Raw genomic sequence first — 72,089 nt, 5'->3', positions numbered from 1 at the left:
AGGTTATTTAACTAGTATGTTTATTCGATGACATATATGGTTGTTGCTTTGTACTTTGTACATCATCCCTATATCAATTTAAACTAATTAAGTTAGAGTAAACTAATCTGGTTATCTAAATCAAATGATCAAGCCGTAATATTTTCTTAACTGAACTAGATTATACAGTATTTTTTTTTCCTTACGATCATTCTAAATTTCTAACTGATCAAGCCTAGAGGATATGCTTAACATCTTATTATTATTCAATGCGGGACTTGGATAGTTTAAGAACTTTTGTTACATAGTTAATTATAGAGGGACTAATCTTGTAATATTTTAATGATAGGAAGTTGGAATTGGACAAGTGTTATTCGATGTTGAAGTTGAGTGTCTTAAAAAACGGTTCAGAACCAAGAATGAAATTGGATAAATGTCGTTCGATGCTATAGATTTACATTTTTGTTAATCTGAAAACGTGTTCAGTAGACTATAAAAAGTGGAACCTGCAATGTATAGGGTTCGCGTTTTTTTCAACTAAAACAAGTTCAGTCTAATTTGGGGCTGGTTCTAAACGAAAGCCAAAACAGTTGGTTCAGCTACAGCCTGTTGCACTGGGACTAAGCATAATTAGCACTATTGTTATTGTCGGTACATATTTTCATATAATCAAGTCGATAAAAACTACAGACGGTTTTCTCATAAAAAGAAGCCTAATCTGAAGATTAAGAACCGAGATATCGTAGACTTGTACATCGTCACAATGGTTAGAAAATGGATGACATTTTCCAGTTGTTGAAACTCAAAGGTCGGTTTTATGACTTGAAGTAATCCCAAGAAGCTTAGCCAATTCTCCACTTTCATAAGCTTCAACGGTATCTGTAGTAATCAATATGGAAACAGGTTTATTAGGCAGACTATTAGTTGTAAAAGCAAAAATGAGCGTACAAGTTACTTGAATTTACCATCTGAACCTCCAAGGTGTTTCCCGTTAATGAACACTTGTGGAACTGTACGCCTCCCAACAATCTCACCTAGAGCCTCCTGAATTTTCCAGCCATCCTCTGCAAAACAAAATAGGGATTTAGTTCAGATCTTCGCATCATTCCGTTGGCATCGTATATTTGCCTTGTCATACGGTTGAAGTATCGTAACTACAGTAATTGTCAAAAATATAAAATAACCATTCAGTAAACACAAATTTAAAAAATGTAAACCCAAACAATCAGCTTCTGCATCTTACTTGTGATAATATTAATAGGCAGATATGTAACCTGACAACTCCGAAGTTCAAACCTTTAAAGAAGGGTAAATTGCCAAAAAAAAAGGAATGCATTTACCCTTAGTCATCAAAGGTGCCAAGAAAGAAAGGAGTTGCATTTGAATTTTTAGCTATATAAAGGGTGTATACCAGAAAACCCTAAATCGTCCTTTCTTTGGCTTAAATAGTTAAATACCTGTTGATTGGCTTAAATGTCAAATGTAACTCCTTTCATCGTTATATAAGTTATTTTATCTTTTTTTGGGGAAAGGTAAACTAAAACTAATAACCCCGTTTCGGCAACTTATTCTTCAAAAAAACAAAGATGTTGCATAACTCGATGTCTACCTTGTAGAGGAGAGATTCAAAAATGTGTTCATTGGTAAGAAAACTATCAAAAAGCAACAAATAGGGTAACATCAAGTTCTCCAATTTTGGAAGAGCAGCATACTATCAACCATTTATCATTATAAATGGCTCACTGAGTATGAAGCCTCAAATCAAAAAGCTTTTTAAATCACTCAGATTTGAAATTTGATTTCAATTTCAACATACTTGAGGTTAATGTCTAATTTTATATGAACTCGGAACTGGGAACATTGATCCACATCATCCACATATTTTATCTGAATTCCTATAAGTAAGCCTAACATCACCATATAGTTAGATTCTCATAGCATTACATCACTTTATTTGTTTTGTGATAAAGACAAATGTTGTAACAAGTTTCGCTCTACATTAGTTCAGTGACTAGCTTCATTTAAGGAATAAACAATTTGGGTAAATTTCAAATCCTTTCAAGTTTCAACTGTTTCCTTCCTTATGGAGCTCATTAGGATGAACTGGAAACGTATTGTTCTTGTGTAACACCGTTACCTCATGAGTCACTCCACTCACCATTGCTCGAAAGGTAAAAACTAAAACTAATTTTCAACTTGGCATTTTCAAACTACGAAAATGTAACATTATCAACATCTGAAATGAAAAATGTTTACAATTTTCACGAAAAATAAAGATCAAAAACATGTATTCTGCTCAAGCGCCCATGCCAAAGAAAAGGACCCCTACTTCCAAGCTTCATTGCTATCATAACTATTTGTCCCCAATTATTCAATCATTTACACAACCATTATCTTAGAAACTATATTTCTTAAAAATTAAAGTAAAAAAGAAACTATAACACTTATGATAATTTTAACAGCTCCGGGACCAATATGTTTCTTCTGATAGTGTCTTCCTTTAATGTATTAAAGTCTAGTTATTAAGCACTTAAGATAATAACTGATAGCAGCAACAAAGAAACAAATATACTCTTCACATGAACCAGAAGAGAAAAAAGCAATTCCAAGATTGCAACAAAGATGCAAAACTAGTGGCAAGGGATGATCGGTCACAAAGTGTAAGAAACAAAGAGATCTTCACACCCTCAGAAAAACAGCTTTTAGAGACGGTTGCTTGTAATCTCCGAGTTCATAAAAAAAAAATTGTATTTTCAATGGCAAAAAGATGAATTATATTAACTAGGATCTAGAGAATCAAAGAATATTTCAATAATAATTTTAAAAGAAAAGGAATTTGAAATAAGATCTCTATTAACCTATAAGAAGCTTTTGTTTAACTAAATAACCTCCAAAATTATAAACCTAGATTCCTTGAAGACAAGTTTTTAAAACCTCAACTTTTAAGAAATATAACAAACAACTCTATTGATTTTAAATACATAAACATCTAAAAGTAGAAATAAAATCCGTAACAATGTCTATACATTCACTACAGCTATAACCAATATACATATATATCTGTTATACAAAATTTTCACGAAGGTCGTGAAGAGCAATCGTCAATCTTTCAAAATTCACCAATATCGTGAACAGAACTTAACTAACCTTTACACTACAAACAGCAACAATTTAGAAACAATCCTAAACTAAAAGTATTGACAGGATACTTTAATCATTATCAGTGGCAGAGCCAAAAGGATGGCCACGGCCCGCTCACAATGTCTATAACACTCTATGTTTCTAGTACTATTTTAATTTATCAAGTTTAAGTAAAGTTGATCTACAAAACATAAATTCCTTTTCGGTCCGCAAAACCTCAATTCATGGCAACGCCATTGGTCTAACAACATAACTAGACATAGATATGTGTTTACAAAATGAATGGCTGATAATAACAATATTATTATTATAAAATAAAAAAAGAAAACCAACTGGGTTGGATCAGTGGTTGGAGCTCATGCCTCTAGAAACAAAGGTCATGGGTTCGATCCCCATGCCCAGCAAGGCTGGAGGTCCTTTTTCTACCTGTGGTAGAACCTGGAAGCAGTCTCTCTACCTTTGGTAGGGGTAAGGCTGTCTACATATCAACCTCCCCATACACCGTCAAAGACGGTATTGGGACCCAAAATCCGTGGAAGACGGCATTGGGAGTTACTTTACTTTACTTTTTATAAAATAAAAAAAGAAAAAAGCTATATGTAAAAACAACAAAGTTTTTACCTCTTTCATCAAGCTCAATAACATAAGGTTTCTTATTCAACTCCTTAAACACAGCTTTAGCCCTTTTACAATATCTGTTAATAAATAAAGCATTTAATTTATGATAAATTATATGGTTTAGAATAAAATTATAAAATAGAAATATGTGTGAATGATACGTACGGACAGTAAGATTTGGAGAAGATGACAATAGAGTGAGAAGAAACAGTCTTTTTAACGAAATCTACAGATGATGAAGCTTCGGTGATACTTATGAAAACTGTTAAAACAAGAAGAACAAGGATGAAGGCAGCGGATCTGGTCGTCATTTTTCTTTCACCACGGGAACAAAGCCAGATCTAGTTTGAAAATTGGATTGGCTTAGAGTCTTGATTGACACCCAAACTTGGGTCGAATTTGATTAAAAATAAAGGAAAAATATCCCTACACTTTATCTAAGCTAGTATTGTTACTCTAAAAAACAAACTTATTTACAAATTAAACCTTTAAATTTAATAAATATACATAGTTCTCTTTGAATTTTACATAATCTCTCCTTAAATTTTACATAATCCCCTCTGCTTTACCTAAGTTAGATATTGCATGTTTCACTTGACCTTTCCTCATTTTTAATAGTTGTTAACACCATAGATGTCAACTCAAAACGTGACTCGACTTATACGAGTCATGACATTTTTATATAGTACATAATCTTATTTAATTTTATATATGTGATGTTTTTAAAAACAAAATATAAGTAGATTATCTTAATTCATTTACAAAACGATTACATATTCGAGAAATTTGAATCATAAACGTTTATCTTTAAATTCGAGCTAAAAATATCAAAAATACATATATAACATACAAAATAATGTAACTATAAATATAAAATCTAATATATAACCAGGTTTTAGGTAAAATTAAACAACTATTAAAGTAAACTAAATAAAACAATAAGTTTTTTTTCAGTGACAATCACCGTACATCATGAAAATCATCGTACATCAATTGATTCGTGATTCTTCGTGCATCAATTTAATCATGATCTGAGAGTCAAGATCCTGTCTTATTTGTTTTATTTTACAACTTTATTTACAATACCCCACCCCTATATAACCATATTATCTAACTACAACAATCATAAGTTTGTGACTCGTATTGACTTGGTCCAAGTTCACACAGTGACTCGTAAGAGTCTAGACAAAAACAAGTCACCGAACGAGTTGACTCGTTTTCGGTATAAATCAAATCGACTCGTAAAAGTCGACTCATTATTCGTAAGAATTTAACATCTATGGTTAACACCAACATCTAAACACAGGGATCAAAGTTCTATTTTCATGCGTAGTAATTACTTACCATCGCTTTATAAGTAATATGTAAATCAATAATGAATGTTTCAAATCCGAATCCGAAATTTCAGATATCAGATAAGAAATGACGACATGTTTCAATGTTATCAACAAAAAACGACAAGGATATAAATGATGTTTTAAAAATCTAAAAACACCCCATTGGAGATAACCTTAGGGGCAAAGATGTAGTCGACATGATTTATCGGCAAAAAGCATCGGCGAACATCGGCTATTTGGCAAGCTTATAGCATGTGAATCGGCTAGTATCGGCAAGTTACATCGATTAGTTTTGGCCGATGCAAGTGAACGTTGGGAGCTTTTTTTTGTTGACCTTTTTTTTGTCTTTTTCAATTTATGAACGTTGGGAGCGGCTGTGAAGTTTTTTTTTTCTCAAATTGGCAAAAAAACATCTACTACACCACACTTTTTGGCAACAATTTGGCAAGAATTGGCTAGTTTTTGGCTTGTACACATGGCAATTTCTTATTGGAGAAAACTTATCAAAACTTGTCAAATTGCCAAAGGTTTGACACTACACCCTTGCTCCTTATAGATCACCTTATATCAACTAGTTTCATTTTATCTAATCAAATATATATAATTTATATTTATTTATATAAAGACAAAATAGTCAATATGTAGTACTTGATATTTTGAATTTTAAGATAAATGTTTTGTAGTATAAGCTCTAATAGACAGCTATCACCAAAACCGACAATTTATTATAGTCTCTAACTTGAATTCTTAATTCCTTGACTAGTCAATGTGCCTGTATAGTATAACAAGCGTAGATATGTTGTGTTATTCCGATATGTGACATCTATTACCTGGATTATAATAGTTTAGGATTTAGTCATTTGATCTTTCTAAAGATAGATGACTATAACTATTCCCATAATCTTAGACACGTAGTTGTTAGTCATATTCATCTCTAAACAATAACACTACTCGTTGGCTATTGGGAGTTATAAGCTAATAAGTTAAACCATGATATTATATGAGTTTGTTAAGAGTTAATGAAAACATATAACACATTACAAATACGAAAGTATCTACCTTTGTGCTAAATTTGAACGATTAATGTAAAATTTTTACGTTGACCAATCAAAAACTTCTACGTGCCAGCTGATATGGTGTGTCACGTATACACTTTTACATTAATCATTTAATTTAGCGAGTTAGTTACATACGATGAACCAAATGAAAGTTACATTCACACAATAGAAAAAGTGTAAAAGTTACTTACACCCCCAAGTACTAAACCCATTCGCAAAAGAGGTTGTAACTTGTAAATAGTTTGTTCTTCTCTTTTTGTGATGCTCGTCAACTTCTTGAGCACAACAATCATGGGAAGCTACAACACTTTAATCCATCTTACACTCTTGTGACAATTTTTGGTAAACATAACTGGTGTCTTTGTGATAAATCACAATTTTAGTGTCAACTTTACCTCATTGGACTACTTTAAAATTTAACAACTGTAGACCTTTATCCCCTAAAAAATAAAACTAACTCAAGACTAAGAAATCAAAATTTTGAATAACATCAGCAATGAGCCAATGATAATAAACTTTAAATAAAGAATTGATATGCACATACCTCAATGACGTGTTTATCAAGAGTAAGGACTGTAGCACTGCTAAACGTATGAAACATATCAAGTAGCAAGGAAACATCTATCTTTTGATCTGAGGAAAGTTCCACTTTCTCAAGCGAATTGAAGCCCTCTGTGAGCAACTGCGGCATAAGACTATCATCATCGGTAAGTGACACTTTTAGATGTTGAAGCTGAGGAGCAACCACATTAATAAGTTTTAGCAACCTGAATGGCTTTGTAATTGTAAGATTAGAAAGTTTTGGAGCATAGATAATGAACATCCCCACATTGTCCATGCGAAACCTATCTAAAGTAAGATTCTTTAGATTCACAAACTTGGAAAAGGGGTTGAGGATCTTATCTCGTTTGAAAGAGATACACGTCAAATTCAAAGTTTCTAAAGATGGAAAGTCCCAACCTGATACTGTTTCAAAGTTCGTTCCCCTACATACCAGTGAGAGTGAGAACTTTGAGTGTGAGAACTTTGAGTGTGAGAACTGAAAAGACATTTTGGAAACTTTTGAGAAAAATTTATTTCAGCACAACACCTCATAGTCAGTTGCTTAACATTATGCAAGAATGCATACTTTATAATATATTTGACAACAAAAGAGGTCGATGATCCTGTCAGGGTGAGATTAACCAAAGAAACTGATGCGTTATTATTCCGATGAGATAGCGCATGCTTCACAAAGTTGGCAAATTGAGTCAAGCTGAGGAACTTTGAAGAATCTAAGTTAAGATGGGGTATTGTAGTCCAAATATGCTTCCATCTCCTGGAAATCTTACTAGTCCGAATCGCATCTTTCATGTCAACGAAATGCGATGAATAATTTCATCTGACAAGTTGCTTATTCTATCGTCTTCTGCAAAGATTATATCTTCTTCTCTATCATGTACCAAATCCATCGTGTAGAGCCTGCAACCCTTCGATTCAATCTCTAGTGGCACCTGAACTATTTCAAATTTACATCCAGTAAATTGTAATTCTTTGTAACCCGAGATAAATTAACTAGCCAATATAATTACTGCAGTCATAAACGCATCGCAAACGAGTATGCTGGTTTTCTATTCACCGTTTATATATGCCTTAACTTAATATATCCACCATTATTATTTGTGTGATATTCAAATTGTTTATTTACTCTTTATATTTCTTGTAGCAAACAAGCTTTTTGTACAAGTACAAATGTTTTTCACCCAAAAAACAACAATAATAAGAATGTAAAAATGAGAGCTACATGCCACTAAACCAAAAGGATAATACAGAGTTAAACAATTTTTTATTAATATTACATATATATATATATAGGCTAATTACTTGGAAAGTCCCTCGACTTGCAAAAAAAAGTTCTATTCGGGGGAAGAAAAATGGCTAGAATCTCTTTAGTGAGGTCGCGACCTACTAAAGCTGATGTGGACTCTAATTAGCCAATGAAATCTTCCAGTTTGGATCCACGTGTATCTTAATATATAATATAAGACAGTTGAACTAATGACTTATTAACCAATCAAATCGCTCAATTCCATCAAAATGACTCTCGCTTATGTCATCATTTAGATCAACTATAAATTAAAAATCCTAATAATTATTATCCAAATATATCATTCTATTAGTATTTATATTCATTTGTAGAAAAAGTCTCATTAATTTACATTTTTTTGTTTTCCATCAATAATTTACACTTTTTAGCCCCGAATACTTAACTTATATTTATTTTTAACAATCAACTTGAGAGAATTTGTTTAAAATTACAATCATTTAACTAACTAAAAAAGTTTCAACAAAGTCGGATTAATTTACACTTTTTTGTTTTCCATCAATAATTTACACTTTTTAGCCTGAATACTTAACTTATATTTATTTTTAACAAGCAACTTGAGAAAATTTTTTTAAAATTACAATCATTTAACTAACTAAAAAAATTCCAACATATGAAATAAAGTCTACAAAGAAAAAATTTTAAACCTAATGACTTATTAACAAATACTAGATTAGATTTTTATAAACTATTAATATTAACAGGGGGGAGGGAATATGAGACTGTTAGGCACCCACGTTGGGTGAAAAACCCCTCACATACCTTTCTTTAAAAGGTAAAAAACATGGGGCCCAGATATTTATTTTAAAAATATTATAAAATTAGTATGTGAGTGGTTTTTCACCCAAGTTGGGTGCATAACAACCTCATATTCATTTTTTTCATATTAATATTTAGTTTAATATTTAATAGAAACACAATTTAAACTCTAGATACATATTTCAAACATAATAACAGATGACGATATATAACATTCTTATCCTAAACACAATATGAATCACATAACATGGGACGATCACATAACAAAACACTAATAAATCCAAATCAACATGAACTCCATACAAGATTCATTATACATCTCAATCAAGAAGTTACATAATTTGCTCCTTTTTATATATTAGTTTTGCGTATTAATGTTTAAAGTTACAATTGTCACTCAAATCAAGAGTTCTAATTGTTATCAAAGAATATAAAAACAGTCCTAATTATTATCTAATTATCATATGACAGGTGATTGAAAAAAAAACTATGCGTGTTCTAAGTCCGCATCATGATCAAATACATATACTTGACTGTCAGGTACATAATTACAAGTATCCTTATATCTTAGTTCTTAATTATCTTTCATAATAATATCACATTATAAGTACAACCGGTTTCAAAAAAATTCTATACTTGACTTATAGGGTGTGCCTTGTGGAATGATTACGACAAACAATTTCATCAATATCTCTCAGCTAATAATGACGTGACGAAGATTATTGTACTACAACTTTCAAAATATAACATTTAGAACTTTATATCTTTAAAATTATAAGCTTTTATGACTTAAATGTATGAAATCTAATAATGATGATATCGTTAAACCTGTATTCAGTGTTGGACACGGGTCTAAAATCTAGTATTATATTATGATACAATTTATATAAAGTGAATTATTATCTCCGAGTCCCAACTACCACCACCGTCCCCCTAAACTCTCCATGTAACTTAAGATCCAAAAACCAATAAAACATCGATCTAAATGGTATATTTATACAATCACGAATTTGTTGTCTTGAGGAATAAAAATCATGTACATGGGATCTTGAGGAATAAACATTCAATATATCTTTAGATCATGTAAAACTGAAATATACAGAGATATCTTACGGTGACCGCCGGAAAAACAAAAACCCACACCAACATACCCTGTCAGAATCTAAAGATTCAAAGAAAAAAACACTAGTGATAAAATTGATAAACCCCTCTAGACAAATCCACCAACATGGCAACATCCACCCTCTTTTCTTCTCACGGTGACCACTGGAAAAACAAGAAACTGGCACCATGTTGAATCGCCGGAAAACATGGTTGTTGCCACCACCACTCTTCGAGAATCTAGCTGTCGTTGAACAAACCCAGCCGCTTCCAGCAATCATCATCACCACCATATATATATATATATAGAGAGAGGGGGGGGATCTATACATTCTGACGGCAAGAGTTACGAATACTTTGATCTATATAGACCCATTTGGTCTGAAGTGGCTCTTTGATTTATATAGACCCATTTGATCAGAGTGTATGAATTGTTTCTGGTGGTTGTTAGTGTGATCGGAATATTGTGAGTTTGGAATAATTTTGATGTATCGACGTTTGATGCGATTTTTTGTTGCCGGAAAGTCAGAGAGGATCGATCTAAACATCGATCTAGAAACTCCATCGAATTTGTGGTCGCCATCTTGAATCTTGAGCTTCTTATCAGTGTGTTTATACAATTCTAATACTGCTACGCCGCTACCGCTACTACGATGTTGCTGCTATTAAAACACCTCCATTCAACTGAACCGACCACAAATTCAATTTTTTGTTCGTTTTCTTTTGTTGTAGAAAAGAAACTGTATTATGGATTGTATTATAGATTGATGAAGATGTGAGCTTTTGTTTTACAAATTGTATGATAGATTTTGTTTAACTGATGATGATTTTTATATGACATGGAATATATATAACATAAAAAACAAAGAAAATGATTTGGAAAATATTTTTAACAGGCAACTCGTTTGGAGCCCCACTAAAGAGATTTTAGCCGTTTTTCTTCCCCGAATAGATTTTTTTTTGTTCGAGCCCCAGAAAAGATTTCAGTGACAAGTTGAGGGACTTTCTAAGTAATTAGCCTTATATATATATATATGAGAAAATTGAGTATGGGGCTGTTATGCACCCAACTTGGGTGAAAAACCCCTCACATACCAATATTTTAATATTTTGAATAAATGTTTGGCCCCCTATGATTTTTATGGTTTAAAAAAGGTATGTAAGGAGTTTTTCACCCAAATTAGGTGCCTAACAGCCTCATATTCCCTTCCCCCATATATATATATATATTGAAGAATAATTGTGATTGCTCGATTGAATAACCCTAGAAATTTGATCGAAAAATAGATTCACAAAATGATCAAATATATAATATATGATAAATCAGTAAGATGGAATGAAGAACAAAAATACCTTTGAAATCTGTCAATTGTTTTTGGGAGGGACGGTTCGATTAAGACGGAAGAAATAACTGAATACGAGAAACTGAAATATAAATACTGGGGAGTGAGGAGGCAAATGCTTGAAAACTCAAAAGAGCCCGCCTAAGTTTTTAGATTTTTGGGGGATTTTTGTTTGGGAAGTGAATCAGTGATATCTGTAAACATCAGGGACGGTTTGGCAAGGGCTTAAAACATAAAAGCACTTAGCTTTAAAAAAAAGCTTATTTGAAAATTATAGCCCTTTTTAGCAATACATAAGAAACCAAAAGTCTCAGCCCCGAAAAACTCCTAAAAGCCCCAAAAGGTCTTTAAAATAAAAGCTCGTAGGAAGAGAGTTGAAAAAAAAGCTTCAGCCCCTAGCCCCAACGTCAAGCTCCAGCCCAAACCCTTAACTACATCTTCAACTCCAAGCTTTTATGTCAAATATACATACAAGTATTTATTTTTGTTTATAAATTGAAAAGATCCCGCCTACTACGGTACTACCCATTGTTAGGTAGTTTCAATTGGAATTAGTCAAAATTTAAACATGTTATATACAGTAAATATGTAAATATTTGATAAAAGAAAATAATATAAATTGTAAACTACCAAAAAATAATTATTGTAATGATTTCAACTAGTGAGGTATAAGCCATGCGATGCGGGATCTTAATTATCATGTTGATATGGTTTTGTTATGTGTATACTGCATTAATTCGAGAACCACTTAATTAAGCACCACTTTGTTATTGATATGGTTGCTTAAATGTTTATCAAATCAAATGCTATATTTCTATTTGAGGGCAATACCATATTATATTTCGTTTCCATTGGTATAATTTCTGTTAATGTGATTATGATTTGTTTTTGTTGTGGTTATACTATATAAGTTTGCTAGAAACTTTGACATGTTAAATATATCACTAATATTTAAAGGCAAATCATAATCACATTTAAAAGTTAGTAGTACCAAACACATATATTTATTTTGTGAAAAGAAAAATTAAAAACAAAATTATGCAAAAAAGAAAAAATAAAACAAAGCGAACACATATATTTATTTTTGTGTATTAAAAAATAATAAGAAACAAAAGAATGTGCAAGAAACCAATATTAAAACAAAAAATCAAAAAAATAAAGAATCAAAATAGGATGTGATATCGTAAAATATAGATTAAACGGGATACGACGTGAAAAAAATGAAAGCGGTGCAATATTTTACATATTAATATAAGCATTTTTTTGCTTAACATCTTTTAAAAGTTTTATAGTTAAATTTAAAACTTTGTTGTAAGACTAAACAAAAAAATTAAAAACTTTTTGTGGCAAAATTTAAAACTTTTAAAACTTCACTATTCATTTCTAATTGCTTTAATATAAAAATAAAAAGTAACAGGAGTGAATATTTATTTTATTTGAATAGACGTGGGACATAACTGTTGTAATTACAGTTTAATCAAATATAAAAAGTATTATCTATATTTTTTTTAATCATGTGGCGTTAATTAAAAGGGTAAAGGATGGAACCCTATCTCTGGTACCACAATTGGATACTCATCGACTCACCCCGTATGAGTCATATGATGCCGGTCCAATACCTCTATCCTAATCCCTACATGATCTAGGCACCCCGAAGGATCGAACCCGCGTATTTAAACTTTACATGTGGGTTGAGGCTTCATTGGTAACAGTTACCTTAAAGGAGTTATTTTTTGTGCCAAGCGGGGATCGAACCTGGGACCTTAAGGTCTAACTCCTTGTTGGTCATGTGAGGTTAATTAGCTATTTATATAACTAAATGTACTAGTCAAATGCCCGCGTGGTGAAGCGGTGAGATGATGGGGTGATAGCTCATAGAGTGTAATAGGTCATAGGAAGTGATCAAGGTCATAAGAGTGATCGGTGATAGGGTGATCTTCCTGATGGGCTCTGTCCTTAGCTGTATGAGCTCCGCCTTTGAGCTTAAAATTTCGTCAAAAGTATATTGAATGGCATCTCTAATGAAAAAACATAAAATTTTAAGAACACCCATATAATTTTTATAATTTATCGATGTACAGTTTTTGAGATAAAAGATTTTGAATTAGAGTAATAAAATGATCTACGAAGGAGAGAAAAAAAAATGAGTGATTGAGATTTGAGGAGAGATGAGAAAATGAGTGGTTAAGATTGAAGTGTATTATAGATATAGGGCTATGTGCGCTGGAATGGAGTCAACTAATCATGAAAAGTTATTGTGTGCACGAACTCTAGGTCGGCTTTATTGTATTCGGCAAACTTGTTCAAGAGTCCCATAGTAAACAAAAGTTACCGGGTGAGAAGTTAGCCGGTCACCACTTTCACGTTGACCTGTTGACTGTTTACCGGGTAAAGATGTTAGTTTGATTTCAACCATAGTTCTTGATTTCCTTGGAGCGTACGTATATATTGTATGTATATATGTCTACGTATATATTGTATGTATATATGTCTGTATGAATTTGTGTTTAGAGTGCTTTCCCCATGCAATTTATACTTACAAAATCTATAATAATAAAAAAGGTTGTTAGATGTGATTGGTACTTTCTTAGGCATCAAATGGTTGTATTATTGGTAGTGTTTGTGTGTATATGTGTACTTTGTTTAAGGTAAACATCGAGATTATGAAACTTTATATAAACATGTGTGCTTTGATTGGTATATGCCAACTATCTATATAGCATTGGAAGCCCATATTCTGCAAATAATGTGTACTTAGTCTAAGGAAGCCATTGGGAAGATAGGCACTCTTCTATATAAGCTTATATCTACCACATATGTGTGTACTTTGTTTTATCAAACCTGCTGTGATTAGTGTATGCCAACTAATACATGTCAATTTACTCCTAATACAATCTTGGGAACCCTTAATCTTGCAAAAGAAGATAACACTTTTCTATATAAACTTCCATCCTCCACATAATCTGAAAATCATAGGCACTTTCTTTTAATTTCTAAACTACCATGGAACTTCAAAATCTTAACTTTGTTCAAGATTTAACCCCTGGCAATAATTTCTGGCATATGAAGGCTAGAATAATCAGGATGTGAGAGCAAACCCTTAAGCTTGATATGATCCTTATCGATGAGAGGGTAGGGGTTTCTTGTATATCTTTTGATATTTCTTTTGATATATGTTTCGTTGTTTATATGTTTATGTATTATATGTGTCTACTTCATGTCCATAATAAAAGTTATTTGCTGTTATTGTTTCAGGGTCACAAAATTCAAGCCACTGTTAAAAAGAGCTTGCTACCAGATTTTCAGGAATACCTTAACGAGGATGCGGTGGTTGTCATCAGAAGATATGGAGCTGGGGAGCAAAGTGACAGGTATAGGATTATAACTCTTCCTCACAAGATAAACTTCTTTAAGTGTACTTCTGTCCGACGTGTATCTTCCTTCCAAGGCCATCCCTATGGCTTTGATTTCGTCCCTTTTACTGCCATCAATGAGAACACTGCATCAACAAGACAAAGACACACTGTGGGTTAGTAAATTTTTTAATTTTTGTTGTCTCTTTACTCCCAAAAAAAATGCTCAGTTAATATCTATTTATTGTTGGTCGTTTGCTTTTAGATGTGATGGGTAGGATTGCTTGGTGTGGTGACCTTGATATCTTTAAGTCGGCTAGGAGAGAAAGCAAAAGGGTGAATTTTGATCTACGGGACTTAAAGTAAGTTTTGTTATATTCCTTAAGTACAATAACTATAGAATCAGTATATGGGTATTTATGCATGAATGATTTCATTTTGAGATTTCCGTAGTTACAATGAATATAGAATCGGTAGGTGAGTATTTGTGCATGAATGATTATCGATTTTCATTATTAGCTAAGTCATCTTACCTTGAATCTACATTCTAAAAAAGCACTCATTCACATTAGCACCATTTTCTATTAAATGGGAGTTTATTCATTGTCAATTGTGTAAAAACTCATGCCCATTTAAAGTGTATACTTGAATTGTGGCCAGCCGTTTTTTAAGAGAAAATTGTTGCCTGATTTGCTAAGATGCCTTTGACAATGTAGTGATTTCATATTAAGGTTGTCTTCAATTCATTCCTTGTGACTTGGTTAGCTTTAGGTTGCATTGTATTATGATCGGAGTTCCATGTACAATCTTTTGTAGATTTTGTATTCGACGCTTATTTGACTGTGCTTGGATATATTCATGCCTGGGATACCTTATGCTTAGTTTCCTATTTGTTTTATTTGAATACTATTTTCAATTACATTTTTCCTGGTAAGTTATTGTAGAATTTTCTTTTTAAGATTTCTAATTTGGAAAACATTCTACCAACCTATGATGCCACAATTGATCTACGGGCAGTTCTTTTTAAAAGAAAATTGTTGCCTCATTTGTTATGATGTCTTTGACAATGTAGTGGTCAAGTTGTTAAATGCACTCTTTGGGGAAAATATGCTGAGCAAGTGAACAAGTTAATATCCTCAAACAAATCTGTTGAGATGGTTATTTGCATCCTCCAACATGCCAAACTTAAGTATTTTAACAGTAGTTTGTTGGCTTGTGTATATCAAACCATGTAGAGGCTCCAATTGAACTCTTATATAAATTGAATGCCATTGTTATGTATAGGAGAAATTACTCTTCAGAATGACATGTATGGGACACGCCTTTTCCTCAATGAAGACATTGATGAGGCGAATGACTTTAGGAGGAGGTACGATCACCATCCCCTGTTAATTATTTGGGACTGTTGTAGTCGTTACTAAAATCAAGTATGGTTTGTTTTCCATGCGCTCAGCCTTATAGAGAGGGATGGTGCTGCTGCTCGAACTGTTCTATCGTCTCAGACCGTTTACCCCTGTAATAATGAATTTGTTGTCGATACTGAGAAGAAATACGTTTATGAGATCAGAGAGTGTGTAGAGGTTAATATTATTGGTTGATCTGTGTTTACTTGAAGGAGTTGCTCTATGCCTATATATTCATATAGTTGGTTCGATTTTTCAGGAACAACATGTCAATGCTGGAAGAAGAACATGGCTGGTTTTACGTGGCGTGTCGGTAGCATAGAAAGAAGGCTTTAACTAAAGAAGAGTATCTAGAGCAGTCTGAGGAGATCCCGTCTCACTTTCTCGAGGCTCCTATGGACAGCTTATGGTGTCTCGCCTGCCATGACATCCCAACATCTTTGGTTCCAAAGTAAAGTTCTTCTTTCAGGGCTTTTTACTTTATCATACTGAATGCTTCCATGTGCAAATTTAATAGTGATTGTTATTATGTGTAAATACCAGGTTCAAAGTTCAATTTAGGGTGCAAGACCACACTGGTACCGAGTCTTTTGTCATGTTTGACAAGGACGTTAGTAAGATTGTTAGGATGTCTGCTAATGACATTCGAGAAAGGCAACTAGCTTCAGGCGATACCGAGTCTTACCCCTGTGAATTGGATGTGATGATTAACAAACTGTTAGCTTTCAAGATTAGCATTGCCAACTAAAATCTTAAAAAAGAATATTATGTATACACTGTGTCAAAGGTTTGTGACGATCCAGATATAATTGCTGAGCTGCAAGCCAGGGATGCACCTGATGAGGTAGAAATCTATATTCGTTTAGATATAGTGCTCAAGGGTTCATATCATTTTCCTGATTATTGTTGTGTTTTATCCATGTCATTGCTAGGCAAGCCAGGATCAAACTAACTTCAGTTCCGTTAAGCTTGGAGAATCCTCAGAGACTTTAGCCGATTCCAAGGTGGTTATATACATATATTTAGTTTTGTCTTGGTACCTTCGAATGTGTTACTTATAGCTAAATAATCCGTAACTACATTATATTAGTTAGATGTATTGCTCAATGGTTCATATCATTTTCCTGATTATCGTTGTGTTGTATCTATGTCCTTGCTAGGCAAGCCAGGATCAAACTGAATCCAGTTCCGTTAAGCTTGGAGAATCCTCACAGACTTTAGCTGATTCCAAGGTGGTTATATAAATATATTTAGTTTTGTCTTGACACCTCAGATCTGTTACTTATTAGCTGAATAATCCGTAACTATATTGCCTTGATATAAGCTAACATTGGCTTACAGAATCTTTGTCATATCTTTGAAGGATGCTTCATCCTTTACCGCAGACTCTTTGGCTTCCGACCTCGCAAAGGCCTCCCCGACAACTCCCGGTGAAAAAAGGGCTGCTCCGCTTTTTGCTGTTGAAAATTCCGTGGGTGAACTTTCAACCTCCAAGAAATTGAAGAAGAAACTACAAGCATAACATGTGTATAAGGGACAACGTACTGTGATTGTTGCTGCATTGTATTGTTTTGGAACCTTCTATGTGTTTTTGTGTCATTATCATGCCGATAGTCTGTCATTTTGTATGTTATTATGTAACATTGAACTCGGCTAATCTGCTTGTAGCTTCATGTTCGAATTTGTAGGAGTCTTGCTTCTGATCGTAATATTATTATTATTATCTAATTTGCTCTTTTGATTCGTTATGGTATTATTATCTATTCCATCTTTTGATTTGTTAATTGTTACCATGCTCTACTAATTCTGCTTTTGTTTACTCTGTTTTACTACTAAACCATTCAGATAAGTCTTATGATATTTTAACTACAATTGCAACTATAGTTGTTGCTTAGCTAACTTTGACTAGCCAAAGTCACCCATAACATTCGTTGGGCAATTTGACTGAAGAGAACTGCGCTTCAATCAAAACTGTCATTTAGGGAGAGTGATTTTATAGATGGATATCTTGACCCATTTACCTATAGTATAGGCCGATTTGGGTTCTTAATAGATTTAACTAAAAGAAGTTAGGTCAGCCCGATCCAAAGTTAAATGAGCTTAAAGTTATCTGAATGTATCCAACTGTTCAAATTCCTCATGTGAATGTATCAAAATGTTCAAATATCTCATACAAAATCAGTGACCATTATAAAACACAATTGTGATGTTGTATTGTTACTATATTTACTGTTGACTTTGATAGGTCAAACATGCACAAATTACCCATCACTATATATATATACCTTAAGCCAATTCCAAAAGTAAATTTCACAATACATTGTTAAGTTTTTCAACTCATTGATTGGCTAAAAAGAATAGTTAGAATTACGATCACCTTAATAAGTTGTTTTGATTAAAAGCTATATAAGTTGTTTTAATTAAAAGCTATATTTTTTTATTCGATTAAGTTTTTTCCACAAAAGTTGCAATTTAATATATTTGTTCACTTTTTAACTTGCTCCCCACGTACATGTTATTTGTCATTTGTCAATTTGACACATTAAAGTAATCTTGGAATTCATGTTCATATTGCACAGAGTGACCATTCCCAGTGTTTGACCCATATCTTGAAACGTCTTGTGCACGCCAAAATTGGGTTACAAAAAAAAGGTACGTATTTGCACCAATCAAACATATATAGGAAGTAATACTTACACCACAAGGTTACTATACACAATCACGATTTGACACTAAAAACAATTATTAATTTTGCTTTATGTATGCCAACTAATAAAAAGTACTTAACTTACTCTTGCAAGAAAAGATAACCCAGATGTCTCTTGGGGCATATTCAAAACATACTCCATTATAAAATTTGCTCATCTTTCAATCTCATAATACTCCACCATCCATATATACCATGGAAAGTAATAAAAAAAAAACTCCTAATCAAGATGAAGTCAATGAAGATCAGTCATCACCATCAAGTTGTGCATCGAACTGTATGAAAAGAAAGGCTGTTTTACTTAATCGTAAACTCAGTGCAAGGCGTAGGATGTGTTTTTCGAATAGTACTACTACAAAACCTCCACCTCTCGAAGAACTCCTTCTACATGTAGTCCTTCATCAAGTAGTATTCTACCACCAGCAGCAAGATATTGGAAGTTGCCAATCGACTAAAGTCAGTGAGGTCTGTATTCATTACTATTTGTTATATCATAAACTCATGAAGTTCATTGCATGTCAAGTTTGATAAATTGTACTAATTTGGTTATTATTCTTCTCTGTTTATAGTACACAAAACACATCCAATAGTGGGAAAAGAGATGAACTGAGGCCTGACATAGTTAACAGCCTTAAGAGTATGTTAGACTCCTCCAATCCCCTTGTAAAGTCCTTCAGGATGGTAAGAGATTGTTTGAAAGAGAGTGACTTGCAAGATGTGAGTCTCAAACTAATTTCAACAAGAGTTAAAGACGGGCGAACTTATAATTTAATTGCCAACATCGTCAGAAGTGGCTGCCTTAATAGTTGGTGACATTGATGGGTTAGTTAATCAACGGGATGTTGTTGTTAGAACTAAGTCCGGGTTTCTCCAACGTATTAGCGAGTTGCACCCTTCTTATCTTGCTCTGCAATATCCACTTATTTATCCATTTGCCGAGGATGGTTACAGAGTTGGGATCAAACATAAGGGGATTCCAGATGACTGTGAAGTTCCCCGAACGAGGCTTACAATGAGGGAATTTTTTTGTTACAGAATACAAGACCGATGCAAGCAGTTTTCGCTATTACTTCATGCGAAGAAACTTTTTCACCAGTTTTTGGTGGATGCGTACACCATGATCGAATCTGATCGGTTGGCTTACATTAAAACACAACAAAAAAAGCTTAGAACCGATACTTTTCAAAACTTGCAACAGAATGTTGAAAATGGAAACGATAATACAGCAGAAATCGGTAAACGTATATTGTTACCGTCATCATTTACCGGCGGAGCCAGATATATGATGCAGAAGTATTTGGATGCTATGGCTATATGCAAGTCGGTGGGATATCCCGATCTATTCATAACAGTTACTTGCAATCCCAATTGGCCTGAAATCCATAGATGTTTATTTGATAAAACACTTAGGCCTGAAGATAGACCTGATATTCTAACGAGACTTTTCAAGATTAAGCTCGATCATCTTATACACGAGTTCAAGAACGATCAGATCTTTGGTCCTCTGCAAGCAGGTAACTTTAACGCATACTATTTTCCAAATCATGTATAGTCGTTGTCTACTTACTTTTTAAGAATTGGTACATCCAAATTTACATTGGAAACATTTTATGTAGTTATCTATACAGTGGAATTTCAAAAGCGGGGACTACCTCATGCTCACATTTGTTTGTTTTTGAGCCCTGAACACAAGTGCCCAACAGCCGCCCATGTAGATCACGTAATCAGTGCTGAGATACCTGACAAACAAGAAGATCCAGAGTTGTATGACCTTGTGAAACAATTTATGATTCATGGGCCATGTGGTACAGATAATCCAAGTTGTCCATGTATGGTTCAACAAAAGTGTTCCAAGAATTTCCCGAAAAAATTTAAAGATGAAACCTCTGTGGATCAAGACGGATATCCGGTGTATAAGCGTCGAAACACAGGTCATACAATAGAAAAAAATGGCATCCCACTTGACAACCGATATGTTGTTCCTTACAATGTTTCTCTTCTTCGAAAGTACCAGTGTCACATAAATGTAGAATGGTGCAACCAGTCAGGTTCTATCAAGTATCTATTTAAATATATAAACAAGGGGCCTGATAGAGTTACTGCTTCTATTTATCAAACGAATCAAGATAGTGGTGACACTCGAGTGGAGAGAAAGACTGACGAGGTTAAAAACTACCTTGATTGCAGGTGATCAATTGTTCTTAATCTCAAAGCAGGTGTAATTATACATATACGTTCATAGTATATAATGTTTGTCTGTTAGTAACAATGACTTATTCGTTGCAGGTATGTTTCCACTTGTGAGGCATCATGGAGGATTTTTGGGTATGATATACATTATAGGTGGCCCCCTGTTGAAATCCTGCCATTTCATGACGAAGATAAACAAAGTATTGTATATTATGAGAGTGCTAATCTATGTGATGTTGTATCTAACCCTACTGTCAAACAATCAATGTTCCTAAAGTGGATGGAATGTAACAAGGTCAATGGCTTTGCGAAAACTTTGAAGTACGTTGAATTTCCGAGGTATTTTGTTTGGATTCGTAAAGATAGAGAATGGGTGCGCCGAACAAAACCGGGTGGTAGTATTGGAAGAATACATTATGTTCCGCCATCGCTTGGTGATGTGTACTATTTAAGGATGTTATTGAATCATGTCAAGGGACCAACCTCTTTTAAGGAGATAAAGACAGTTAATGGGAAGTTATGTTCGACCTACAAGGAGGCATGCCAAGAGTTAGGGCTCTTGAACGATGATAAGGAATATGTTGATGCCATTAAAGAAGCGAGCTCATGGGCAACCGCGTCGTACTTGCGTAATTTCTTTGTCATGCTGCTGCTTGCTGCTTTCAAATTCCATAGCGTGTCCCCATGAACTGGGGTCGAAAACTTGGACCTTTCTAAGTGACGACCTTCAGCATAGGCAACGTTGCATTCTTAATTGTCCAGGTGATCGATTTTATTTCATTTATCACATATATATTGTTTTTCAGTGTCATATGTATAATATATATATATATATATATATATATTGATTTGCTTACATTATCAAGTATATTTTGTTTTTGATTTTTTGGGTATATTGTAGGTTTGGTTCTTCAGGAAAACGAACTTAAAAATCTTTGTCCGTCAGATATTGAAAACTTGCTAAAAAGCAATGGCAGTACACTAAAAAATTTCCCAGAGATGCCTTGCCCGGATGATGAATATGTGGCATCGACCAATCAGTTGATAAGAAGTGAGCTTATGTACGATAAAGCAACTCTACAAACCGAGCATGCTACTTATCTGAGTAGCTTGACACAAGAACAACTAAATGTATATGATACAGTTATTAAAGCAGTAAATAAAGATGACGGAGGTGTATTTTTTGTATATGGATATGGTGGGACTGGGAAGACATTTCTATGGAAAACATTAACGGCTGCTTTGCGGTCTAAAGGTGATATAGTGCTAAATGTTGCCTCAAGTGGAATTGCATCTCTCTTGCTAGATGGTGGCAGAACTGCACACTCAAGATTTATTATTCCAATTCACATCTTGGAAAACTCTATGTGTTCCATCGACCCTAAGAGTGATCTGGCTGCTTTAATATAAAAAAAGACAAAATTGATCATTTGGGATGAAGCACCCATGATACACAAACATTGTTTCGAGGCTCTTGATAGAACAATGAGGGATATTTTACGTTCAAGTAGGGCAAATAGTAAAGATACAGTCTTTGGGGGGAAAGGTTGTTGTCTTTGGTGGTGATTTTAGGCAGATTCTACCAGTGATTCCTAAAGGGACGAGAAGCAACATTGTTAATGCATCTTTGAATTCCTCTTATCTATGGGACCATTGTCGTGTCCTGAAGTTGACGGTTAATATGAGGCTACAAGTGGGAAGTGTCCAAGCTGATGTAGAAGAAATCAGAGAGTTTGCAGAATGGATATTGAAGCTTGGTGATGGTATTCTTGGAGAGCCAAATGACGGTGAAGTTGAGATTCCAATCCCTGGTGACTTACTTATTGGTGACACCGATGATCCTTTTGCTTCTTTGATTTCGTTTGTTTATCCTGAGATGAATAACAACTTGGGTGATCCTATTTATTTTCAACAAAGAGCCATCCTTGCTCCAACTCACAATTTAGTCAATTCTATAAATGAAAAGTTGCTCGAAATGATGCCAGGTAACTTTTTGACTTTATGTTTCTTCTTACATTTATTTTTAATACCGTACCACACCTTTTTAATTACCTTTACTTATTATTATGAAAAATCAAACATAAACTCTAAAAAATGATGGCAGGTACTGAAAAGATATATCTTAGTTCGGATGGTATATGTGAATCAGAACAAGCTACGGATATTGATAGCGCATTATTTTCCACTGAGGTGTTAAACAGTTTGCAAATATCCGGATTACCTAACCACAAGTTGGTGTTGAAAGTTGGCACGCCCGTCATGCTTCTCAGAAACATTGATCAACCAAATGGTCTATGCAACGGCACCCGGTTGCAGGTGATGCGACTTGGGAAAAATGTGATTGAAGCAAAAGTAATTACTGGAACCAACGTTGGCCACTGTACTCTAATTTCAAGATTGAAGATGACACCTTTTGACAAAAGGATCCCAGTCAAGATTAGTCGAAGGCAGTTTCCTATAGCAGTATGTTTTGCAATGACAGTAAACAAAAGCCAAGGACAATCCCTTGATCGAGTAGGCTTGTATCTCCCACGACCCGTATTCAGTCATGGACAGTTGTATGTGGCTGTGTCAAGGGTGAAGAGCAAAAAAGGACTGAACATTTGATTTGCGACCAACACAACAACATCACTAACACCACAACTAATGTGGTTTACAAAGAAGTTTTGCAATATCTATGACTATTTCCTTTCTCATTGTTTTACAAGTTTATCGAACCAACTGCTCTATCGTTCAATTTATGTTTGTTTTTCCTGTTTTGCTATCTAGAAGATTTGCTTTGTTATTGTTTTAAGTTCCATTCATATCTATGATATGGAAACCATATTATAGAAAGTTATCATTGCATTCATTAATTTTATATATATTGTGCATCCTCAGCAAATAACCAGATTCAATTTTATGAATTGAATATATGTATTGCTTGACCATAATAAATAAACACCTGAACATAATACAAGCTTCCAAATCTATAGTTAGTTGGATAAACAAGGAGAAGCTATATATGCCCCGTTCATGTATAATGATCATCGATCTCATCTGATCATAATATTGTTGTCATCTCTAATTTTTTTAATAGGTTTATGGGGATTATAGATATATGTTTGTGATTTAATTTGTGTATGGTATATATATATATATATATGCTTGAAAATTTACAAGTTTGTGACATTGTGCATATATGTGTACATCTATCATCTATGTATATATATTAAATATATGCTCGCACAGTGATCGTGTTCGTGTTAGCGGCAACGGGTGGTAGGGAGGGACAAGAGCGACAATTAAAAGTAATACTTTCAGTTGTTCTAACATATTTTATCGTAATAATTTGGGTTATTTTAAAATGCCTATTGTTACTCCGTGTTTCACACGGGTCTCCAACTAGTTCCTCCTATAAACCGATTCCCTTAACCTCTAGCTTTTTTATTCATCCCACCACCCCCTATTTTTTCTCCATTCCGTGAGTGAATAGGATGTTTAAGTACCAATTTACCCCCAATATTCCTGAATTCAAGCTAACCAACAATAACATGATATGTACATATATAGGGGTGAGTTATTTTGAGAACCACTAAAAAAAAGAACGCGAGAACCAATCTCAGCCCTCCATTCATCAAGATCAGGAAGTACATGTTTGTCATTATTAAAAAAGTTGTTCAGCACTCTCTTTCTCTCTGTCATTATTAAAAAAGTTGTTCAGCACTCTCTTTTTCTCTCCTCTTATTAAATCAAAAAAATATCTAAATCATTAAAAAACTTTTATCTCACAAACTGTACATCGTTAAACGGAAAAAAAAACATGGGTAGTCTTGAAATTTCGTCCTCTTTCATTAGAGATGCGATTAGATATACTTTTGACGACTTTTTAAATTTCGTTTTTTTTTTCATCACGTTCATCCTACACATGTGTAAGTACAACCTACACATGTGTAGGAAAGACTTAGAAGTAGTGAGTTGTATAACCTGCCCATGCGTAAATACAACTTGCCCATGGGTAAGTACAACCTACACATGGGTATGTTACTTATAAAGTTCAAAAAAGATGAGGACGCATTGTAAAACCCTAAATGCTAAACCCTAAAGCTTAATTTCTAATCCGAGAATGAAGCTACTTTCTAAAAACCCTGGAAAATCTAAACCTTAAATGTTAAACCCTAAAAACCTAAAACGGATGAGGGTTCCCACTCTAAGGTTTAGGGTTTGAAGCCCAAGGGTAAGCCTATCAGCTAACCCTCGACCTTCAAACCCTAAACCCTAGAGCGGGTACACGGTACGCTTTAGTGTTTAGGGTTTGAAGTTGTAGGGTTAGCCTAATGGCTAACCCTACAACTTCAAACCCTAAACCCTAAAGCTTAATTGCTAATCCGAGGGGGACGCTACATTCTAAAAACCCTGAAAAATCTAAACCCTAAATGCTAAACCCTAAAAACCTAAAAAGGATGAGGGTTCACACTCTAGGGTTTAGGGTTTGAAGCCCGAGGGTTACGGCTAACCCTCAACCTTCAAACCCTAAACCCTAGAGCGAGATGTATTAGGGGTAAGTACAACTTGCCCATGGGTAAGTACAACTTACACATGTGTAAGATGAACGTGATGGAAAAAAAATGAAATTTAAAAAGTCGTCAAAAGTATATCGAATCGCATCTCATATGAAAGAGGATGAAATTCTAAGACTACCCATGCTTTTCTTTTCGTCTAACGATTTACGGTTTGTGAGATAAAAGTTTTTTAGTGAATTAGATAGAATTATATTAAAGTAAGAGAGAGAAAAAAAATGAGCTGACGAAAATACCCCTCTAGTGTTGAGAGGAGTTTTTTATTTTTAATTTTGTCCATCTATTTTCTTTGATCCAAGGGTGTAGAGGAGTTCTTGAGTTTTTTTTTTAGGAGTTCTCAAATAATCTCTCCTCTATATATATATATATATATATATATTTTTAACGACATTTTATTCTACTCATATTCCAACTCATACTCCTATATTACACGTATGGCTGGAAACCAAGATTACAAAGTTGTGGAGCATATATGAAGAATATCCCCACTTTGGACATGCATAACCGATCTAAATTAAGACTCTTTAGATTCACACACTTGAAAAAGGGGTTGATGATCTTATCTGTACCACCAAGGAACTCGATATTCGTCAAGTTCAAAGTTTCTTAAGATGGAAAGTCCCAACCTAATTCTGCTAGTACGAAGCATCTTGCACTCATACCAGTGAGAGTGAGACTTTTAAGTGTGTGAGAACTGAAAAGACTTTTTAGCGTCCCATCTAATAGTCAGTTGCTTAACATTATGCGAGAATGCATACTTTATAATACTTTTGACAGCAAAACTGGTCGGTGCTCCTGTGAATATTAGATTAACTGAAGAAACTGATGCACTATTATTCCGATGAGATAGTGCATGCTTCACGAATTTGGCAAATGACGGAACTCTGAAGTATCTAAGTTAAGATGGGGCAATGTAGTCCAAATAAGCTTCCATCTCCTAGAAATCGTACTAGTTCGAATCGCATCTTTCATGTCAACAAAAGACAAAATCTGATGAATAATATCATCTGACAAGTTGCTTCTCCTATCTTCTTCTGCCATGATACTTGCTGTATCATGTACCAAATCCATCGTGTAGAGCCTGCAACCCTTCGAGTCAACCCCTCTAGTGGCATTTGAACTATTTCAAATTAACATCAGTAAATTATTATATTTTTCATTCTTTGTAAACTACCAAATCTACGCTAAAATTAACAATGCCACCTTAAATAAATTAACTAGCCAATATAACTACGGGAATCATGAGATAATCCGTTTACAAATCTATACAACATAAGTTTATTATATTATTTGTGTGATATTCAAATTGTTAATTATCTACTCTTCGTAACTCTTGTAGCAAAATAAAATTTTGTAAATCATCAGAGTTTGAAAGACAAAAACTAATTAAGGCTCAGCTGATAAATATATATATATAGAGAGAGAGAGTTGTGGCGGTGCGGGAGGGAGGGAGGAAGAAGATCACGTTTTATAGCCGAAATCAGCGACTCACGTTACATGTGTTCAACGGTTTTCTTCCCTAATCTCATCGATCATCATCATATGATTTATTATTAGAGAAAATTACATTTTTCATTCTCGAATTTGTCACATTTTGCACTTTTTATTCTTAAAGTGAAAAACTAGCTAAAAAAAAAACCTAAACTTGGTAACTTTTTTCACTTTTCGTCCCCGTGATAACAACGTTAGTTTTTCTCTGTTAAGGTTACAAAAGTTTGTTAATTTTTTTTTTCACTTTTCGTCCTTTCCACTTTTCTTTTCACTTTTTTTCATTTTGATAATTTCAAAACTGCCTAATAGTATATAAACCGTATTTGAAAGAAGAGTAAAAGACATATTACAATTTTTTTTGATACTTATGCTTATCAAATATATTTATTGAAATCTAGATAACACAATATATACTTAACAAAGGCATTATAGTATAACTGTAGGTTAGTTTGATGATTTATAAAGTTCAATAATCGAAAATGTTGAATAATAGTTTACGTATTTATTTTTAATTATATATGATCATAATAAACATAATACTAAAATTAATAATACTAAAAGTATGAATGTTTATTGTTTAATAATGCTATCTTAAAAGGAAAAAATAAGTTTAATTAAGTATAGCCTAAAAGAGAAGAAATGGCACCAATCGATTCATAAAAGAGACATGTGACATTTAAATATAGTGTCATGTGTCACTTAAGGAAAACCTCAATCGTATTTTAGTACATTGGTAGAGATAACATATTTATGTTTCATTGTATTTATTCATTGTGTTAATAGTACATTTATCTTATTGTCTCGTTCGATAAATCGTCTTGTGTTCATAGATTTTTGTGTTTCTTTATATTATTTGATATTGGCTACACTCAGTGCCGTCCCTGAGAATTTATAGACCTCGGACGAGTCAGAAAAAAGACCCTTAAGTTAGACTTTATATTACTAATTTTATTGAGGTTATTAAGTTGTCGAGTATGAATTTATTGAAGTTCTATCTACATAAACTATTTTTATAAAATGATGAAAAAAGTTATAGTATATTAATAAACATAACAAAAGTTATTCTCAATGACATGCGAAAAAATTTAAAAATAATATTAAAAAAGAGATTTAGTAGAATCCGTATTTCATCACTTTGTAGTTTTATGAGGATTATTAAGATAATCTTTAAAAATATATATCATTTTACAAGTTATATTTAACGGAACAAAAAAATATTATAGTTCAATACATTCATTATATAAGTTGGATATACTTATACATTCTATACATTAAATCAAAAGATGTAATAGCATTTTATATTGTTACTTTATTAAAGAGTAGTCTAGGTCTACAAGAATATTAGAATAGCTTGTAACTACATTCCAAGATTGAAATATATAACTTTTTTCATCCGTAAAAAGGTGTGTAAGTGAGCTTTTTTATGTAAGTTAAATTATATGGTTTAGTTTTTTGGTTAATTGTTATAATTTGTAATGAGCTAAGTTAAATACATATATATTATTATATATACAAAAAAAAAATCGGGCCCCCTAAAAAATAGGGCCTCGGCCCGTTGTCCACTTTGTCCACCTCTATAACCGGCCTTGGCTACACTCATTCAATAGTTTTCTTTAAGGACGAAAAATATAAAACGTGCCAAGTTTAGGGACGAAAAACGTAGTTTTCTCTTATTATTATTAAATTAATCAATGTTAATTATTATTATTACTATTATTATTATTATTAATCAATTTATTTTCTACTATTTTAAAACGCATGCGTTGCATGGTAAATAATTCGTTGTCATAAAAGTCCAGTTACAATAAATAATGCATCTTTCAAATTTGAAGGATCAGACTACAATATTGTAGCAAGAACGTATTCAAATTTAACTTATTAAAATACATCATAAATGAATATTGAATACTAAACAATGAACTTATTTTTTTATATAATGTCTAAACCATGCAACAACAAATGAAATCAAAAATAAAGTATATAATATATATTTCATAAATAAACCATCAACATAATCTGGAAGAGATTTTTTTTTCCAAAAAATGAATAACTAAAAGGTACGTAAAATAAGATTTTTTAAAATTTTAAGGATGAGAAGAAAAAAAATTATTTAACTACATTATATTTGATTTAATGCTAAAATAATTTGATAATATATAACCATTGTTCTAGATAATAACTTAAGTAAGTATGTGATTAAGTTTAAAATTTGAAAGTTTTTATTCATTATATAATCCTTAAATAAAAGATTTGACCAAGTATCTCGCTAAATAATGTCATAAAATACTTAAAAAAGAAAAAATAATAGATAAACAAAACGTTTTAATTGGCAACTTAAGCCACATTAGCCCTACTTAAGTCACATTAACATTAAATTATCCTCACTTTTTATATCTGATAAACGCCTAGAATGCATGATTCTAAGATGCTAAACCGGACTAATTTGTGCTTGTTAATAGACAAGTAGGGCGTTTTTATATTTGTTGAGTGATTTTAGGCCATAGGTGACAATTGGAGCTAATGTGAATCAAGGAACAAGTCGAAAGAGCCAAAGAAGCAAAATCTGGAATTCTGGAATTTACAACAGGCGTAACCTACGCTGGGATAGGCGTAAGTTACGCCAGGCAAAATCACATGGGCGTAAGATACGCCCAGGAGGGGTGTAACTTACGCCAGTTGCAGATCAAAAACCCGATTTTTATGGTTTTAATTAACTTTCAATTATATACCATTCAATTGACGACTTGAGAAGTTACCATTCATAATTTTCACTCACAATATCAGTTCTTAACATAGAGAAGACCCCAAAATCATCATCAAATCACCAATTCATGAAGATGACAATTCAAATTGAAGATTCAATGATGAAGATGATAGGCTAGGTTTTCTTTTGATCATTCTCATGTGAACAATTATGTAAGACATTTATGTTCAATCTTTCTCATACTCATATTGGATTAGATGTTTAATTCTTCATTAGTCTTTTACATCTAATATTGTTTGGATTATTTGAATGATTACTAATTTATAACTTTGAATGAATTTCATCTATCTTTTGATTTCAAATGCTTGTTAATCAATTATTATTGGAAGAATCTCTTATGAACTTGTAATCTTGTTAATGAATTAGATATCTAGTTGTGTCAATTCCCCGGTTTTCATTATCGTGAATCATCATAACCGACTAATCTAGTTCTTAAATTCATTCAATCCAAACGTTATAACGAATCATGTCTATGTGATTTCCAATGAGTACAAGTTAGATTACATATTTGAAAACATAATTGGGTGCATGAGAATGGTCTATCCTATTTAATTGAATTATTGTGTTAAGTTCATAATCATTTTTAGTTTTAACTAAATCAATCAATCAATCGATTTTAAGTTTATGCCTAGATTAATTAACTTTGTAAACTTGTTTAACACTTTCTCGTGATTCCCTGTGGAACGATATTCGACTTACCCTCACTAATTAGTGGTATTTAGTTTATATTTTTGATCGGTCCAACGATAACGATCAAATTTTGGCGCCGCTGCCGGGGAATCGCTGTGCAAAGTGTTAAAGTTTGTTTTTAATTTGCTAAAATTTTCAGAAAAATCCAAAAAGAAGTAGTCTAGTTTTAGTTGTTAGTTTGTTTATTTCCTTTTTATTCTTGTATTTCAATTTTACGCTAGGTGTGTTCATTGTGTGTAGGCTACAGGTTGTTTGTATATGCATACGAGGTATTCAAAGAAGAAGTCACCGTTGTTGTTTGATCCGGAAATTGAGAAAATAGCTAGGAGAAACCGAGTACTTCACCGTGCAACTATGAGTGACCCCGGTAATTCACAAAGAAACATTCCACCAAAGACCCAACCCGCCGGAATTCAACATGAACCCAACTTTGAACCAAACTACCAACATCAAGACCAATATCAACAACCACCCCGATCCGAGAGGAGTGGTTTTACAACTCCTCACCGATTTGGAACACCAACCAATGTTGGAGATAGATCACGGTATACGGAGGATGTGTATGATCGAGTTGCTAATTGGGATGATGGGAGGTTTGATGACCATTCGGATGGGTATGAATGGAATGATGGGGAGGATTATGTTCAACCACCAAACCGCCAATACCCGCAATTTAACCAACCTCCATTTAACCAAAGATTTCCTCAAGGACCACCAAACCACAACCGTCATGGAAACCACCCAATTTACCCACCACGTAACCGAGCTGCTCCAAACATGAACTATCAACCTCCACCACAAGGAGTTGATAGTCATTTCCGACCCGCCATAGCCGTTAATGCTTCACCTATAGTACCACAGGTGTTGAGGGGTAGAGCTTTTGAAGTAAGACCTCAATGTTTGAGTATATTACCGAGTTTCTATGGAAAAGCAATGGAGGAGCCTTATTTGCATTTGTCAGAGTTTGAGGCTATTTGTGGTACCATTGGAGGTCAAGGATTCTCTCCGGATGAGGTTAAGCTAGTCTTGTTTCAGTTCACTTTGAAGGATAAAGCGAAGCAATGGTTCTTAGCTTTGCCATCGGGTAGTATCTTCACATGGGCTAAAATGCAAAAACAATTCTTGGATGAGTATTATACAATGCAAAAGACTAGTGATGCAAGAACCTCCATTAGAACCTTTCAACAACAATCAGGTGAAACATTTCATGAGTCATTCAAGAGGTTTAATGAGTTGTTGAGAACTTGTCCACACCATGGGATTGCTAAATGGGAGTTGATCACGGCTTTCTATGATGGTTTGTTACCGGAAGAGAAAAGAGATGTGAATTCTATTAGCAATGGTACTTTCTTGACAAATCCCGAAGATGTTGATTGGGAATTCTTGGAGAAGATGAGTGTGAATTCAAAGAGACAAGCTCAATCAAATAGGAGGGCAAGGCATCCAATTGCTTCATCATCATCAACAAGTGATCAAGCAACAAAAGATCGAATTGAGGCATTGGAGCGAAAGTTTGCCAAGTTGGGGAAAGCTGAAAATCGGGGTGTTGCTCAAGTTTCTCAAGAATACCCGATTTGTGAGAGTTGTGATGAGCTTGGGCATACGGCTTTGCAATGTCCATTACTCCCGGAAGAAGTTGAAGAGGTGAATCAAGTGTTTGGAGAAAAGAGGCCATTTGACATGAACTCCAACACTTATCATCCGGGAATGAGAAACCATTCCAATCTTAGATTTGGGAATTCATCAAACCAACTCAACCCGAACTTTCAAGGAAACAACCAAACCAGTGGAGCACCATCTCAACCGTTCCAAAACCGAAATTACAACCAAGGAAATTATCAAGGTGGCCAAAATCAAGGGTTCAATAGAGGCTACCCAAGGAACTATCAACAAGGTAATAACCAAGGTGGGAATTTGGGAGGTAATGAGGTATCAACTGGGGAGATTATGGAGTATTTGAAGGAAATGGATCGAAAGAATGAGATTCGGGACAAAACGGTTGAAAGTTTGCAAAAGCAAGTTGGTCAATTGGCGGAGGATGTGGCTGCGTTGAGAAAGAATCCGGGGCAGCTACCAAGTGACACAAAGATCAATCCACAACACCAAAGTGGCGGCTCAAAGAATATCAAGAATGTGGAGATAAACAATGTAAGTACTCTTCGTAGTGGTAGGATTTATGATAATAAAGTTGAACCTCCATCATCACTTGTTGATGGTGTGGTGGAGGATGTTGATGAGAATAAGGATAGTGAACATGAACCGGAATTTGTTTTGCCTAAACCAAGTAAAAAAGTGTCTTTTAAGGAGGTAGAAAACAATAGGTCTAATGGTAAATTTTCTGAAAAACAAGGAAAGGATATGGAGGGTAATACCATTCCTTTTCCTTTGGCTTTAATTGATCCAAAACTTAGACCGGCACTTAACAAAAGAGGTCCCCATGAGGAAGAAATGTGGGAAATTTTTAAACAAGTGAAAATCAATATACCTCTTATTGATATAATTAAGCAAGTTCCGGCTTATGCTAAATACCTCAAGGACTTGTGTACCCAAAAACGGCATCATAAGCTTCCAAAGAAAATTGTTTTAAATGAGGAAGTTAGTGCCGTTATGATGGGCATACTCCCACCCAAACTCCAAGATCCAGGAGCACCTTTGATTACAATTCAAGTTGGTGATTTTAAAATGAAAAGGTCACTTTTGGATATTGGGGCGGGTGTGAGTATCCTACCGGGTATTTTGTATGACCAATATGACTTTGGACCATTGGAAAAAGTCGACACCACCTTGGTGATGGCTGATTTGTCACTCAAACTCCCTAGGGGAATTGTCCAAGATGTCATAGTTAAAGTGGAGGATTTTTACTACCCCGTAGACTTTTTGGTACTTGATTTTGCACCAAGCGGTAATGTTAGGCAACCCACCGTTATCTTGGGTAGACCCTTTTTGGCCACCGCTAATGCATTAATTGATTATAAAAGGGGTACGGTTGAAATGACCTTTGGCAACCGTAAGATTAGATTGAATGTTTTTGCTAGTGTTCCTAACCCCAAAGTTAGTGACGAATGCTTTATGGCGGACGTCATTGATGAGTGTATTTCTCATGAAAATGAGAAGGACACACGGGAGTCTTGTGCTTTGGTTGACAGGTTAATTGCGGAGCATAGTGAAACATTGAAGAAGGAAGAGAAGGATTAGGAGATCATGGCAATTCAAGAAGGTAGACCACCATGGACTCATTTGGTGGAAAGTCTACCGGATCATATTGATACTCATCTCAAGCCTTCCATTGAAAGTCCACCACAAGTTGAGTTAAAAGAGCTCCCATCTCATTTGAAATATGAATTTTTAGGAGAAGAACAAACATTACCGGTGATCATTGCATCGAACTTGGAAGAAACTCAAGAAAGGGCTTTGTTAAAAGTGCTCAAGGAGTATAAGGCGGCTATTGGATGGACAATTGCCGATTTGAAAGGAATTAGCCCTTCAATTATGATGCTCAAAATCATCACCGATGCTGAAGCAAAACCTTCATGTGATGCTCAAAGGAGATTGAACCCACATATGCGTGAAATGGTGAAGAAAGAGGTGCTAAAGTGGTTGGATGCTGGAATCATTTATCCAATTTCAGATAGTACATGGGTAAGTCCAACACAAACGGTACCTAAGAAAGCTGGAATTCAAGTGGTGAAAGGAGATAGTGGTGAGCAAATTGCAACTCGACCCATCACCGGGTGGAGGGTATGCATTGACTACCAGAAGTTGAACACCGCTACTTCAAAAGATCATTTCCCATTGCCATTCATTGATCAAATCATCGAGAAACTTGCAGGTCAGAAGTTTTATTGTTTTCTAGATGGTTATTCGGGTTATAATCAAATTGATATCCATCCCGATGACCAACACAAGACCACATTCACCTGCCCCTATGGGACTTTTGCCTTTAGGCGAATGCCATTCGGGTTGTGTAATGCTCCCACCACCTTTCAAAGGTGTATGATGAGTATCTTCTCGGATATGGTCGGTGATTCCCTAGAAATCTTTATGGATGACTTTTCAATTTTTGGTCAAACTTTTGATAATTGTCTCAATGAGTTAACTAAGGTTTTGAAAAGGTGTGTTGAGACTAATTTGGTTTTAACTTGGGAAAAGAGCCACTTTATGGTTCAAGAGGGGACGGTTTTGGGTCATGTAATTTCAAACAAAGGCATGGAAGTTGACCGAGCCAAAATCAAAGTTATCTCTACTTTACCCCCTCCAACCAATGTTAAGGATGTCCGTTCTTTTCTTGGACACGCCGGATTCTATAGAAGGTTCATCAAAGGATTTAGTGTCATAACAAAACCATTGTGTAATTTGTTGCTAAAAGATGTACCTTTTGTGTTCAATGATGAGTGTTTGAAAGCCTTTGAAGTTTTAAAAAAAAAATTGGTTGAAGCCCCCATTTTGCAATCACCAAATTGGTCCATGCCTTTTGAAATTATGTGTGATGCAAGTGACTTTGCCATTGGTGCTGTTTTGGGACAACGGGTGGACAAGAAACCCGTTGTGATTTATTATGCAAGCAAAACTTTGTCGGATGCCCAATTGAATTATACAACCACCGAAAAAGAATTGCTTGCGGTTGTTTATGCACTTGACAAGTTTCGTTCTTATATTTGTGGTAGCAAAGTGATTGTGTACACAAATCATAGCGCGGTTAAGCATTTGATGGAAAAGAAGGATGCAAAGCCAAGGCTAATTCGGTGGGTGTTGCTACTACAAGAATTTGATTTGGAAATTCGAGATAAGAAGGGAAGTGAGAACGTGGTGGCGGACCACTTGTCAAGAATTCAAGCTCAAGATGATGGATCAACCAAGGAGATCAATGAGACGTTCCCGGATGAACATTTGCTAACCGTTTCTGTTATCCCTTGGTATGCAAGCATTGTTAATTTTTTGTCCGCATGTAAGATACCGAAACATTGGCCTAAGAGAAAGAAGCAACAATTCTTGGCACAAGCAAAGCAATATATTTGGGATGAGCCGGATTTGTTCAAAGTTGGCCCGGATCAATTGGTGAGAAGATGTGTTCCGGAAGAGGAGATTCAAGATGTGTTGACTCATGCACATTCATTTGCATGTGGAGGTCACTTCAGCGGTCAAAAGACAGGTTATAAGGTTCTTATGTGTGGTTTGTTTTGGCCTAGTATCTTTAAAGATGCCGCTGAATTTGTTAAGAAATGTGTGAGATGTCAACAATTAGGTAGTATTACTAAGAGGAACGAAATGCCCATGCAACCCATTTTAGTTGTTAATATTTTTGATGTGTGGGGCATTGATTTCATGGGTCCCTTCCCAAATTCTTTTGGTAATTATTACATTCTAGTGGCCGTAGATTATGTGTCTAAATGGGTAGAAGCCATAGCTACTAGAACAAATGACCATACCGTTGTGTGCAAGTTTGTGCAAAGTAATATCTTTTCAAGATTTGGAATCCCTCGTGTCATCATAAGTGATGGGGGTTCTCATTTCAAAAACTTTCAATTTGGCAAACTTCTCAAACGGTATGGCATAAACCACCGAATTGCTACTCCTTATCACCCACAAACGAGTGGTCAAGTTGAGGTTTCCAATAGGCAAATCAAAGAAATTTTGCAAAAGACGGTGAGGCCCGATAGAAAAGATTGGTCTACTAAACTCAATGATGCTTTATGGGCTTACCGTACTGCTTTTAAAACGCCAATTGGAACCACACCATATCGGTTGGTTTATGGAAAAGGTTGTCATCTTTCGATTGAGCTAGCACATAGAGCTTTGTGGGCCGTTAAGGCCGTTAACATGGATTTTGAGAATGCAGGTAAGGAGAGGAAATTGCAACTATGTGAATTGGAAGAGTTGAGAAATGAGGCATATGAATGCGCATCAACTTATAAGGACAAGATGAAAGCGGTTCATGATGCCAAATTGAAGAAGAAAGTGTTTGAAGTTGGCCAATAGGTGTGGCTTTACAACTCAAGGCTCAAATTCTTTCCCGGAAAGCTAAAGAGCAAGTGGATGGGTCCTTATATCATCACAAGAGTTGGAAAGTTTGGTGAGATAGAGATTGAGGATCCGAAGGATGGTGTGAAGCAAATGGTCAACGGACACCGTTTGAAGCCTTATTTGGATGCAAGCGACATAAATGGCTCTACAAAGGAAATGGTGAACTTCATCTCAAGTCCACCATCTTATGATCTTGCATGAATCAAATCGAGGTAATGTCGGGCTGAGGACACTAAACTTAGCACTAAACGGGAGGCAACCCGTTGTTTGTTGTTTTCTATCTTCAATTTCGGTATGTCTCTTTTTCGTAACTTTAGTTTAATTGTTTTGGTATTTTTATGGCACATTCACACAAGAAACTTAATTCTCAGCACCTATGCTTGAGAATTAAGTTGGGGAAGGTCGGTTTGGGTGAAAAAGTGAGCGTTTTTGCAATTAGTCGAGCCATTAACCTATTTCTAATTTCGGGTGTACATTGGGGACAATGTACCTTTAAGTTGGGGAAGGGGGTTTATCTTTAAGATGATTGCAAATTCTTTTTAAAAGTATTGTGGCTGTAGTTAAAAAAAAAAAAAAATCGAAAGTCAACCAAAGTCAGTGAAAGTCAACTATGGTCAACCCTTGGCGTAACTTACACCCAATAGGGCGTAAGCTACGGTGCCCTGGAAAGGGCTGTGAGACATTACGCCCAAAACCCACTGACTACGCCTAGGTTACGCTTAAGGTTACGCCAAAAAGTCATTTTCCAGTTAGGCGTAGGTTACGGCCAATATAAGCGTAAGTTACGGCTATTGTAAATTGACCAGGCGTAAGTTACGGCTACATTCGGCGTAGCTTACAGCTGTTGGTTTTTGGAGTTACAAAATTTTGAACGGGCGTAGATTACGGGGTCATGTGGCGTAAGTTACGGCAGGTATAAATCAACGGGCGTAGGTTACGGCTACCTTCAGCGTAACTTAGGCTAGGTGTCGGTCGAGATATTTTTTTTATATTAATAAAATCCGAAAATCATATAAAAATTTAATTGTAGCCACAGAATTGGACATGCTCTTTCTTTTCACACACACATACAATACCAGTCGACTTTCTTTCTCTCAAATTCTTTTCTTCCCCAATTCTTTTCTATAAACCTTAACAATTCAATCAACCATATCTCCATCAATTCTCCATCAATTTCAACAATTCTTGGGTCTAAAGTGCATAACTTTTCGAGAGCTACAAAACACATATAATTGTTTGTTCAATTTCAGACTACTTCTCGAGATACCAGTGAGCTTCAAATTCGAATTTTTGCAAGTTTTTATTAATTTTGCTTTTAATCCTTTAATTCTTGCTAAAGTTCATTGTTTGTTGTTAGTTTTGTTGATAAGATGAAGAAGGCAGCAGGAAAGTTGATAAAAAGCTTCTCCAAAAAGGGTGATACTTCATCAAGCAGACAACCACCAAAGAAGAAGAAGAGACCCGTGGTTGAAGAATCATCGTCATCATCATCAGAAGAGGAAAGCTCACCTCAGAGAAGCGAGGAGATGGAGGTTGAGAATGAAAAACCCGACTGGCGACAAGGTACTTTCTTATGTGATTTAGCTCCTGAATGGCAAGCAATGTTATTTAAAGAAAAATTGGGGGAGGCTAAAAACATAGATGATCAATTGTTGGGTGAAAGGTTTCTTGATGTGTCGGATTTTAAGGGTTTTGGAATGTACGAGGCATTTGAGCAAATGGGATGGAAACAATCTTTAATTTGAACTAATGGTGAGAATTCTTATGTTTACATAGAGGGCATTATGGAGTGGTTAAGTACATTAAAACTGACTCGTGGCGATACTCCTGCGACTAATAAGTTGGTAGGCATAGTTAATGGAAAAGAGATAACTATGTCGTTTAGCACTTTAGACAAAATAGCAAAATTTGATATGGGTGCTAAGTCGAGAAGGAGTGTTGAGTATGTAAATGAGAGTTTTCTCACGGGGGCTAAAACACCGGATAATTGGATTGATATGTTTGCCACGATTTTTGATGTTAGTCGAGATCACCTAAGCAACAATTTTAGGTCTATACTTCTATATTTTTATGTCTATACTTCTGTATAACATAGACTGGATCAGAATTTTAAGTAATTAAACATTTTTTTCAATATTTTCAAATTACCCTTATACAAATACCATTTCAACATGCGTACCCTTCATTGATTTCGTCTCTCCCTCCTTCTTCTCCAAACCAAACCCCAACCCTTTCTTCACCAAACCCTCTCCAATCATCGCCACCTACAATCATCACCAGCCACCGTCGTTTTACATTTTTTTTAGGATCATTTTCTGGTAAGTATGAATTTGAAGAAAGTAGGTGAATTCGTTATGGGGGTGGTAATGGCAGCGGCGGATAGGGGGTGGTCATGGCGGCGAAGATGAGGTGGTGAGAAAACAAGTCTATTCTGATGAAGCCTCTCATATCACACATCAACCACCCCGTTGATTCCTTTTAGATCTACCAACATCGTCAATCAAGCCTAAGGTAACCGATCTATTCTAATCAAATCTCCTAATTTGCCAAATACTGTTATCCGATATTAGATTTTAGGAATTTCTTTTCTTCTCATATTAATAACTCCATTGGCTCATCTTTTTTCTTAATTACCTTTTACATCAAACATAGTTCTCTGTAACTACTTAGTTGATTAGGTTTTGATAATGTTTAAATAACATTTGATGATTATATGTTGCAGGTAATCGAAATTGGAGAAAGATATCGGGACTGCAAAATGGAAAGTCCTTCCGGTAAATTCAAAGGCAAATACTTGAAAAATTTTCCCAATTACAATTTCCCTTTGTGATCAAGTCAATTTATTGAATATTCTGCCTGAAAACTGAAACCTATGAACCTCTTTTATATTTTATGTAGATATTATCCGATTCTATATCGTACGGTGGTTGAAAAATTTCGATTAATAAATAGCCTATATGTTCGGAAAATATTGTCTCACAAAATATGCTATTCCCAATCATGGCTTGGTTCTTGAAGAAGTAGAAAGTACAAACCATGGATTGTGGCATAATTTTAATCTGTTTTATCCTTTTTAAGATCATATGTCGTCTTACGGATACTTTAGCATTTCTCACTCTTATTATCTCTCACTACTTTGTTGCATCTCATCTGTCACTACAATTATAATACTATACAATTACAATACTATACACAAACAAACAAAATTATATTTTCTCTCAACATTTAACTCTTGCACGAGATTACATCTCTCACAATTCTATCTTTTGCCCATTTCTCGACAATGACAGCAGTGTTCTAATGAAAGATGAATGAGAAATGACATCCCTTCTGTGTCATTTTCTATAAATTGTGAATGGCCTTAAGAACGGTTTAATTGTAATACCAATATGTGTTGAAGATGCAAACTCTTAGCAATTCTTTAATTTGTATATTCAAATTTAACACTAAACCAGATTTCCAACCTAAATAGAAGAAAGAAGTTTACTCATAAGAGTATTCACAGTGCTTTTCACTCATCCTTCAAAACACCCACAATGTCAGGACTAGTCTAGGACCCACTATTTATTTAATTTTAAACATTTTAAAATACAATATATATATATATATACTTCTAATTATATTAACAATAACAAAAAAAACATTCAATTAATTAAAAAAAACATACTTCATTAACAAAAGTTAAAAAAATATAAAAAAAAAATTACAACACACATTAAAAAGGAAAATTTAAAAACAACACATATTAAAGTCCAAAAATTATAAAAACAACACATTAAACCCATTAAAAATCCAACTAAACACCGCTGGGACCTCGGATGATGCCAGCATACTCTTCCATCAGCTTCTTCTTCGGGTCTTTAATGAACCTCTTCTCCTCCTTGTCCAATTCGGTTGTCCCCATGAAAGAAAGGGTCATATACATCATCCGTTTCGTTTCTTCCTCGCGAATGAAAGCGGGGGACTCCTTTTGGGACTCCATAATCTTCTGTCGGGTGTTACAGTGCCTCTCAAGTCGGGCGGCGATGTCGGATGTTGACCAATCTGAACCCGCATCGGAATACACGGAAGTCCGGGGGGTCTTTGCTTTAGCCGGACGCGCATACGTGTCGGACCCGAAGAGTTCATTTTCGGTGCCAAGATCGACGGGTTCATAGGCGGGAACATCCTCATCACTTTCAACATTAAGCGGCTCATCACTCGGCCGGACTCCCGGTTTCCTGTTTTGCATATTACGACCTATAACGTCCACAGTGGAAGGCGCGAGAATCAACGACTTATCCTTCAAAAGTAACCAACATTCATACATATTAAACGCGACACCCACTTCGGTTTTATAGGCGGATCGCGCCTCTTCCATCACTTGGGAGTCGTTTTCTCCGCTAATTCGGTTATCATCGTACTTGGACCAAATGCCATTGAACTTGGAAACCGAAGCTCGAATTTTCCTCCATTTGGACGTCAACTGATGCGGTCGTCTATGATGTTCCACTTGTGCATTGTAGTTCTCCATCACCGTCCCCTAGAAACTGTCACCCGTTTGATCTTTCCCGACAACTGGATCCTTAGACGCATCAAGCCAACACTCAGTCAAAATCTTCATCTCGTACTCACTCCAAGGTTTCTTGGACTCCATAAATGACTCGACTACGGGTCCCTATTTTCGACTCGCCATTCTTTTGACTTTCCTTTTTGGTTGGGATGGTTCGGGTGCGTCGGCTGGTGGTGGCTGGGGTGCGACTTATGGTGATGGTTGGGTTGATGGGTGTTGTTGTTGGGATAACCATTGTTGGTATTGATAATCGTTTTGGTAACTTGGTGATGGTATGTAGGGTGAATATTGTGGTGTGAATGGTGACGTGTGAGATACTTGAGATGGCGCCGACGAGTTAATAGGCAAGTAGTTAAGCGTCGCGTTAAAGAAATTGTCACCCCATTGAGCTAAAGTTCCTAGACATTTTCAATGGAGTAGATGGGTGTTGTTATGTTTAATTTTATGGAAAATTTGGAGATAAATGGTTAAGGTGACCGTTTGAAACATTCAAAAGTAACATTGGCTAGCTTCAAATTCGAATTTAATATATTTAATAGTTTTAGTATTCGATTAAAAAAAACAATAAACGGGCAATCCTATTGCGTCTCTGTAGGGACGGACGGACCAAAAACTGACGAAGGACGAGTCACACCTAGTGGTGTGCACTCGTCCTCCAAGCATGAACGAACAGGAGAACAAGCAGGAATGAAATATAACCCCTATCTAAATACCAATCTACCTATCTATAATACTATATAAAATTTATAACCCCTATGTTGAAAGTTTACATAAATGAGACATGCAAATTGACCAAAATACCTTTAATAAATTAAATCACCATCAACCCTTAATATTAAATTACACGATTAGTCCATTATATTAGAAAATATCTCTACTAACCTCTTTAAATCAAATACTTTTATCTACACCAATAGATGTCGCCACCACCGTCATTACTCACTCGCTGTCGCATTATGCGGATACCATGTTCATTAAAACTCAATTTTATATTTGTTATGTTGGTCAAGAACCGGGAGTAGTCGTAAAATACAATTAATCAAATCATAGTTGTACACGTACACGCCTTCCCCCAAAATTCAATTCAAAGAACAACACCTTCTCAAACACCTTACGCCCTCCTGCTCCTCCTCTTTTTTCACTTTCCTCATCAAAACCCTAAAAAATCCAATCAAAAATCATAATCATAATCATATTTATATATACAAATAAATAATAATAATAATAATAAAGCATGGCATACGTAGATCACGCATTCTCAATATCAGATGAAGATATAATGATGGATTCTGATTCCCTTTTCACTTCACATAACACCAACCACCGTCCCCCCATCAAAGAAATCGCTCTCGCCCTTTCTCTTCTCGTCTTTGGCATCGCCGGCATCATCTCCGGCATCTTCATGTCCATCAATCAAGTCGGCGGCGACACCCTTCACGGTAACTATTTTCCTCCCCTTTTAATTCTTTTATTTTTAAATTAAATAAGGATAATTACATAATATAGAAACGAATTTTGTCGAATTACCATTAATTTGATCCATCAAAATTAGAAATCAACTCTCTTGTACAAAATTAGCTACGGGGCTGACGTGGACGGTTACATGGATGACGTCTCTCTTTTTATCCTCATTATACTCTTTTTCAGAGTTTGTTTCTATTTTTTTACAATAGGTGAGAGTTTATTTTAATTTTTTATTTTTTTTATAGCAAAACTAAGACGTTTAAAAACTACATTAATAGATTGTGGCGTCATTACATTACCCTTTGGATCCATTCAAGTAGATGAACAGCCTTAATCGTAATTTTGGTAGTAGATCGTTTCGATGAATGATAATTCGATCAAAGTTCGTTTTCATTTTATGTATTATCCGAATTAAATATTATCAGTTAAATAATTAGTATCTAATATTTATGTGATGTGTGATGATAGGTGTGTTTTTTGCGATATTGGGAGGGGTATTATTTATACCAGGGTTTTATTATACAAGGATTGCTTATTATGCTTATAAAGGTTATAAAGGCTTTTCTTTCTCTAATATACCTCCCGTGTAACATTTCCACTTCTCGTTTTGTATGTAAATTTGTTTGTTTGTTTTTTTCTTTTCTTATACTTTGAGTTTATGTATCAAATAAATGAAGGATTGTGATTGTAATGAGAAGCTATAGAGTTCAGATTTTTAGGAATTATGAATGTGAACTTTGTTTGGTATGTTCATAATGTGGTAGAATGATGAATTTGTTTGCGTGATTATATTTCATGAGGACTTTGTGTAATTGAGATTCTATATACTTCTTCAACTTTTCTCACTGAAAGTTATGACTAATTTGCGAAGCCTTATTGGTTAATAAATGGACACATAGATATGCAGGTTACATACTTATATGGAATAAACATAAAGATAAGGTTACCAACTAGTTTCTCTTTCACAGAGTAGCAAATTTATGTAAATATACTTTATCCATTCATGAAGATTTGGTTTTTGTAAATGTGAGAATCAGCCTTATCATTGCAATACAATGAGGTATTAGTTGTCATCATCCCAAGAATTGTGGTCGTTCACCTGCTAGCCTCTGATGCAATAACATAGTAATGGTCGCTTGAGACTGAACAGTGGGTCTGCTTTGTGATGTAAATAAAGGATAAGCACCTTTTTTTTTAGCTACATGTACCCGTTATGTGATCTAGTGTTATTTGTAAGCTTCAGATTTGAGCATGAACTGTTCTGTTTTAGCTGACCCGTTTGGCTGTTTGTAACCAGAAAACATTACTAACAGAGCTCCTAAGCTGCATTAAAATCATAAATTTGAGCATTTCTACTGCAACAGTATTTTAGCTTTCCATTTTGATAATCAAGTGCAATTTATATCTTTGAGATTGTGCAATCGCTGGTCAAAGCTTCACCTTACCGTTTTGATCGGTGACACAAATAGCCATGATGTGAAAGATGATTAATTGTTACTTGGTCACTTCTTTGTCTCATGACAATGACTGAATATTTGAGATTTACTACTGTAGGTTGATACTCTTCGGTTTTACAATACCGCGAAAGTATCATTCTTAATCTGTGATTAGTTCTTTACCAGGATCTTCTTTAAGATATAGGGGGTTTATTTGACTCCCTAGTCCCTGCACTAGATGGAGTTGCTGAAAAATGCCCTTTCCGTCCACTAATATGTTAGCTATCAACATTCGTTATTTGTGCAAATCACCATAAGCAGGTAAGAACACTAAGTTTGGTCTATGTGCCATGTTCACACTTCACACATTTGCTAGCTCAACTTTAACTTTAGTAAAACTGGAAGCTAGGTATAATTCAGAACAAATGCAGTTAGCTATTGAAACTTGAGCTAGCCTCACTGCATGAATGGCCATTCTCGCAGACGGCATTGAAGTACCAAAGTACAAAACAGAGAGACTGAGTTGTCACTTAGGATTCGAAATCTGGATAGGCAGTGTTGGGAAAGAAAATATATGATTATCCGGGTATAGATTTTCAGAGTGTCAAATAGCCTCACACAGAGGAACAATTTATAAATGTTTATGGTTTATAATCCATGTGATAGAAATCTCTATTAGCTAAGAAATCTCTCAACACCTTAGTTTAATTCTGAATTCAGTAGGACAATAACTGGGTCTTGGGATCGAGGGGAATATCTTGGCCTAAATCTTGAGCAAACATATACTGATATGTAACGCTGCCTAAAGGATGTATTTTATCCTAGTTAGAATCAACGGAGACTTATTTGTTGTATCTATCTATCAACATAAGTGGTGTAACACATGTGGGGGAATTTTAAATATAATGAATCTTTTGACAGTGGGTTTGGTAACCAGGTTGCTTTTTAACTAAAAAGAGGGTCACTGGGTCAAGAGCATTCTTAAAGTGGTACCTTACAATACAATGAATACATCAAGCGTCGACTTTATTTGTTGTATCTATCTGTGATTCTTTATTCCTGTAGGCTGTAGCATACATCAGGATAGTATGTTTGTTATCTATGCACATATCGTCCGATATTTCTAAAAATACTGCTGGGCCAAATACTCAAATATCTTAATTTTCTAAATTTGTAACCCGTGATGTAGATTTTTTTTATGTAAATTCCATTTCTGTAAATATACACTTGGATCTATCTGTTGTCTCTGTTGGAGTCCGTGTCAATGCTTTCCAGTTGAGTTTAAATAATGATTCTAATTTTGTTTCTTTTTATTGAGCACCTGGTGAATACGTTTCTTCATTTCCATACGAGGTTATGACTAGGTCTATTCTTTGTTGATGTTTTGTTGGCTTCACAAACGGTAAGTTGGTTCTGATACGGTGATACTTATTAAACACGAAATTAATAGGTCCGTAGTTCCAAGATTTTGCATCTGCTTTTGTTAAAACCCTATATGTTGTATACGGTGGTTCTACAATATAAACTAGTTTTTGTAACCCGCGCGTTGCCACGGGATACGCTTTCTACACGACAAAGTTTTGTTCCCAAATTAATGTTTCGAACTCAAAATCTAAAAAATACAATTAAATATGTAGCAATAACAATAAAAAATACAAAAGAGTAAAAAGATGTATAAAAATATATGCAATAACTATATTAATGCTTTAAATGTTATAAGAACGTAAGACGTAATGATGACAAAAAGTTATTATATAAAAAACATTATTTATATAAATGTTATAAGAACGTAAACCGTGGAGGGAGATGTGTAAATTTCATGTCATTACACAACTAGAGGCTATATTAATTAGTAGGCAAATGCGGGGCGGGTGTTACAAACTCGATCTTCAAGTCCTCAATGGACTAGTTTAATATCTTTCTGATTCAACTAAAAAGTACGAGTATGATAGGAGGACTCATTTTTATTTTTATTTTTTTTGTTATCTCATACTAATGTGGGACAGGTTGATAATATATACAAAATCAACGCTGTGGAATACCGGTAATATTGAGCAATAAGACGTACCCAAGAGTTTTTTTTCTTGAAACAGCTAGGAATGATTGCATAATTGCATGTTTAGCTTCAAATGTAGTATATATATATCATGTTCTATGAATCATCAAATCGGATGTTAACGCTAGTAACTTTAGGAACGCACGTTACTTATAAGTTCCAATTAATACGGTCTGTCTACAAGGCTACACCCACATATTATTAATTCATGTGATTATGTTTCCTTGAAATTGTTAATGGATAGGTTTGTGAGAATACTAAACAATCATAATAATGGACCTATTATTTTTGTGGAAATCGTATGCGTTTCAAAACGGGTCTTGTGAGAATACTACACAATCATAAAATATTTTTTGTATTATCTACAATACATATTACAAATACAAATCATGACATCATTCCAGAATTTATTTTGAGTATAATATTTGATGATCAAATCATCGAATTAAAGTACAACACATACTATACGGTTTCCTTTTTAAAGAATTGAAGTGGTCAAGATGCCGTTTGAAAGACCCGAATGAACTAGTCAAGAGAAAATACTTACAAACCAATGATAACTTTGAAGTCAAAAAGGTAGCTCATATAAAAATTAAATCGAATTCCGACTGTTTGACAATTTTAGCTTTTATTTTTACAACTGGGATTAATTTGATAGGCTTATAAATATACTTAATAATTTTGTTTTGATACATGATAATAAGCTTATGTAAATATACCTAATGATTTTCTTCTGATACATGATAGATCAATATCAAGGAAGGAATACCATGTGTCAATATCAAATTTTTGTACACATGAATATATCAAATTAGTCAAAAATTAATACTCCCCCGTCCCATTATAAGTGTCTTACTTTGAATATTCAAAGTCTTAATCTTTAAACTTTGACCTTAAATATATTTTTTTATATTATATAAAACTTGATGAAAATTATATCATTAAAATACACTTATAAAACACAATCAATTCATATAACTTTCATCAAATATTATCTAACATAAAGAAAGTTATTTATGGTCAAAGTTGTAAAAGTTAAACTTTGAAAATTCAAAACAAGACACTTCTAGTGGGACGGATGGAGTATTATTCTAACATTTACTAGTTAATTAACCCTCATATTATGCGGGCTCTTAATAAAGATGTTAAGCCTACATTTTGTTTAAAAAACGTAACATATTTTGATACAAATTTCTTTCTCACTTTAATACAAACCTTCCATTATAATTTATTAAAAATATTTTAAAGTCATAATATCTTAAATAAGTTTTTATTTTTCTTTTTTTTGTCCACTTTTAAATTTAATTTTTTTAATAATGTCATAAAAATATCAAGATTGTATATTAAGAAGTGTTCTTTAAAATAAAATAATTTTATTAATATAAGAGAAGAGATATCTAGATGATGTAATTTGACATGTAAACCGTTATAATTTCCTTTTGATAAGAATCCTTAGATGTGTTATTTCATCAACAAATATATAACTGGACCAATTATTTTTCTCCATTTTATAGTCTATCAGAAAAACAACTAAATGAGAATTAAATACATAAGGCCACTTTCAACCATCTACATTTATCCGTCTAAAAAAAATAGATGGAGGAAACTTTTTGATTCTCGATACCTTAGTGGTACAGTTCACAACTCGCATTGCTATTGCGCCGCTGAAACATCTATTTAGATACCTAAAGGTCAAAAGGATCGCAAGGTTTGAATTTTGAACCCATGCTCAAAAGTTTTGCATGGAGGCATTGGTTAACACCACCAGGTCAACGGTCAACCCCACCAGGGTATTAACGGCGACGTCGCCGTTAATAGTGGGACCCCCGACACCGACCGACCACTGATGTCAGGCAAACGTTACAGACTGACATGGCAGTGCCACGTCAGCACTAATAGCGGCGACGTCGCCGCTAATAGGGGGTCCCACTATATATATATGGAATGTCCAACTACATATAGTGATGACGTGGCACTGCCATGTCAGTCTGTAATGTTTGTCTGGCATTAGATATTGGGAATGGTTTATGACATATCGGGAATGGTTCTTTGACGTAGTTCAATAGGATAAAAAGATGTTAGCGCATAGGAATCATCGATTTCAAAAGATGTTAACACTATATATATATGGAATGTCCAACTGCATATCGTACACTTGAAAAAAACAGCAAGTAATAAGATACGCAATACCATAAAGTCGTGGTTTTCATACTGAATCATTGTGTATTTTGAAAAAAAATTTCAAACATAGGAATCATCGTTTTCATTACGTATTTGTAGTTGCTGGTATTGTGTATCTTTTCCTTTTCAATCTTATTCTTTATATATATACGTATTATGAATATAGATATAGATATTATACGTATGTGTAAATATATATATATATATATACATATATAGGAATCATCGTTTTCATTACATATTTGTAGTTGCTGGTTTTGTGTATCTTTTCCTTTTCAAGCTTTTTATATATATATATATGTATTATGAATATAGATATAGATATTATACGTATGTGTAAATATATATATAGTATGGACATCAATAATAAGTTAATGTGGTTGATGTTTACTTGAATTGTTTCAGATGGATAGTTTGGAGGATATTTGGGGAGACCCAGAAAACGTATGTATTGAAGTGCCGGATAATGTGTTTGAGCAACCTAATGTAGACGGTGAATATGAATGCGAAGCTGGGGACTTCGAAACTGATGAGGTGTTCGGTTCCTTTGAAGAATTAACGGAGTGGGCTCAAAGAACAGCAATGGATTTGGTTATGTTCTAGTCATACGGCGAATGAACAAAAACTCAAAAGAGGTGGTCAATAAAGTGACACTTATATGTCACCACGGTGGAGCGCGCGATGCAAGGTTAATTGGCCCACCTAAACGGTCCAGTAAGATAGGTTGTCCCTTCACTTTAATAGGCCGCCCTGGGCGTGATGGTGGTTGGAGGTTAACCGTCAAGGATTGGAGACACAATCATGATCCAACTGCCGATCTGCAAGGGAATGCATACGCCAGACGGATGACGGATGAAGAAAAGGAATATGTGGGGACCCAATCGGATCGAGGTTTGTACCCACACCAGATCCTGGTAAACCTCAAACTTGAATTTCCGGGAAACCTGACTCGGAAAGGAGACATTACCAACTTCCTGAAAGCGAGACGGAGGTCCGGCCAAGCAGGGCGTACTCCAATGCAGGTACAAACATTAAATATTATATTGTACTACGTTGTTGGAATTGACTTATTTACTATACCTTGGTCACTTTTCGCAGGTAATGTTCTCACTGTTGTAGGAGAAAAGGTACTTTTACCAGTTTACCACAAATAACAAAAATGGACGCTTGGAGAACCTGTTTTTCATTCATCCAACATCAATGACCCTATGGCGCGCATTCCCCTGGGTTATTGAAATAGACTCCACGTACAAAACCAACATCTATAACATGCCGCTAGTTGAGATTGTCGGCGTGACTTCAACGGGGAAGACCTTCAGTTTAGCGTATGCGTTTATCGTAAACGAGCGGGAGGCGAATTATCAATGGGTGTTACGATGTCTCAAGTCCACCCTTGCTGATAGCTTTGCCGTTCGTGTCGTTCTTACTGATAGGGAGTTGGCCCTGATGAGAGCTTTGAAGGTTGTTATGCCAGAAGCGAAACAACTGCTGTGTAGGTACCATATATGGCAAAACATAATGAAGCACTGCGAACCGGCTTTGCGGATGAAGAAAGATGTTAACATTGACAGGCTTAACGACTGATGGAAAAAAGTCTATCAATCTCGGACTTTTGACGAGTTTAAGTCAAACGAAAAGGAGTTAAAGAAAAAACTTGCAGGTTTCCCAGGCGTCTACAAGTACCTGACCGATAATTGGTTGTCCCCATACCGAGAGCAGTTTGTGTCCTGTTGGGTCGATGAACACCTCAACTACCAAAACCACACCACAAACAGAGTGGAGGCCGAGCACCACCTACTGAAGGAAGAATTGAGGGGGAAATGCACATTTACTAGAATTCTGCAAAGTGTTGATTCTGTCCTGATCGCTCAAGAAACAGAAATAGGGGGCCAACTGGGTTAAGGAACGGGACCCGGAAGGGGAAACATAATTACAACTGTATGAAGGACCTCTTGGGAAAGGTTTCACTTAAAGCTTTGGACATCATGGTTGATGAAATCGTACGCTTAGACAAAGTCCTTAAAAGACATGTAAAAAAATGCGGGTGCAAGGTTCAGTCCAGTTGCGGGCTACCATGTGCCTACAAGGTTGCCGAGTACATGCAGCGCAGTTAGTACGATTTATTGCTTGTATTTTATCATCCAAAGGACATAATTTCGAACATTTATTTATATCAAAAAAATGCAGGGACTCGTATACAGCCTCATGTCATAGACCCGTTTTGGAGAAAGCTTGACTTAACACCGTGGACATGCGTAGAAGACGAAGACGAAGAAGACGATGTCCATAAAGTCGTTGATGGTCTTACGAATTTCTTGGATCAGCAACCCAAGGCCCAAAAGAAACATTGGTTATCAAAAATTAAAGACATGTTTAAGCCCGGTAAGACACAAGTGAAAGATCCTCTTATTCAAAAGACCACACGCGGAAGACCAGTCGGCTCGAAACAAAAGCCGCCAAAGATATACATAATACATAAAAAAAATTATTTGTCTAATTCAATAAATACAGTATATATACCTACCTCAGTTTAGGAAACTGATTCTTACTAATGGCCCAGGTGCCGGATCTCAACAAAAACCCACCTGGGCTTCGAAAATCCAAGTCCAGTCGACCGAGGGAATACAAGGTGCCAAATTTGAACAAACCCCCACTTGCGCAGCCCGCCAGACACAGTATGTACGAGGCGTCCCAGTTCTGTCGTTATCCCGAGAAACGAAACTTGTTCGAGGATCAATCCCACCCTGAATCAGAATCGGTCAAAGATAATCCTGACATTTTCGGAAACCTGCACCCATATCCAGGTCTAGATGATATATATACTTTCGGGGAGCCGTCCCAATCCTACGGGGTCGGGGAAACACCATATGTGACACAAAAATTATATGGATTCGGCGAAACGTCCCAAGACCATTGGCTCAACTATGACCAACCATCTTCCAACTTAGTTGATGACATCTTCGGGCCACCACGTACACAACCTAGAAATGCACCCATATATGAAACGACGCAGGAGCTGGTGTCAGATCCAGAGTCAGAGGCACAGTCATTGGCCAGTTGGGTTGGGTATGTTGCGGAACCGTATAACGCCAGTCTTTCCCAAAATTACGCTTGGGTATTAGGTGAAATACCATCGTACTTAAGGCCGTACGTTGTAGGCGCACAAAATGTAAAAGGAGACGGTAACTGTGGATTTCGAGCTACCGTTGTAGCTTTGGGGCTAGATGAGGAGATGGGTGCAGAGTGGGTTCGTACACAGATGCTCGCGGAGTATGAATCTGACCTCGATGGGTACATGCAAATGTTTGGGCAAACAGAGGGCAACCGAATGTTATCGGCGCTGCGAACCTCTTATTATGGAAGAAGCCGGCCCAGAGATCATTGGATGAGTAAAGTGTGGTTCCATATCCTCCTGGCCAACAAGCTTGGTATAATAGTCAACTGCGTTAGCCTATGTGACCCCCGCACAGTATTTCCGATGCATCACGGCAGTGGGGTACCCACTATTTGCGGCGATGTCGCCGCTAATAGTGGGGTCCACACCCACGTGATTCGGTCTCCTCACAAACGTTGACTGACAGAGGGGGCCCACTATTTGCGGCGACGTCGCCGTTAATAGTGGGTGGTCGGGTTACACTTTTTCCCTGGTCGGGTTACGCGCTTCGTAAAATAATAGTAATAGTACCAGTTGACTTATACTCATTTGGTTAGATTTATTTATCTCCATTTATGCAATAATTGAACATTATTCAGATAAATTTTGTTATAAATACAGATCGGGTATTCTTTAATGAGTCAAAGTACCATAAATTAAAACTTAATTGAATGGTTAAATACATGGGAAGGAACTATCATCAAAAGGTTTAGTAGAAATGATATATATTTTTGAATTTTACTCTAAACATATTTGAGGGTAGTCACCTATAATTAATTTCTATTCATAATAAGCTTATATGAGTTTCTACCTTCAGATATCCATGTGATAGGGGTTTCTATCGAGGTGTTTAGATTGACGATTTATTCAATGAGAAGACTATTTAATGTAGACCTAATTTAAACAAAAAATATATTAAATCTTTCAAGATTCACGAGTCACACATTTTTTGAATGTTGATTTTTTAGAAGAAAAAAACGAGGACTTGGTAGAGCCCTTAAAGAGCTTAAATTGATTTATTTTAGATAAATTGAGATCATTACATTATCGACACTTGAATTTATTAGCATTAGAAGCTTAAATGGTAATTTCTTTGGAAAAAAAAAAACCTCACTCAATTTATTGAAGCAAAGTAATTATTTATAACAGATCAACCCAGCTGGTCAGAGGCACTCCCGGTTTTATCTAAGATCTTGAATTTGATCATCAGGGATGACAAAACTTTGATAAATTTCTCTTTGAATACTTGTAACGGCTTCATGGTCAACATCTCGTTGTCTAGCATACGTGCAAGGCTTCACCATTATACGATGACGTTTCTCCGATGTCATATACCGATTGAATGTTCGGGAAAAAAAACATCTAATGAAAATAGAGGTATCGGCAAAAATTGTTTCAAAAACAAATCATGTGAAAAATATGTTAACATATGAATAATCAAATTTTTGGGAATTAAACCATTATTCTCTATCCTCAAAAATATTATACATTTATCGACAAATTACTAATTTCATAATAAAAGGTAGAATCCACTTTTATTTTGCAGCACTTGATCACATCTTGAGTTGTCCATAACGATTGACAAAAGCAACAAAAGAAAAGTAACATGAAAAGAAGAGCAGAGGGGAATAAAGGTTCCAAATGAGTCTACTTGAAATTAGCTTAATTAAGATTTTCTTGTATGCAATTCAAAGCAAAAACCAAGTAGATTGCTTTACAGAAAAGATGCAGCAAAACTCATAATTTTCAATTTTTTATAAACCAATGTTTATATATGTTTTTTAACAGCAGTGGTGATTCGACTCAACAACATTGTCTCTTCATCGTCTAGTAGAGATCGACCACATCACCAGCACAGTCAATCCGAAATGACTGGCGGTGGAAGTCTACCAACGTTCTGGAGGAAACTAACTAAATGATAAATAAAGCCCCTATGCCCCACCTCATTCGTAAGGACATCCCAATATGTAACGAGAGATGAGCCCTATAGAACTGTTTTTTTTTACATACACCACACAATGTATTTTACATTATTATACAATATATTCAAAAGGTGAAATTTGGAGGGAATACCCCGGTACCCTGGAACCACATTGATTACGTCACGAGCAGGCCGCACAATCCATGTGCCTGCAAAATACCTCCAAAAATACCACTACAACGGAATAAATCCATATGCTTACGGTCAGAGATTTGAACATGCACTTTGTGCATCCGGAATAAACATAGTCGGGCCCGACTTAATTGGATACTTGGCTATCAACCCAAATGGTTGATATAACAATTCTTTGGTGGTATACGACCAAAAGTGAATGATGTACCCCATCATTATCTTACACAACAATTCTTTGGTGGTATTCTTGTAATTTTCGAAAAGTTAAAGTAAGAACAACTAACCCATTGACGTCTAACGCGGATCCATTGACTTATTAATCGCCTTTGACACTTTTTTCTTTGTGTTTTCACTATAATAGAAATAAAATGATTTTAACTCGATTTTAATAATATTTGTAGAAAGAATCAAGAATCATGTAGAGTAATCAAATGTACACTTGTAATTTGTATATAAGATAATCTTTATAAGATTATATAAATTTGATGATTCTGGTGCACTATTAAGATAGTGGATTGACGTATTTATTTTATTGCTATATCTTTTCATAATGCTTCATGATTTCGGGTCATCCAATGTTAATTTTAGTTATATGTTTATGTTTATCATATGTTCTTATCACACATTCACATTAGGTGGAAACATATTTTTAGTTATCCAAACAAAGTTGACACAACATATATCAAAAGCTATATGCTTTTTCTACCAAAGATATTCCAAATAATATCTAACATAGTGTAACTAGTTTTATGCAAATTAATTCTTCTCAAATGTTTAGACAAGATGATATGTTTGATCCATCACCGGACTCCGGTTAACCATTGTATATTAACAAGAAACGGGTAACCCGTAATGTTCTGTTTGTTCAGTTACGTCTATAGAGACATTCTTATGTTACATGCGCTAGAATCAGACGACATCGTAAAAATCACAACATATGCACACAACATGGCTACAGATCTAGTTCATCAAAAAACTTGGCCGAGGCCAAGTAAATCTTTATTATATCTTCTATCTATTTTACAAAGGCAACTCGTACATATTCGGTCTAGGTTCACACAACTTATTTAGATCTTCCTTCATTTGAGAGCAATTCACAACTTTCAAAAGAAAAAAAAAAAAAAAACTACATATATTCACTATCTGTAAACCACAAAATTAAGATTTAGGACAGGCCAAATGTATAAGTTGAATTCCATTTACGAATGATTTGAACAAGATAGTCTTACAAGTTACAAACTATTACGTGGATTAAACTTCTACAAAACATATATATGTAATATTTTTATCTGCAGGTTGATAGATACACGTATAACCATCTAAAAATAGTGGATTTTAAAGATGCTTTGATCAATTGATGTGTTTCATATTAAAATATACTCCACAAAAAGACAGTTATGATTCATTTATATATATTTCTCTATATTTTTTAAATTTAATTGTATCTATAGTATCGGCATTTTCAACATCCTCATTGTTTAATTAATTTTATATTTTTAATCAATTTGACTTTGGATACCTTAGAATAAAACTTTAAGCACCAAAATAGACGACAAAAATTAAAGTCTCTGTCCAATATATATTTCATAATTCGAGGGGCATCTCTTTTCAACAATGTACAAAAAATCACACCCACTACGAAAAATAATGATAAAATTCTAACAAAGAAAACAATTAAAAATTAAACTAAAAGTCATACTACTTAATATTCGTTGGCCTGCTACAATTGACCATGAAAACTTGTGCCCCTAACACATGTCCCCATCCATCTCTACTTTACTTTGACTGTACCATTGATCCAGTCAAACCAGTCACTATCACCGACGACAACGGCGCGTGACTATGTTCTCCGTCGTATGTTACTATTAGCATCTTTGAATCGTCCATCGCTACTTCCACGCTCTTCCTTGCCGGGCATCCTTTTCCACTATTACACTTGTAATACACTCTGCACATTTACACAAATATAATAATAATTAATATAACTATCTTATAATCTATCTATATATATATTTATTACTATTTTATATACCGTTAAATATTATAATTTCTTTTTTAAAATTTGTTAAAAATTAAAATTTTACATTTTCAATAACTTGTGAATTTAATTACCTAGGATAAGGAGATCCGATAATGCTCTTGTCGCCGTATTTCTTCCAAGAATAATCATCAGCCGGGATACTTGCCACTTTAGAGCCGGTGATCGGAACTTTTTTAATTTCACGTTTTGATATACTTTTCCTGAAAAAAAAATGAAATAAAAAAGTCAGAAAAAATTATGTGAGGCGTAAGATAGCAAGAATGATGGATGTTTGCTAAAATGCGCACGTACCTTCTTTTGCAACAATGGCAACCGGATCCGGAAGTTTGTAAAGAAACAGACGGACGATCAGAACGACACCGTTTCCGGTGAGCAGAAGGAAGCGGTGGTTTTCTTGAAGAAAAAGCCGGCGCCGGAGCTACAATACCTAAGCCGGAAAACCGTTTTCCGTTTGATACAGTTGCTTCTTCATTTCCTCCTGAACACCCAGTCGTTGACCGAGAAGATGACGAAGACGACGTCGTATAATTACTTTCGTTTGACTCTCGCGTTGACCTAAAAATAACCGGCGGTGCGGATTGTGTAGAGGTTGATGGACCGTGAGAATCGGAGGTTGATAACGGGGCGCGTCTGAAACGCGCGTGACCGGCGCGTGGAGTAAGTTTAGATGAGGGAGTCGGGAAGTTGTGGTTAGTTAGCTGGAAAACGGCATTGTGGTGACCGGCGGTTTGCATTCCGGCGAAATTGACGGACATCATTTTGTATGTGTGTGTATATATATATATATAATTTATTAAGAATAAAATGGATTTGGAGAATAAAAGGTTGAATTTGAAGGGAGAAATGAAATGAAAGGAGAGTGGGAGGTATTTATTAGAGAGGAGGAGGAGGAGGAAACTGGGTCAAAGAGATGATCAGGAGATGTGTTTGACTTTGTGTTGGGATTCGTTTTAAAAAGAAGACAAATGAGTGGTGGATACTCGTGATTAAAAAGTCCAACAAAGAGTGTGTATTCATTCAAGGAAAATAATACTTTGTATTATTTATTTTTTATTTTTTTTTAAACAACATAATTTCAAAAAGCTAGTTGCTTAAAAAATAAATACAAAGTTTTAGAAAAATACAAAGCAATTATTTTATACCTAAGTCACAACATTAACTGCAAGGACTACAAAAAGAGTGAAAAACTTTGCAACCATCGAAAGCCAAGTAAGCGGTTTTCACTTTGTGGTGTTCTGTCTAATCTGAGGTGCTCAAGTGCATTCTTATTAGGTATTTTCTAATCCGGCGCTCACATTTCCAATGTCACGGGGCTTAACAAACCAACCAAAAAGACCAGCAAACAAAATAAGACATAGTAACTAGACCAAGCCTACAAACAGCAACCGAGTCGAGATTCGCTAACGAATCGTATTAATCTAGTCTAAAAATCTTATAAAGCCATGTAAAGATGATATGTAGATTCCATTTAAAGGTTGTTTGATACCATAAAATGAAAATAAGAGGAAAAAATGAAAACACTCTCATTGTTTGATTGAACCGAAAATAGAATGAAAAATAAAAAAGTCATGAATGGAAAAACAATGGTTTTGCTAATTATTAATTAGTTTATATTTTTCTTACATTCATTAGTTGTTTATACCAAACGACATAATTTATTCTTTTTTCAAATATTTGTTTTTTTTATTATAATTTTCATTCTATATTAAATTTTAATTTTTTGTGATTCTCTTCTACCAAACAATCCTTAATCTCTTTCATAATCTTACATTTTGATTTTTAACATTTTATGATCCTATGATTTATGAGGATTTTAGGCTTATAAATTAAGAAGATTAATTATTATCCTTCATTCAGTGTCGAATTATATATAAACATTTGCATATATTTAATATTTAATTATACTAACCTCATCATCCAACGTTTCATCAATGGTGGCGGTCGTCGTCTTCATCAGAAGCAATAGCGCGAGTGACAGCTTACGGTTCATCTTCATCATCATTGGCTTTGGGTTCTAAATATTTTGTGTGAGATTGACATAAAAAAAAAAAAAAAAAAAAAAAAAAAAAACGAGAGAGATTGTTTGAGATTCACATAAGAAAAAGAAAAGCAGAGATGTTGAAGGAGGAGGTTTTTTTGTTTCGGAAAAAAAGATATTTGATAATCAAAAATAAAAAAGGTTAATGTAGCTGCTACAGTAGTCTGTGAGTGTCAACCGACCATTGTTCTTTGTTGTTATATAATATGTTAGGTTTACTTGAGTTTACGAGTTTGACTATTCGAAATAATACGTTATGTGGGTTCTTTTATTACATCACATGTAACAATTCATGGTCACACCCTTAATCTATGTAACAATTCATGGTTACACCCTTAATCTATGGTATATGCAATATTTCACCAATGTATAATAAGATGTCACTAATATTGAATATCGTTTAAAAAAACTAGATTTGTAAATAAGAAATATTACACCTTAGTTTTTTTTAACGGTAAATTTGGGCTTACTGACATGCCTCTTTATATATCCAACTCCAATTCTAGAGGAAACCCATAATAAGAAAACCCTGTCTCCATTCCTGAAAACATTTTGCTCACACCAGAATTTGAACCAAAAACCTCAAAGTCTTAGGTCCCACCATATATCAATCAATCTATTGATGATTGGTATAAGACTATTAAGAGCGAGAGGACTTTGGGGCACCCTATATGGGGGCGACTTTCGCCATGTGGCTGTGGCTCCCCAAAAGAGATGTCCCTTATTTTTCTTAGAGTTAGGCATCCTTTTGGGGCTCCCCTCCTTTTATTTTTATATTTTTTTTGTTTTTCAAACGATTTTTATAGATATAATTTATATAGATATATATAATATATAACTATTTTTTTATTATATTTACATTTAACAAAAGAAAAAGAAAACACACGCACACACAATCTCCATTCTATCCATCTTTCTCTGCCAATTGAAAAACACACCCACACGCACACAATTTTCATTCTATCTCTCTCTCTTTCTGCCAATTGAAAAACACACACACCTTTATTATATCTATCTCTCTTGATCTACTGATTGCAAACAAAAAAAAGAAAACATTACTGAAGAAAGGAAATGGGGAAAAAGATTAGCTGGAAATAACACACCGGAAAGAAAGTGGAAGAAATTTCGTCAGAAAACTCACCGAAACATTTTTTTGATCTCTTTATCAGATATCTATATATATAATATATATATATATGTAAGGCAGTATACTTCATCCGGGTGAAAAAAATTTTTTTGCACTTGCCGCCCCTCAGGGCAATGTTCCGAGCGGCATTAAGGCCGAAAAGGGCGGCATCGGGACATATGACGCCTCACTCTGAACTGCCTTACACCTTGGTTTATGCCGCTAGAAGCACCCTGCTTCTAGCATTCCTTCTCACAATCTCTCCCCTGCTAATCACGTGTATAAATATAAAATCTCCCCCCCCCCTCTCTTAAAATCTAGGTGATAGTATGCAGGTAGATACATACTTGTTAACCCCATAAAATATATTATATTTCATTCCACAAAACTGAGAGTCGCGCGAGAACATTCATATTGAAAGAGAATGTTCAAAAACATAAATGGTCCTTTTAGAATTTCACACGTCCAATATCGACTATAATAAAAATCCATAAACTCACTGCTGACTTGACTTGGTCCAGGCCACCAGGGTTTCCCATAGGGGTGTTCATCAAACCGTCAAACCGTCAAACCCGGACCAAATCGGGGTACTTGGATTGGTTTGGTCGAATTGAGTTGTTAAAGCCTGGTCAGACGTTTTAATTTTTGAAAAACCGGGTTCCTTGGTCCGGTTATGGTTTGAGCAAAACGTAAACCGTCAAAAACCGGACCGGACCGGACCAAAAGATATATATTAGGTAAAATAAAACAACTATTAAAGTAAAACAAATAAAACAATAGGTCTTGCTTCATTGAAAATCATCGTGCATCATTAAAATCATCGTGCATCAATTTCTTCGTGAATCTTCGTGCATCAATTTAATCATGATCTAAGGGTCAAGATCTTGTCTTATTTGTTTTACTTTAATACTTGTTTTACAATATCCAACCCCTATATAATATATTTACTTCACATATTTATCAACTTTTACCGAAGATATTCTACTTACATATTTTAGTATTATGCGCAATATATTATCAGGTATTTTAGTTCAGATATGCCAGCCGGTAATAGCCGAAGGCAAAAAAGGGGGAGATAGAGAAGAGGAGATTCAGAATAGTCACTCCACTCCATGGATAGTGCACACGGATTCTTCTTTCATTTGCAATTCCTTTCGGGTCGGAAACGTGGGCTGCTGGTGGTAGGAACATTTGGAACATTTCATTTCTGAGTAGAAGAGCCGTTTTCAGATGACTTATCATTATTCGTGCTAACTATAACTATATTATAAAAAAAAAAATTGGTAGACAATTATAAGATATTCTAATAAACATTTATTTATATTATATAAATATACTTTTTCTTTCATTCTTTCCTATTTTTAATTTATTCTTTTATTTTTTTCATCTTCATTACTCCACTATTTTCCACTCAATAATCAAAATTATAAGACTCTAGTCCTTTATCACCTTTAATATTTCATATTTTGTGAGTATAAAACACAATATAATTGTAACTTTATTAGTGTTTTTATTAAAAATATTAAGATCATAGTGTTCGTGATATTTATTTGAGTAATAAAAGAAAGAAAAAAATATATATACGGAATATATATACATAAAATTATTTGGAGATAAAAAGGAAAAAAAAAAAAAGAAATCACAAAACCGTTGAACCGGTCAAACCAGACCGGCTTACATGGTTTGGTTTGGTCTGGTTTGACAACACACCTGGTCCGGTTTGGTTTGAAATAAGTTGAAACTGCGAATCCTGGTTTGATTTGAGATTTAGTCAAAACCGGACCAACCCGGACCACGAACACGCCTAGTTACTTTCCTATGTTAATTTCAAATTGAAGTTTTCTCATAACATTTATACTAAATTATTACCCGCGTAATACGCGGGAAACATATATAATTAATGACATGTTAATTTTTTTATAATATCATAAGTTCACAAATTTTTCACAAGGTAAGAATTAAACCACTAAAAACACATGAAGTTACATTAGCGCGTGGTTGTTTAGATTTCGGATAATAGTGACCATACAATTTCTATTAGAGGTCTCGCTAAGTAAGGTTTTCGTTTCTTTAGATGTCTTTCATTCATCTAGATATGTCTGCATTGTCATTATACTTGTGCTTTAACGTTTTACTCGAATAATATAGTTTTACACTAAAATTATTAAGCAATTTAATTATCAATCGATCTATATATTGCGTGTTGTGTTAATATAACTTAAAATTATGCATAATATCATTTCAATTTTCATACAATTACTTTTCTGATATATAATTGTGATAACTTACTACTCCATATTTGTTTTTAGTTCTTTATTAAGAAGGACGGTTTGACATCCGGTCCGGTTTTCAAAATATTTATTTAATAAAAACGTTATATGATAAAAATCCTATATAAAAAAATCGTTATAACAAATTTTATTCGTTATATGATAAAATAACTATAACTATACAAAATATAATTTGATAAAAACGTGTTACAATAAAAAAAGAAAATTTTATTGTAAAAAGAATCAAAACTAATTTTAATGATAAAAAATGATATAAAATATAAAAAATAAGTTTCCATAATTATATCATGAAAAACATTAATTAATAATGTTTACAAACTTAAATAAAAAAATAATAATAAATTAAATTTATTAAAATAAATTTAAATCTAAAAAAGTTAAATAAGGTATATGATATTATTATTTGATCTAATGACTCTAATTAAAAGTTGAACTTAATTTAAGGGTCTATACTTCTTCAATCACGTATTAATCTTTCCCTTTTATATATATTTAAAAATTGTTTGTTTTTTATTAAGGTTTTTAGCCCTTTTAAGTCAATTTTTTAATAGCCAAATTATAACTCAACTAATTCGACATTATATCACGAGACCTATTAGTACCAAAAGACATATTATATTATACTAGTTAATCACCCGGGTTCAATCCAGGTTAACTTATAGACGCTTTACAAATAAACCGAATGATATCGAAGTAACTTTAAATTATGTTGTTGTATTAAAATGTAAAATAACAATGTTAAATAATTTCAAAAGTTGTGATAAGTTATTATGTAAAATACGAAACTAAACGGAACAAAAGTTGTGTAGTTGTGGACACACATTGGAACAAATATGGTTGATGAAAACAAAAATGTAAATCCATTATACGGAAAGACACCATAGTTTTATGTATATTATAACGGAAAATTAACGTGATTAAAAATCTTATATAATAATATGGATATTTAATAAAAATCTATATTAATGATACGTGAGTAAGTACCTGCGCGTTGCGACGGTGAGATGGTAGGGGTGATATGTCATAAAGTATGATAGGTCATAGAATGTGATAGCCAAATGTCTTAATTGTACGGGTTCGGCCCTCGGATTTAAAAAGTCGTCGAAAGTAAATCGAATGACATCTTTAATAAAACAGCATGGAATTTTAAAAACACCCATATAACTTTTATAACTTATCGATGTATGGTTTTTGAGAAAAAATATTTTGAATGAATTAAATGAATAAATGATTTATGGATGAGAAAAAAATGACTGATTGAGATTTAAGGAGAGAGAAAGAGTATTATAGTAATTTTAGGTAAATATATAATAGATAGGGAGCATTTTGAGAAAGTAAATATTGAAACTTAAAATTTAGACACGGAAATTTATTTTATAATATAGTATAGATATAGATATATCTTAAAAAAGGAAGGATATTTTGAATTTAAACTTAAGAAAAATATAATGATATCATAATTAAATTAAAAAGATGTATGTTGGTACCACATAAAATAATTTATAAAAAAACTCATGTCATTATAATTTTATTTTATTTATTATTTAAAGAAGATTATACTATTGAATGTATTATTAGCGACGGTATTTTAATAATTATGTAAAATAATGTTAACAAATTTGGATAAAAATATGATGATATATATGAGAAATTAAAATTTAAAATATATTCAAACTAATTATATAGATTCTTAACAAAATATAAATAAAACTATTACAATTAGATAACACAGGTAAGCATTTAGCTGAATACTAGATATTAGACTCGTGTTCAACACTGTACCTGGGGCTTATGATATTATCAATATTAGATCTTCATACATTTAAGTTATAAAAGTTTATAATTTTGAAGATATACGGTTTCAAGGGTTATACTTTACAAATTATAGTACAATAATCACAGATTCGTCACTGTCATTATTAGCCGAGACATATTGATAGAATTATTTGCCGTAATCATTCCACAAGGCACATGGTACAATAAATCCTCTATTATAGAATTTTTTGAAATCAGTTGTACTAATAATGTGATATTATTATGAAAGATAATTAAGAATTAAAATATAAAAATACGTGTGATCATGTACTTGACATTCAAGTATATGTCTTTAATCATGATGTGGGCCCATAACACGAAAAAGTTTATTTTCAACCACCTGTACTATGATAATTAGATAACAAGTACAGTAAAACCTCTATAAATTAATAATGTCGGGACCGAGGTTTTTTATAAATTTATTAAGATATTACTATATCGATAATTTAATAAATTATTAATTTAAAGATGTCTATGTATGACCTTCAAAAATTCCCTTTTTAACTTTCATTTTTAATTTATGTCCACACAATAAATTAAATGAACTTGTCAAGTGCATTGTAAGATAGATAGTTCAATGTATATGATTCTAGATTTTTCATTATAATATGCCAAAGGATAAATTTTAAAATCACATAAACTATGACTTATTAACTAAAAGGTGTAAAGAAATCAACCATGACCAATCAAAAAAAAAAAAATTGTTATGCAAGTATAAGAGAGATCACCTAAGGGTGTACTCAACAAGATTTGGTGTAGTGGGGTGACAAAACTTTCGATCAGAAAGTTAGTCAAACTACAATATCAAAAACTCTCAAGAGATTATCGGCTACAACACTTCACAACTTTTTGTTACAATACAATAAGACAATGCCTCAACTCTTAAATGTAATGAGAAAATTTAAAGATTAACTCAATATAGATTACAAGTTCCAAAAAAAAAAATCTATATAGATTCATTTTTGCTAGACAATGTTAGAATTTATAAATATTTAAGTAATTATTAACTTATAGTTTTATTGGGACTAATATATTTACATTGGGGTTTTAAAAAAATTATTATCTTGTTATTTTATTAATTGAGGTCCAATTTTGTACTGGTCCCATGTTGGGACTGGGCAAATTATTAGTTTTATCGAGGTTATTATTTTATCGAGTATTAAATTATAGAGGTTCTACTGTATGTTAGTTTTCATATTCTTTGGTAACAATTACGACTGTTGATTTGAGAGACAATTGCAATTTTAGACATTAATACGCAAAATTAATATATAAAAAAGAGTGTTTGAGTAATGGACATGCACGTGGCTAGCTCCAGGAGTAGGTGGAGGGGGAGGAGGAGGATTAGTATTTAAAGGTGTAACATTAGGATTAATTTGTTCATTAGGACCAGAACCATTCTCACCTTCAGCAGCCATCGAAGCAGACCTAGGTGATAGAATTGAAACAATTCAACCTGCCTGCTCTGATACCACTTGTAAGTCCCAAACTATTGCTAGATGGGTGCTGAAGACACCTCTATGTCAATGGCGAGTGAACTTTGCAACACAATCAATTAATCTGGACTTGACCAGTTTAGATTGATTGTGTACCAGGTTAACTGGAGGTTTACTTATTAAGGTGACAGTATGAATAAGTAAATACAATGTAATAATATAAACGACAAGTATATAAATTGGTGAGACAATATGTATTTTTCAAGTGTATTTTATTTATTGATTGTTTAAATAAAATACAAGGTTGTTGCGGAACCAAGATAATACAAGAATGTAAATATCCTAACAACCTATGAAATACAATTGATTTATACTTGGAAATTCTCCTAAACAATTGAAACATTTAGAGTTGTGAAATGTTCCTTTTTGCGATTGAGAGAATATTGCACAAGTTCACCAACATTGCAGAATATATGTGTTTGCAAAGTTGTGAAAATGCTTGTGCAAGGACCTCTATTTATAGTCGAAGTATGAGCATTGGGATCTCAACTTCGACGTATAAATATGGTTGACAGCACACAAAAGTATTGTTAAATAATCCTTTGTGTGTGTTAAATAAAGTAAGACAAAAGGTTACTTTATTCAACCACTCTACATCTTTGCACTTTTATCCATAGACAAGATTATTGTCCGGTTAAAAGAATGTAGTGTAAAAGGTCCTCCTCGTAATCAGTGTAAAGCTTTGTAAAGGCATTTACACTGGAGGATTCTCCAGTTGATTGATCTGGTAGATTGTCAATTGGGCTTCGCTGCCATTGCCAATCCCTGTCTTCCATTTGTTGTCTTCGACTTCAACTGGAAGGTCTTCAGATTCTAGTCTTCAGATCTCAACTGGAGGAAGTCATCAGTTGCTTAAACTGTACGATGCAACTGGACTTCTAATATTTCGGACAATTCTTCATGCTTTCCAGATGCAACTGGAGAGCTCCAGTTTTCAGCCAAAACTGGACCTAACAAATTCCCCCTAATTGTCCTGAAATATTACCAAGTGTTTTCAAACTTGTTTCTATACAAGTGTCAGTTTGAAATACTTGAGTTTGATAAACCTATTAATTTTCCAATGCATTCTTATAGATCATCAAATGCCTTGGGTTCAATTTTAGATGTTTTTAGATTTTATCACTATCTATCTTGTGGGTTACAATTTGGCAACTTGTATATACAACAATTTTACAACAGTTACAAGAAAGTAAAATAAAACTACAAGTAGATAGACAAAGGAAAATTTAAGAATGTGGCCCTTCGCCAATTTTCCTTTTCTTGGCAACTGATGAGATCGGCTGCTTGTCTTCCTAATCAAATCCCAATCTTTCTTCAACATTTTCTTTGAACTTAATCAGGTTCTGCAATATATACTCCCAGCCTTTCTCAAACTTGTTCTTGTGTTGCCTTTTGGCCAAAATATCCAACATCTCCACATGTTCAGAATGACCATACTGATGAATATCAGGATTTTCAGTCGTTCGAGTTGGTCCACCAAAGTATTGTACCTTAACCACATAATGTCTGGCACCTGGCTTGATAGAAACTTGCACATCTTGAATTTTGCCCTTGTTATGCCTTCGACGCAGCACATCTTGCAAATATGTTCGAGCCTCAGATTCATTTGTCAGCTTGATCTGGCTCGTGCTTAGCTTCTGAGTGGCTGCTCGAATGTCATTATTGGTTGGTTCTGAAGGTTCCACCCAAGTCCTTAGATTGGCATCTCTGGGCAATGCCTTGGTCTTATGTTTCTTTCCTTTGACCTTGGGTGGATTCAATACTTGGCTTACAATCTTCTTTACTTGTTTAGTCCTTTTCAAAATCCCTTCTGACCTTATTTCCTTAGCCTTCTCCACTAATACATTTAGACAACCAGCATCAAGTTTGGCCTCATCATCTTGATAGTGTTTGTCCAGTTCAACCTCCAGCATTTTTCATTCACACATTTCACAATCCTTGCATCTTCTTTTATTTTCTTGTATTCCGCCAGTTGTATGCCAAGGAGTTGTGCGTCAGTTGCATCAACAAGGGTGAGTGGGAAAGATTTCCTAGATACTTCTTGATTAATCTTCATTTGTTTCTTTCTTTCCTTAACCAGATACCCAATCCTTGCTAACTTCTGACTTTCACTTTCAGTGACTGGAGGCAACTGGTCAATGTTGCCAGTTTCTAATAATGGTGCATCAGTAGCCAGCTTGTCAGATTCATCAGTGGCCATTGCCTTTCCTTTATCAACCTTCCCCCTTAGCACAACATCATCAAATTCTTCAATATGCCCACCAGCTTCAGTACTGGTGGCAACAACAAGCTGGCTAGCATCAGTACTAGCATCAGCAACAACCATCTCCTTTCCAGAACTTGAACTTGGAGCTTCAACAAGAGTGCGTGGGGCTCTAACAATAGATCTTTCCCTCTTGGCAGCGTCTAGTCCTTACCTAATAGCTTCAAAATCTGCTGGACTGGAGGGCAAGCGACCTAGAGGCTGCCATGATTCCATGGACTTGCACTCTTTGAAGACTCCGCATATAATGCGAACTGTCCTCCACAGATGATTGATCTCTTGTGACTGAGTCATTACATTTCCACTTGTTTGTTCTTGACTCTTTAAAATTTGTTTAAGTATGGAGAGATCATCTGGAGAGAGCCCAGTTGCAGGTAGTCCTTAACCACTTCCTTCACAACCTCTTTTTCTTTACCAACTTCAGTGGTCAGATTAGATATTGCTGTTGAGTGATCAGACACTTTGCTGGCCAGTGTATCAAGACTGCACCTCAACCGATCGATCTCAGATGTTATGGGAGTGAGATCAACCTGGGGTGCTGCAATCTTGGTGATCTCAGATATCACCTTTTCCATTAAACTTCTCTCACTGGCAGCCAAAGTTTCTTCAATCTTGAGACCCACTGAAGAGGCCAACTGACTTCCAAGCTCAGTCACATCTAGGTCAGGTTTGTTACATAGTTCTTGCACCTGCCTTTACATAGTTCTTGATATCAACCTCTGATGATCTGACAGTATTGTTCAGCAGGTGGGTTATCGAAGATGTGACTCCAGATTGAGTCAGTGCGAATGCCTCCCTTAATGATGTTGCCAGTTGGTTAGAGGATTCCACTAACTCATTGAGCTTGCCAAACACCAAGTCCTCATTGGCTGAGAACTTATTTATCCCCAGGTCAACCACTTTGACATTCTGCATATGATCCTTTTGGTACCTGGAGAGGGACTTGGTGTTTTTATCCAGTGTCTTTTGAATCTCCTCAACCCTCGTGAGAAGGTTCGAGAGATCGGCTTGGAAAGACACAAATTGGCTTTCCAGTGACGGAAGAGAAGGTGTCACTGGACCAGCTCTAAAAGCTACAGGTGCAACTGGACGAGGTATGACAATGTTTGGTTCTCCAGTTGCAGTAGCATCAGTTGATAGAAGAGGAGGGGTTATAGAAATGATGGGAAGATATAAGTTGTCGTTCATGCTGAGAATGCTCAGGTGTGAACGACGGCGACGGTGGTGTTAGGATGTGTCTATTTCTAGGCACACCCATGGAAGATAGTAGTTGGCGAGAGGCGAATATAGGAGGTTCTTGTAAGCTTTCTGGTAAACGAGGTGAAATTGAAACTTGGCGATCTAGGGGTTGATCAGAAAAGGAAGGGAGCTGATCATGTACAGATGCATCAGCCATTTCCTGATCAGATTCAGTTTCAGAAGAGTCCGAGGACTCAAGCTGAATTTCACCCTCAAATATGCCTAGATTCATAAATGGTAGGGGTGGCTGAACAAGTTGTTCAGGCTCCTGATGACCAGTTTGAGTTTCCTCAATGGTTTCATTAGTTTGCGGAATTTCTTCCTGAAAAGAGGTCACTTGTGCCTCAACTACAACTGCTCTTTCCTCAGTCATGGCATCATTGGTCGTAGAGTTTGGAGCCTCAGTCTCCAGCTGTGACTGGCCGAAGACTTCGTCAGCTCGTGCAAGTAGAGTGTCAGAAGTTTGGCTATTTAAGTTTTGTGCAGACTCAGACTCTACTCTAGGTTGGGCGGACCCAGTATTAACTTCACCACCCTCACCTACAGAAGTTGCGAGGGTGGTTGCTTGTTGTTGGTCCCTTTAACTTTCTTCAGGTACTTGTTGGGAAGTACCTGAAGGGCTAGGTGGGGCACTATCGTCAGTGGCACGTGCTGACCTTTTCTTACGACTGGTTTTTGACCTTTGTGCCTTTGGAGCAGCCTGAAGACCTGTTGGGAGGTCTCCAGGGTGGGTGAGAGGTTAGACTGACACACTGGAGCTGGTGGGGTTAGACTGTTGCCCAGGTTCGACAACTGTCACATTACCAGCAGACGAACTAGTGGGTCCCTCATTATTTTGAGGCCCGCCCGGTTGTCTTTCAAACTCACCTGGTATTGGTGCATCAGTTTTAGAGAATGCCAGTATCATTCTCGGAGGAATCTGGACCTCGTTAGCAGTGGATACAAGGTTATCCAGATTCCTCAGTAATTCTGGCACAGTGTAAAGAGACTGAGTGTTTTTATATTCGTCTCTGCCCAGAATTAATTTGAATCAAAGAGATAGAAATCGAGAGAAGGGGATACATGGACCCCTATTACCTTTCAACTTGAAGACAAGGCTTCTAAAGAGGATGCTCGCGAAGTCTACTCTCAATCCATTGCACAAACAATAAGCCATTTCTGCTTGAAATGAATTAATCTGGTCCAACCCACCAGAGCTTCCACCCAAACTTTCTACCAGATGAATCATAAAATATTTCCAAGATGGTGAAAGCCCTCTCATAGTCATGGAACCCTTTGTGCGCAAAACTCCATTTTCCAGTACCTCCTTATTGCCCATATCAAGGAATACCTGACGGAAATTAATGTTACTGGAGATTGCCACTAGAGACTCGCCTTGTCTCCAATAGTTGAGGTTAAGGGCATCCCTCAACGTATCTACGGTGATGGTACACGGCATGGACCCATCCTTTAAAGTAAAACTGATGGTAGATAGGTCCACATAATTTGTTGTCGTATACCAGAACTCGCACAAGTAGTCATGGTACAACTTGTTTGGGTTCAGTGAGAAGGCATCGCCGAGGTGAGAATCACGAAGGATGGATTGGATTCTCCCTATTAAACTATCGGCGTCCTGTTGCCCTTGAAGAGAAGCAATCGGGTTGTTTGGATTTAATTTTATAAGTTTGTGATTTGGGCAACCCGGTGTTTGAGAGACATTCCCTGATGAGCATACTCAATAGTGAGTAGGTTCACATCACGAGAACGAGATGAAGAAGAAGAAGATTTTGGTGCCATTTGATGATCGGAGATTGAAACTAATTTTGGATTTAGGGTTTTGGATTTAAAGAAGAAAGAGAGAAAGGGATCTCGAATTTTGAATGATTGGGAGAGTAAATGAAGAGAATGAATGTGCGAAGTAAATGAGAAAATGTTTGAGTGGGTATATATATAGGCAATAAAATAATACCTAAATATATACGAAAATATATTTTAGTCCCCAAATTTTGAAATAGTTTGTAAAAATTGATTTTCAGTAATTTTGAGAATTCAAAAACATTTAATACCTCCCATCAAGCATTTAATGCTATGACGGCTGGTATTCCCACTCACCCATTAACTTCAATAATTCCCATAAAAAGTGCAGCAATTTTCAGCAAAAAGTCTTGACACGTCAGACATGTCAGGTGACGTTTGTGAGTGCGAGATAAACACTTGAGTAACATTACGTGTCACAAGTATTCACCAAGTAAAACATAACGTTATGAAATCTGGTTGACCACCAGTTTGAGATAAGACCAAACATGTACACTGAAGAGTGTTCAGTGCCAGTTTCAACTGGAGAGGATCTCTGGTTGCAATTTTCAAAACAAAAACAAATTTTAGTCAGTTTCATCTGGAGAACTCTATAGATGCATTTTGAACAAAAATAAATTTTAGTTATAAAAACATTTTGAATCTATTCCCCCTAGAATATTGAACCTAATTAAGGATTTAACATTCCTAATTCACTGATGAGATGTTTAAAGGTCTTTTCATCAAGAGGTTTTCTAAAAACATCAGCTAATTGTTTATCAGTGGGGATGAAATAAATTTCAATATCTCCTTTCATAACATGAGCTCGAATAAAATGATACCTGATGTCAATATGTTTTGTCTTGGAGTGCATCACGGGGTTGTGAGAGATTGCAATTGCACTGGTGTTGTCACAAAAGATTGGAGTTTTGGTATATTTCATACCATAATCCAATAACTGGTTTTTGATCCAAAAAATCTGGGCACAGCAACTGGCCGCAGAAATGTACTCTGCCTCGGCAGTTGACATTGAAACCGAAGTTTGCTTCTTACTAGTCCAACTCACCAGTTTTCCCCCTAGGAAGTGACAACCACCAGTTGTAGACTTTCTATCAATCTTACAACCTGCATGATCTGAATCTGAATAACCCATTAGATCTAACCCTGAGCCTTTGGGATACCAAAGACCAAGGCTAGGGCACCCTTTCAGGTACCTAAAAATACGCTTAACAGCATGCAAATGTGATTCTTTTGGGTTAGCCTGAAACCTGGCACATAAACATGTTGCAAACATTATATCTGGACGACTGGCAGTTAAATACATCAGTGAACCAACCATTCCATGATATTCCTTTTGGTCTACTGGTTTTCCATTTGGGTCAAAATCCAAATTTAAAGGTGCTGCAATGGGTGTGTTTTTCGATGGGACTGAATCATATTTGTATTTTCTTAACAAATCTCTGACATATTTTTCTTGGTTGATAAAAATACCTTCATTGGTTTGTTTTATTTGTAAACCTAAGAAAAATGTTAATTCACCCATTAAACTCATTTCATATTCTTTTGACATGATTTTTGAAAACTTTTCACACATTGCATCATCAGTCGATCCAAATATAATATCATCAACATAAATTTGTACCAGTAAGATATTACCTTTTTCTCTCAAGATGAACAAGGTACTATCTATTGCACCACTTTGAAAACCATTTTTGAGAACATTTTTGGTCAGTGTATCATACCAGGCTCTTGGGGCTTGACGAAGACCATACAATGCTTTGTTCAGTCTGTATACCCAGTGAGGATGCTTTTCATTCAAGAAACCTGGAGTTTGCTGAACATACACTTCTTCTTCCAATGTTCCATTCAGGAACACACTTTTGACGTCCATCTGATAGACTTTGAATTGCAAATGAGCAGCATAAGCCAAGAAAATTCTAATGGCTTCAAGTCTTGCAACTGGAGCAAAAGTCTCATCAAAATCCACACCTTCTGCTTGGCAATAACCCTTGGCAACCAATCTAGCTTTGTTTCTAATCACGTTGCCATCTTCATCCATCTTATTTCGGTAGACCCACCTCGTTGCAATGGGTTCTTTCGTTAACCCTGGAGGACAAGGAACAAGTTCCCAAACATTATTCCTTTCGAACTGGTTGAGTTCTTCTTGCATAGCCTCAACCCAGCTTGGATCTGCCATAACCTCGTCAATCTTCTTCGGTTCAATCAGTGATAAAAAGGTGACGTTCAAGCATTGATCACTTGTGGCTCTTCTAGTCTGAACCCCACTATCTGGATTTCCAATAATCTGCTCGATGGGATGAGCAGCAGTCCACTTAGTGTATTAACTAGGTTGATATACTACAACATCAGTGCAAGACACCTGACGATTTCCAACAGATGTAGCAACTGGAGGAGGATCAGTCCAAACTACTTCAACTTCAACATCAGTGTCAACTGGAGAGTTAACACGATTATCTTCAAACAAAGGTATATCTTGAAGAACTGGAGAAGGTTGAATTGGTTCTGATGTTGTTGTGGTACGTACATCTGATCCAATTACCAGTTTTTCAGGTAGATTAAAACTGATAGAGGGATAAAATGAAGTGTCACTGGAGCTCTTCTTTTCCTTGACTGGTTCCAAGTCTTGATGACTGGAAACATTTTCTGGTGCAA

The 72,089-nt window shown here is 34.9% G+C and overlaps 4 protein-coding genes and 1 pseudogene across 4 annotated transcripts; 2 read left to right on the top strand and 3 right to left on the bottom strand.

Moving 5' to 3' along the window:
- Nucleotides 1-600: 600 nt before the first annotated feature.
- LOC122593408 (glutaredoxin-C4) lies at nucleotides 601-4,147 on the bottom strand. Its single transcript, XM_043765816.1, has 4 exons — nucleotides 3,904-4,147; nucleotides 3,742-3,815; nucleotides 945-1,043; nucleotides 601-858 (listed from the first exon to the last, which is right to left on the bottom strand). The coding sequence occupies exons 1-4, from the start codon at nucleotides 4,047-4,049 to the stop codon at nucleotides 782-784; spliced, it is 396 nt and encodes a 131-aa protein (XP_043621751.1). The 5' UTR covers nucleotides 4,050-4,147; the 3' UTR covers nucleotides 601-781.
- Nucleotides 4,148-22,534: 18,387 nt separating this feature from the next.
- LOC122591430 lies at nucleotides 22,535-23,534 on the top strand (annotated as a pseudogene).
- Nucleotides 23,535-40,174: 16,640 nt separating this feature from the next.
- Nucleotides 40,175-40,891, bottom strand: LOC122591429. Its single transcript, XM_043763699.1, has one exon. It carries the CDS (start codon nucleotides 40,889-40,891, stop codon nucleotides 40,175-40,177), a length of 717 nt encoding a protein of 238 aa, XP_043619634.1.
- A 1,093-nt stretch (nucleotides 40,892-41,984) lies between these two features.
- LOC122593956 (transmembrane protein 230) lies at nucleotides 41,985-43,185 on the top strand. The gene is made up of 2 exons (XM_043766430.1): nucleotides 41,985-42,369; nucleotides 42,863-43,185. Exons 1-2 carry the CDS (start codon nucleotides 42,165-42,167, stop codon nucleotides 42,982-42,984), a joined length of 327 nt encoding a protein of 108 aa, XP_043622365.1. The 5' UTR covers nucleotides 41,985-42,164; the 3' UTR covers nucleotides 42,985-43,185.
- An 11,695-nt stretch (nucleotides 43,186-54,880) lies between these two features.
- Nucleotides 54,881-56,236, bottom strand: LOC122593333 (WRKY transcription factor WRKY51-like). The gene is made up of 3 exons (XM_043765728.1): nucleotides 55,667-56,236; nucleotides 55,447-55,575; nucleotides 54,881-55,282 (listed from the first exon to the last, which is right to left on the bottom strand). Exons 1-3 carry the CDS (start codon nucleotides 56,131-56,133, stop codon nucleotides 55,111-55,113), a joined length of 768 nt encoding a protein of 255 aa, XP_043621663.1. The 5' UTR covers nucleotides 56,134-56,236; the 3' UTR covers nucleotides 54,881-55,110.
- Nucleotides 56,237-72,089: the final 15,853 nt, after the last annotated feature.

The sequence above is a fragment of the Erigeron canadensis genome, chromosome 3 (assembly GCF_010389155.1).
Source record: "Erigeron canadensis isolate Cc75 chromosome 3, C_canadensis_v1, whole genome shotgun sequence".
NCBI lineage: Eukaryota > Viridiplantae > Streptophyta > Magnoliopsida > Asterales > Asteraceae > Erigeron > Erigeron canadensis.
The sequence above is the reverse complement of the archived record's forward strand: the minus strand, read 5'-3'. Positions and strand labels throughout refer to the sequence as shown.

Excerpts from the sequence above, each read along its gene's own strand:
- LOC122593956 (XM_043766430.1), top strand. The coding sequence starts at position 42,165 with ATGGCATACGTAGATCACGCATTCTCAATATCAGATGAAGATATAATG. Across the intron at positions 42,370-42,862 it reads CGGCGGCGACACCCTTCACG|GTGTGTTTTTTGCGATATTG; the intron begins GTAACTATTTTC and ends GTGTGATGATAG.
- LOC122591429 (XM_043763699.1), bottom strand. The coding sequence starts at position 40,891 with ATGGAGAACTACAATGCACAAGTGGAACATCATAGACGACCGCATCAG.
- LOC122593333 (XM_043765728.1), bottom strand. The coding sequence starts at position 56,133 with ATGATGTCCGTCAATTTCGCCGGAATGCAAACCGCCGGTCACCACAAT. Across the intron at positions 55,576-55,666 it reads TGCCATTGTTGCAAAAGAAG|GAAAAGTATATCAAAACGTG; the intron begins GTACGTGCGCAT and ends TTTTTTTTTCAG. Across the intron at positions 55,283-55,446 it reads ATCGGATCTCCTTATCCTAG|AGTGTATTACAAGTGTAATA; the intron begins GTAATTAAATTC and ends GTAAATGTGCAG.
- LOC122593408 (XM_043765816.1), bottom strand. The coding sequence starts at position 4,049 with ATGACGACCAGATCCGCTGCCTTCATCCTTGTTCTTCTTGTTTTAACA. Across the intron at positions 3,816-3,903 it reads TTCTCCAAATCTTACTGTCC|ATATTGTAAAAGGGCTAAAG; the intron begins GTACGTATCATT and ends ATTTATTAACAG. Across the intron at positions 859-944 it reads ACACCTTGGAGGTTCAGATG|ATACCGTTGAAGCTTATGAA; the intron begins GTAAATTCAAGT and ends TGATTACTACAG.